The following is a 72,089-nucleotide window of genomic DNA, read 5'->3' as shown; positions in this document are numbered from 1 at the left end:
TGAGTTGATTCAATCTTCCAAGAAAACTTAGTTATCAGTCATCTTCCTTGGTAGATAATGAAACTCTTCCACCCTTCTCCACCTGTTACCTCTAGCTACCCCAAGATAGGTTTCTTCACCTTACTAAGTATTCAATTATTTATCCAAATCTTAGTGATTTGGCTTCGTTGTGCAAAATGCTTTAGGGTTCTAATACCATTTGGCCTTCCTCGTTGAGAACTAGAAACCCAATCTGAACTGGGCATTGGTATAACTTTTTAAATAAGACACATAAAAGATGTCATGTATCATAAGTTATGATACTTATGAAACTCCAAATCTACTCAATTCTACATTTTTTATCCAAATATGAAACTTATTTTAAGGAGGCCATCTAACTTATGAAACTCTTCACTTACAATAAATAAAATACTTTATATATTTATTCAAGTCACGTAGATTCCTATTTGACCTCCTGAAACATTTTATCTTCCACATATCTGATAGTATCGAATTAACGAAACTGGCCTTCAGAGATGACATGACAATATCTTGTAAAACAAAAGAACAGTACAACATATATACAATGCCTCTCCACATACGAAATTTTAAACTAACATGCTACTTAAATTGAACTTGGACCATAATGCAAACTACAATGAGAAATATCTACCTTCTTATATGGAAAATTACTAATATGCTGAAGTGTGGTGTTATGTTTTCTATGTTTCCAGAAGACCAATATGTGTTCGTTGTTGTATTTTATAATCTAGATAAGCCATACAAAAACATGTTGAAGGCCAACTATTTTGTCCCAATTCTTTTCTGGAATCATTTTAGTCAGTTCCAAGGATTAGAAACAGACAGAAACAAAATGATACTCTAGGGATTTTACTTTTACACATGCAACCCTAGTTTGCTTCAAGAGGTGTTCATGCCTCATTTGGAGATGATGAAGTTGAAGTTTAACTAAAGGTTTTTCTAGGAGGTAATCCCTCACGAGAGAGAGATTCTGAAGAAAAATGGTTAAATGATCTTACCCAGGAAAGACATGCTTTTATTACTATCATCCAAATCATAGAGAGAAATTGTAGAATTAGGCAAATCTACACAAGTTTCATAAGTTTCATATATTTGGATACAATAAGTTTCAATAACTTAGACCACTCCTTGGTTGTTCTTTACTCCTACCTCCTACTTCTTCCCCTCTGCCCTTGTAGAAGACATCAGGTCCTCAAAATAAAAACTTATTTCATAATGTTGCACTCGGAAAAAAGGATAGTGGATCATAGTATTGATTACTAGCTTAGTGAAGGTGTTGAAGTGGCCAACCTTCTATTTAATAGAAACATGCTTGGATTTAACAAGAAGAGAATAGACTCAATTCTACATTTTGCATCCAAATATGAAACTTATTGTAAGGAGGCCATCTAAATTTATTGTGAGGATGAAACTATTCACTTAAAATAAATAAAATACTCTATGTATTTATTTAAGTCATGTAGATGCAAGTTTTACCTCCTGAAACATTTTATCCTCCACATATCTGATAGAATAGAAATAGTGAAACTGGCCTTCAGAGATTACATGACAATATATTGTAAAACAAAAGAATAGTACAACATATATACAATGCCTCTCCACATATGAAGTTTCAAATTAACATGCTACTTAAATTGAACATGGACCATAATGCAAACTACGATGAGAAATATCTACCTTCATATTTGGCAAATTACTAATTTGCTGAAGTGTTGTGTTGTGTTTTCTCTATTTCTAGAAGATCAATATGCATTCGTTGTTGTATTTTAGAATCTAGATAAGCCATACAGAAACATGTTGAAGGCCAGTTATTTGGTCCCAATTATTTTCTGGAATCATTTTAGTCAGTGCCAAGGATTAGAAACAGGCAGAAACAAAATGATACTCTGGGGCTTTTACTTTCACTCATGCAACTCCAATTTGCTTCAAGAGTTGTTCATGCCTCATTTGGAGATGATGAAATTGAAGTTTAACTAAAGGTTTTTCTAGGAGGTAAGCCCTCGTGAGAGAGAGATTCTAAAGAAAAATGGTTAAATGATCTTACCCAGCAAAGACATGCTTTTATTACTATCATCCAAATCATAGCGAGAAATTGTAGAATTAGGCAAATCTACACAAGTTTCATAAGTTTCATATATTTGGATACAATAAGTTTCAATAAGTTAGACCTCTCCTTGGTTGTTCTTTACTCCTACCTCCTACTTCTTCCCCTCTTCCCTTGTAGAAGACATCAGGTCTTGAAAATACAAACTTATTTTATAATGTTGCACTGGGAAAAAAGGAACATTAGATCATAGTATTGATTACCAGCTCAGTGAAGGTGTTGAAGTGGCCAACCTTCTATTTAATAGAAACATGCTTGGATGTAATAAGAAGAGAATGGACTCAATTCTACATTTTGTATCCAAATATGAAACTAATTCTAAGGAGGCCATCTAACTTATGAAACTCTTCACTTACAATAAATAAAATACTTTATATATTTATTCAAGTCATGTAGACGCATGTTTGACCTCCTAAAACGTTTTATCCTCCACATATCTTATAGTATAGAATTAGTGAAACTGGCCTTCAGAGATGACATGACAATATATTGTAAAACAAAAAAACAGTACAACAGATCTACGTTGCCTCTCCACATAAGAAATTTCAAACTAACATGCTACTTAAATTGAACTTGGACCATAATGCAAACTGCAATGAAAAATATCTACCTTCATATTTGGCAAATTACTAATCTCGGGAAGTGTGGTGTTATGTGTTCTATGTTTCTAGAAGATTAATATGCGTTCATTATTGTATTTTAGAATCTAGATAAGACATACAGAAACATGTTGAAGGCCATTTATTTGGTCCCAATTCTTTTCTGGAATCGTTTTAGTTAGTGCCAAGGATTAGAAACAGATAGAAACAAAATGATACTCTAGGGCTTTTACTTTTACTCATGCAACTGTAGTTTGATTCAAGAGTTGGTCATCCCTCATTTGGAGATGCTGAAATTGAAGTTTAACTGAAGGTTTTTCTAGGAGGTAAGCCCCCACGAGAGAGAGATTCTGAAGCAAAGACATGATTTTATTACTATCATCCAAATCATAGAGAGAAATTGCAGAATTAGGAAAATCTATGAAAGTTTCATAAAATTGCAGAATTAGGAAAATCTATGAAAGTTTCATAAGTTTCATAAGTTTTATATATTTGGATACAATAAGTTTCAATACTTTAGGCCTCTCGTTGGTTGTTATTTACTTCTACTTCCTAATTCTTCCCCTCTACCCCTGTATAAGACATCAGGTCTTGACAATACAAACTTATTTTATAATATTGCACTGGGAAAAAAAGACATCAGATCATAGTACTGATTACCAGCTCAGTGAAGGTGTTGAAGTGGCTAGCCTTGTATTTAATAGAAACATGCTTGGATTTAATAAGAGGAGAATAGTTTCCAATGAAGGATCATGCTTTCCAATTACTATCAACTGTTAATGGAAATTTGGATTGTAAATGTCTTTTAGTGTTCTTTCCTAACAAAATTCTAGATATAAAATTCCTTTCTTAATTTGAGCAAATGTTTAACTTTATTTTGTGCAGGAATGAATGCTGACAAAAATAAATCAACTCTGCAGCAAGGGGAGGGAGAATATCCTTCAAATGTAATTTCTGGTAGATGTTTAGGAACTTCTGCTAGTGAAACAGGGAAATCAATTTCTGTGGAAAGTGGAAGTGGTGTATCAAGAGGTAGTGATGCAGCAATTGCAACACCTTCCAGAAACAATCATATGGAAAGGGTACACAATTTAGATATTCATCAGTAGGACTTAGATTCTTCAGAGACTATAGGGTGAGTCTCATGCATTATTCTATGTTGTTGGTTTCTTGGGGTTGTGTATTTGTCATGTTTGAGATAGAGCATTATTGATCGGTTGTACCTTTGCACTTGAACAACACAAAGAAGAGAAAAAGAGTTCCTAGAGTCAATGGTGGGGAGAAGGGTGGGAGGGGACTCCGATAGTTCAACATGAAAGGTGTATCATCACAATTCACCTATTCTCTTTCTTTTTCTGACTAAAATTTTCTTTTGGTACATGTTGATGGATGGACATCTTTATGTTGTTGGAGGTAATGGAATTGATATAAATCGATAGTAGATTCATATGTGTTTGTTCTCATAATGGCAGTCATGGGGCATAGAGGGAGGTCAAATGAAAGCCAGGTGTGGACCTCTCCAGCCATGGAGAGAATGTGGGTAGCTAATATGTGTGGAGTTTTGTTTAATCCCTGTGGTTGACTAGCTCAAAAACAATCTTATACCACTGAGAGATAATGTTTATGTTTGTTATACATGGTTTCCTTAGGGCATTCTTGTAATTATATTCATATTTAACATTGGCCTCGGGGGTTTGTTTCATGTACTGTTGATTGTTTAATTGTGTCCATTCAATCAGAAGGTTGAGAGCAAGTGTCGGACCATGTATAATGAGGTAACAACATGACCATAGAGACTGCTTATTATTTAGCAATTGTTCCTTGTTTGTTTGTTATGTATGACTCCCATTTTTTTCTCATCATCTTATCTTAATTAAATATTGAAATTCTTATATGTAGCATTTTTGGGCAAGCACTGTAGGAGGCATCTCTTAAAATTTTTATCATTGCGTATAAAATGCTGAACTGCAGTAATGATTGACACATAGTACAATTAATGGGAATTATTACATCCCTAGATCTCTGAAATTGATCAACATGATTGAATCACTGGCAATATAGCTCAGTAAGTAAAATGAATACTGGTTCAAGTGAAAGTTCTGGAAATGATATGCTGAGAATGAACCCTAGGCACATGCTCCAGTAGGTAGTAGGAATGGATTCAATGAACCAGTGGCATGCGAAAAGTGTTAAACATGACTCATCTCTGAGAGGAATAGTGAACATGGATTCTCAAGGGAAAAAAGGCTCTTGAACAAGAAAAATTTGCACAATCAAAGGTGGTTAGAACATGCTCACAAAACAATACTATGAATCCGGGAGAGGTATTAAATTTATTCACTCTATTTGGAATTGAATGAAATATTTAATCTATGAAAATTGTGCGTCGTTGTAAGAAGTTCAATTTGTCAGTAATGTGTGTCCTTTTATCTCAATTGAAAATACTTCATGCTTAGATTGTTGATATCATATGCTTGATTTGTTTGTAGTCCTTTTGTAGTAAGAAATTATTTCTTTCGAAGGATGTTCTGAATTCAAATTTACAAATGAATTTAGGAGAAAAAATGGGAGGAGGAGATCCTAAAGGCTTTTCTATAGGTTATGCTTATGCAAACTCATATGTATTTGATAGTGCCACAAACATGTCTTGTTAAAACAAACCAACATCTTTATCAAGGTAAGGTTTTGGTTCATGTTTTTTTTATTAAGTAATTTATCTATTTGTTGTTCCACCAACTTTTACTAAATTTTTATATTATAATATACTGAGATGTTCAATTTCTTCTTATAAATTGTTTCTGTCGAGCCAAAACATTCTTGACCTTCTAAGCAAGTCAGATAATAAAAAAGCAAGTGACGCATTAAAGCGCACTATATTAGGAACTTCAATGTAGTTAGGTATATTTTTCCCACAGCATGCAACAAGCTACCCCTAGTCTTATCTCACCATACCCTTTCTAGGAAAGATTCTATTAGCCTTCAACTGGTGGATCAACTTTCATGGCACACTAGTAAGCAAGTAAGTTTTCCCTAAAGCTGTGGATCCATAAGGAAATCCTTCATCAATTAATCAATGCAGCTAGCTATAGTTTGCCCACAACATGCAACAAACTACCCCTAGTCTTATCTCACCATACCGCTGCTAGGAGATTCTATTGGCCTTCAACCAATGGCTCAAATTTCATGGCACACTAGTAAGAAAGCAAGTTTTCCCTAAAGTTGTGGATCCATAAGGCAATCCTTCATTAATTAATAAATTTTAGATAATTATTTTTTAACAATTTATTCAACAAATTAGAAAACCATGTTTCTCCACACATTATTTTAATAATATTACAAGAACAAAGTGAAAGTGAGAGATTCCATTGCTCAAAAAGAGTGTTGAGGTTTGATATAAATCATTGATCATTTTACAAACCAAGGATGTAGTACTATTTTTGCAGGACGAGATATCAATTATATTTCATCTGATAAAGAAACAATAAGTGACTTACAAACCACAAATAAATAAGTGCTTCCTACAATTTATGGAAATTGTTAGCAAAACATAAATGGGAATTGCAGTATTCTTGGTTTTCTATCATTCAATGCATCATCCTTTTGCAGAACAAAGGGTTGGCCTTCAATATGTTTAGAAAAACAACTCCTGATCACCCAGTGTTGGACCATGAATATTTGGTGCAATCTACTCAAGACACAGTGAAGAATAGATAAGAAAGCCTGCTTGAGTGAGGTCATGCTCCCCACCGGCTACAGAGGCTCAAGTTCCCCATGCATGTGAATCAACAATGACTAAATACAATTGCAACCCATAACACCATTGTTGGGCTATTGACACCCACAACCCGCAAAACAAATTCCTAATAATCCATATTTATGAGACATGCATAACAACTAGCATTGTGTCGGGCAACTCCAATACCAACATCATTGGCATAGCTAGATACCAACATCATTGGTAGGGATGGAGAGAGGAAATTTTATAACCCTTGAAGCAATTGAAAAATATTACAAAATATATATGTTTAACTATAGGCAAAGAAACAACTGTGTCATTCCAGAATCAAGATCCAAACATTAATTTGAGTCACAATGAGCAGATAATACAGCATTAAGGTTTTCACATGGGTAGATTTCCTAGGAATCCTAATGAACATAATAAACTCAGATAAGTTCATGTAATTTTAGATACCGCAAAAATGATTTGACCAAAATAACCTTGTTGTGAAAAGAAACCAACATACTACTTCAAAATAAGCTTAAGTTTGTTATTAAGCACAAATAACAACTTACAAATTCCTTTGGGAAATCTATTGGAGAGTGTTTGTTCCTCCCAACCAACAAGTTGGCACCACCAACTCCTCTCGAACATAGACTTCTTCCTTCTCGGAATAACACCTTCTGTATTCCCTTAGTAATATTTTATAACTTTTTACTAGTAGATTTAGCTGCTTTTAGGGTCTGCTCCCTTTTACCAGGATTTTTCTTTTAACTAGCATGGGTGATGCTAGGGCATTATTAGAAATTAGATTTGTATCTAATTTCTAATTAGACTTTTATTAAATTAGAAATGATATTTTTATCAAATTATAGATTAGATTTTTATCTAATTTCTAATTGGTAAAATCTATTGCTTTTCTTTTAACTAGAATGGGTGATGTCAGGACATCATTTTTCTCTAATTTCTAATTAGATTGTTATCAAATTAGAAATTAGATTTTTATCTATTTTTTAATTGGTAAAATTTTGCTGCTGTTTGTATTATGTAATTATCTAAAAATATGCTGATGTTTACATTTTGTAATTATGTAAAAAGGGAAATGTTTTTTTCTAGAAAAAAACATGAAGTGGAAAAAACAATGGCATGAAGTATTTTATTATTCTTTTTCAGTGAAAAATGGCATGAAGTCTTTTATAATTGTTTTTTAGTGAGGTCCTTTACAAAAAACAACAAATTTTTACCAGTTAGAAATTTGACAAAAATAAAATTTCTAATTGGTAAAAATATGCTATTGTTTGTATTATGTAAATATCTAAAAATATTTTGTTGTTTATATTTTGTAATTAAATAAAGAACATTTAGAAATTTGGTAAATCTAATTTCTAATTGGTAAAAATATCTTGTTGTTTGTATTATGTAATTATGTAAGAATCTGATGTTGTTTATATTTTTTAATTATGTAAAAAGGGTAATGTTTTTTTAGGAAAAAACATGAAGGGGAGAAAACAATGGCATGAGGTATTTTATAAACATGATAGCATAAGAGCTAAACCATTCTATCACCTAGGACTAGAGAATCTGATTCCAAGAATGAAAGAAATTGTCAAAACAAAAAAATACTATTTAGCTTCAATGGTTAGAGTGTTTTTATTACTCACTTGGATTTTTAATTAAGTTGTCTACAAATTTCACCCTAAAGAGCCATTTTGAGATTATTCACCTACAACCTTTTGTTTTTTCCAGGAGAACATCCTTTCCTATCGATCTCTTCTACTTTGGAGATATGGCAAGTGGAGAAGGAGGTGCAAGTGGATTCGAAAAGGTAATCTTACTTTGTTTTTATAGAATAATTACATAATATAATATGTTTTACTTTTTGTTTTAGGTTTGAAATTAGAATTAGAATTTTATAATTATACTTTGTGGTAAATCATTGAAACTTGGACGGGGAAAGAATCTGATAACATAGTCCTTGCTTGAAGATGTTTTTGGGACAAAAAAACTTAAAAAACTTCATGCTCTAGATGCTGAATCCCTAATCCATTTTCTTAAGACAAAATCACCTGAAGATAATCAACTAGATCCAGGCAATCAGCGAGCTTTACGAGAATCGATAAATTCCCCATCCTCTCTTGGATCAAGAAAATATCGAAAAAAGATTCATTAACATCAAACACCAATAATGAAGAACATTGTGTTGAGACATCTTGTGTGATGGCAGCTCTCGGGACCACAAATTCTTGTTCATCGTCAACTTATGCATCATTTATTGCTAGTTTAGGTACCAAGATATTGTATGACCCTATTTCAGGGGAGATAAGAAGAAAAGATGTAGGAAAACAATTCTCAAATAGGCTAAAGGACTCATGCCTTCAATGATTTGGAGATCATCTTCATCTCACATTCTTCAAGATTCCACTTCACCTAACAAATATGGTGGTATAGGACATAGAGAATGAATTTGGTACTGATTGGTCAGTTAAGAAGATAAAACTATAAATATCTTTCAATTGTAAGAGGTTTTGTTGCAACCAAACAAGAAAAATTAAAAAAATGCCTCAATATCAAAGAATGAAAATAAGACCATTTGATATACCTTTTAAAGTATGGAAAGAACTTGTAAAATCACATGAGAAGTTAGATGCACAAAGAAAGGCCAGTGATGAGAGCATTCAGATATTGAATTTTTCATTAAACGCTATTTAGAATGTATTAATACTTATAAGTATCTTAGATGTGTATTTGTGTGAAAATAAATTGAATTGGCTTATGTTTAAGGAAAAGGCATCCAAGGCGAGGTTAGCAAAGACAAAAGTCATCGTAGTGGTCAGAAAGGTTTAAAATCACTAATAACAACCTTTGTAAGTATATTAACATGTGATATTTTTTTAATAAAATTTGTACTAGAAGAAAGTCATAGTTATCTAATTTCTCCCTATTTATTGGTTGACAGGAATTAAAATATGGAAGACCTCCGAATCATTTGGAAAAAGAGGTGTTGTATTAAAAGAGATGGGTTGAATTTGTTGTTTGGATGGACTCTATGGTATGTAATCTTAGTTGGATTTCCAATATACTTTTGAACTGTATTTTCATTTTATTTTTTAGTACTATTAGATATTATATCTTACGTCATTTTATGGTTAGAATTGTATAAAAAAAACATGCATTGTGTTATGGAATTAATACTAACATGTAATATTGATTGTTTTTTCCAGAGTGCTATAGGTAATGATTGCCAAGACGATGATCATGATGATGATCCAGACTATGCTCAACATATATCAGGAGATGATGATGATGAGGATGATGGTGGTGAAGGAGGAGATGATGATGATGGCTGTGGTGTTGGTGATGATGATGTGGATGAGACTAATGAGGATGGTCAAGATGATAATGAGGATGATATTGGTGGTGGTAGCTAGGCATGCACATGCATTGTTTTTTATGAAGAATTATTGTGTAGAATGATATTATTATTTTTAGATGGATGTTGTGAATTTACCCTATATCAATGAAACATTTTGATTTGGTAATCATACGATGAGTTTGATTTGATTAAATATGATGATGACATTATCATTATTATGTTTTTATTTGATTTATATATTGGAAAGTATCATCATTATTTTGATAGAGAATTATAATGTATGATGATATTACCATCTTTGGACGTATGTTGTTAATTTATCGTAGAATAATGATATTCATGAAATATTTTGATCTATTAATCATATTTGAATTTTAGTTGTTTTGATTAAAAATAGTACTGATCTTATTAGTATTATGTTGCTATTTTATATATATGTGTTGAAAATTGTCAATGAATCATTGTATATGATGACATTGTTATTTTTTTGGATGGATGTTGTCAATTTCCCTTAAATTTATTTACAAACAATTTTGAATTGTAATATATTCTTTAATGATATTTAGAAACTATGATATAATTCACTATGCAATTGAAATTAGTAAAATGAATCTATAAAGGGGGTCATATATGTAAAGAAAAATATACATTACATAAGAAGTTAAATGCAGGTGTAACCATGGACGCAAAATTGAAAGTAAAATTGGATGTTAAACTAGGAATTAATACAAAATGCAAACAATGATGTACAAAGTGTTTTAAACTAGAAGTGAAAAATTGGGCAATAGTTGACACAAAGAAGGGAACAAAGCATGGCATACAAAATGATATCAAATTGGGCAAAAACAAGGACACATAAATGGACACCAAGCTAGATGCAAAAAAATAAAGAAAACTAGATGTAAAATAAGATGCAAAGTTGAGTGCTAAAAAGAAGAAAAAAATGTTACAAATTAAGATGCCAAAGGATGATGCAAATAATGGTGTAAATTTAGGATGCAAACTTGGGTGCTAAAAAGGAAAAAAAAAAGATGTAAGAAAAGACATAAAACAAAATGCAAAATGGGGCTAAAAAAAGGTGAAACCAAGGATGCCATATTCGATGTAAAAAATGATGCATAATTAGTTGAAAATTTAGGCTCAAACTTAGATACAAAATTATATGCAAATGTGGACACAAAATGAGGTAGAAAAAGATGCAAATTTGGATGGTGAAAACGATGTAAAACTAGACACGAAAAAAATGCAAAATTGGATGAAAAAGTGGGTGTAAATAATGGTACAACATTGGACACATAAGTAGACAAAAAAAATGGTGCAAAAATGGGCATACAAATAGCTCAAAATTGGATGAAAAAAGTGATGCAAAACTTGGTGCAAAAAAATGCAAAAGTGGACATAAAAAATGGCTCTAAATTGAATGTACCATTAGACACAAAATAAGATGCAAAGGTGGACACAACACATGACTCAACATAAGATGAAAATTTGGATGCTCAAAATGACGTAACGTTGGATGCAAGAAATGGTGTTAAAAACGATGCAATATTAGATGCAACAAACAACACAAAATATGGTGCAAATGGGATGGGAAAAATGGAGGCGAATCAAACATAAAAGTGGACGTAAAAAATGGTCCAAAAAATGATGCAAAAATTGGTGCTAAATCAAATTCAAAACATGGTGCAAAAATAGGTACAAAATTAGAAGCAAAAACTAGTGTAAGGCTAGATGCAAAACCTGGCATAAGACTGGATGCAAAAAATGACACAAAATGGATGTAGAAAAAGATGTTAAATTGGATGCAAAATACAGTGTAAACTTGATGAAAATGATGGCGAAAAAATGGAATCAAAGAATGACACAAAATATGAAGCAGAAGATGATGAAAAATAGATGCAAAAAATGACACAAAATTGGAAGCAAAACATGTCATAAAATAAGACGAAATCTTGGTTCAAAATTTGACGCAAGAAATGATGCATAGTTTGATGTAGAAAATGATGCAAAATCTAGCGTGAAAAACGATGCAAAATTAGATGCAAAAAAAGGACTCTTTAAAAATTGTACAATAGAGAAAGATTTAGCACCAGGTTGCTCATCACAATTATAAGGAAAATGCACTAAAATCTAGCACTAAATCTGGTGCAAATCGTTGGTTTTGTTGTAGTGTCACTAAGCATGTGAACCTCGTTGTTCAAAGATGAAGCAGACCACTCTCATATGTTGAAAAGCAAGAGCTAAGTCATATCTTTAAGATAATGGAAACTGGGCTATCGTATCGGATGGGACTCCAACACCAAATGGTGTGAGGTCTAGTTGGGACTTCATATCGGGGAGATCCCTTGAATGTTGGCGGGTCCAGCACCGTCAACACAAATATATATAATTTCATTTTCATTATCATCCAATGGAGGTTTATGCTTAAGGATCAGAACAAGAAAAGAGAAAGTTCAAAATTTCTCAAGAATGATGATTGTTGTCAACAATCATTTGCTAAGCTGAGTAGGGGCCTTCGAGGTGCTTTCAACATGCGTTTTGTTAGCACAGATGACCTCAATGCAGTGAAAACTATGAAGGAAATATAATTTTGTGTGTATTTTGTTATATTATATTTCTTCATCAGATGTTTTAGAATGAAAAATATGTGTTTACAAGCTAGGTAAGGTTATAAAATAATTTAATTGTTATTTCAAGGGAATAAATATGATATACAATTTTTAAGAGATTTATGTCATTGAATCTTGTTGGCCGATGAAATATGTGTTTAGAATCATGTGCCATAAATGAATTGTAAACATTAAGTGAAAAAAAATAACCATTAAAATGAAAACAACCATGAGATGTTTCCAGTACAATATGCATTGGGGTTCCACCTGTAATTCTCCTTCTTACTCCACCTGCAATACAAACCAATCAATAACATTATCAACATAATTTACATATCTTTTAAGAAATGAAACATTAAAGACCTTGTGGAATTTCAGTGTCAGAGGTAGTGCAAGTCTGTAGGCCATTGATCCAATCCTCTCAAGGATCTCAAAAGGACCGCAATACTGTGGTGCCAACTTGGGACATCATCCAATCCTCAAGGAGCTCTTCTTGGGATTAATGTGCAAATAAACATGCTCCCAAACCTGAAACTCCTTACATGCCCTGCACTGGTCTGCATACATTTTTTGGCTACTTTTACTGCTTTTAGATTCTTCTTTATAACTTGAATTTACTGTTCCATGTCTACGAACATGTACGGTCAAATAAGTACACTGTTCACTTGATCACTCCAGCTGATGGGAGTGTTACAATTCCACCCATACAGTGCCTCAAACAGATTCATCCTCAGTGGCTCCTCATAACCGTTGTTGTATACAAACTCAACCAATGGAAGGTACTCCTCCCATCTCCTCTACTGATGCATGACATACATCCTCAACATATCCTCCAATATCTTGTTGAACATCTCTGTCTGTCCATCAATCTACGGATGATAAGATGTGTTGAAGGCCAACTTTACCCCAATCTTGTAAACAACTCCTTCCAAAACATGGAAGTGAACTTGGCATCCCAGTTTGACACAATCTTCTTCGGAACACCATGCAATCTCATGATCTCTCTGATGAAGACCTGTGCCACCTCACTAGCTGAATAAGTAGTCTTCCCTGGAATGAAGTGAGCTACCTTTCTCAATCTATGTACCAAAACCATGATAGTATCACGCTGCCTCGATGTCCTTAGAAGACATGTATTGAAATCCATGGAAATGACCTCCCATTTACACTTTGGAATCCGAATAGTATGAATAAACCCACTTTGATTCTTACACTCTTGTTTGACCTACTGACAATCCAATCATCTCACCACGAACTCTACCACTTCCTTCTTTCGATTTGGCTAGTAATGAAACTTCTTTACTACTGTCAACATCTTCTGATATCCTAGGTGACCTGAATATGGTTTTACATGAAACACCCTCAAGATACGATTCTTGAGTTCACTTTCATCTCACACATAGATTTTGTCCCTAAATCTCACCAAGCTATCTGTTGTAAGATGATAATCCACATCCTTATCACCATTACCCTGTTGTAACATGTTCATAAGCCCGCTTTACATTTCATCCTATTGTCTTGCATATAAGATATGATCGTGTAAATCTGTCCCATATGTGCTCACTACTGCAACATGGTTCAACTACACTTTCCTACTGAGACCATACGCAACCACGTTCTCCATTCCCTTGATGTACCTAATCTCAAAATCAAACTCACTAAGGGTAGCCAACCATCTAGCTTGCTTGGAATTCAGATTCAACTGCTCAAACAGATATTTCAACCCACTGTGATCACTCATCAACACAAACCTCCTGCTGAGAAGATAATGTCTCCACATATTGAAGGCATGAATAATAAATACCAACTCAAGATCATGAGTCACGTAGTTATGCTCGTGCTCATTCATTTTCGTGGACTCAAGTATATCAGTTGTCCCTCCTGCATAAAGACTCCACCAAGCCCTCTCTTGCAAGCATTTGTACATACTAAAAATATTTGTCCATATCTGCAATCTTTAACACTGGATAGTTATTCAATGACTGCTTCAACTACTCAAAACTGGTTGCACACTCCTCTATCCATTCAAACTTCTTACCTTTCCATTGTAATGATGTAATAGGATATGCAATGTGTTATAAGTTCTTGATGAACCTCATGTAGTAATCTACTAAGCCCATGAATGATCTGAATTCCTCTACATTTCTAAGAGCTTCCCACTCCATGATAGCCTTTATCTTCTCTAGATCTACTGCTGTGCCATTCTTGGAAAAAACAAGTCCCAAGAAGTGTACTTCTTTCTGAAAGAAACTACACTTTCTAAGCTTAGCATACAATTGACACTCTCTCAATAATCTCAATATTGTTGCTAAATGCTCGGCATGCTCTTCCTCATTCCTAGAATATATCAAGATTTCATCAATGAATACAATAATAAACTTGTACAGATAAGGGCACAACACATTATTCATCAAACACATAAAAGTAGCTGGAGCATTATTAAAACCAAATGGAACTACAACAAACTCATAATACCCATACCTTGTCTTGAAGGAAGTCTTGTAGATGTCCTCTTCTTTTATCATACCCGATGATATCTTGATCGCAAATCAATCTCTGAGAAGATTGTTGCTCCCCTCAATTGATCAAACAATTCGCCAATCATTGACAATGGATACATGTTCTTGATCGTCACCTTGTTCAACTTCCTATAATCAACGCACAATCTATGAGAACCATCCTTCTTCTTCACGAACAATACTAATGCACCCAAAGGAAATACACTTGATGAAATTTATCCCTTATCAAGCACCTCTTTCAACTGCAACTTCAACTCTACTAACTCTAGAGTGCTCATCCTATAAGGTGCCTTTAATGCTGGTGCTGCCCTGGTACAAACTCAATAGAAAAGTCTACTTCTCTATGTGAAGGAAACTCTGGAATCTCTGTTGGAAACACATCTTGAAATTGTTGTAATAGAGGGTACCTCTTAAATATTTTTGCATCCTCAACATCATTACACTTGTCACTAGAAATATGAACTACAAATATCACACACCATTTTTTGTAGTTGTGCTTAGCCTGCATAGCTATGACCATCCTCACTGATGTAGGCTTCTTCTTCCCCTGCAAGATTCTCTTCTCTCCATTATCATGCAGGCACTCAATAGCCTTATCATAACAACCTACATTGGTCCTGTGAAGATACAACCAATCCATACCCAAAAGCATATTATACGATCCCATTGGCAGTACATTAAAATGTGTTGTTGTAGGCATACCATTCAACTCAAATACACAATCTCTTACCCAGTGATGAACTATATTCTTCGTACTTGTAGCCAACTGCACCAACCAAGACTCTGCATGCACTTTTTTTCTCAAGCCAGACTTATCCACCACGTCAGGATTAACATAACTATAATTAGATGTAGGAACAATCAAAATAGAAATAAATTGATCACAAATATTACTGTCCATCACAATGATAGATTCTTGGAGATCCATCTGCCTGTTGTCCACAACCGCATAAATCTGAGGAATATTATGACCAACATCCCCAACTATCTGGACCTCCTAAGCATTATAGATCTGAGGCCTACCTCCCTAGTATAATGGACAATCCTTCTTATGGTGATCTTTGCCACGTATCCAACACTACAACGGTGCTCTACTGTCACTGCTATTTTGCTACTCTCTAAGATGGGACACATGTCCTTTCTCAACTGCATTAAGCTTCGTGTAAGGAGCAACCTTGTCTTTCTCACCTCCATCTTAAGCTCTTCCCCGATTCAGTGGCCATTTTTCTTTTAATTTCTCATTTCCCTTCAAGTCACGTTTATGCTCATCTTTTCTCTTTAACTTCTCATAACAATGCTTCAATTTACGAGTGCATTCCTCTTATGATATAGGCTCATCAAACTCAATCCGATCTCTATATGTTGTTGGAAATCAATTAAGGAATCCCTGGATCTTAGCCTTCTCCTCCTTGAGATATGGCACATACCTCAACAACTCAAAGAATCTACTAGTGTACTCATCATCTGTCATAGAACCCATTTGTAACTCATAAAAATCCTTAGATATACCATCATAGTACCTCTCCGATAAGTACTTATTCTTGAAAAACCTCTCAAACTCATCCTAAATCAAGTCTTCTTCCCGAATACCTTTGACATTCATCACATCCTCGCACTAGATATTCTCCTTCCCTTTAAGAGAGAAAGTGGTTATATTAGCTTTCATGTTCTTTGAGTAGCTATGTAATATGAAGAACTTATTTATTTCAAGAAATCGTGCCCTGCATCTTCTACCTTCTTCATCTCTCCATCAAATTTAGGAGGCTTAACCTTCTTCAACTCCTCAGGAAAACAGTTTCTCCTCCTATAAGGATGATGAGGGTGATGACTGTAATGATGTCTCCTGGATGAGGAACTGGAATGATGCCCATACATATGAGTCCTCCTGTGAGGTGTATCTAGTGATATTCCACCTCTAACTGTGTATCCTTTATCCAACTTGTATCCAATCTAAGAGCTGTTACCATAGGATCCATTCATTTCTCTTCCTTCTCTTGTCTGATCCCCAATTGTCCCTCTCTTTCTAACTATGATAGCCTCTTAATGATTGCTGCATTAACCTCTACCGGCTTCTCCTTAGCCATTGCAAGTCTTTCCTCAGCCTCAACCAACCTATCATTGTCTACTTTGCAACTTCTGATCTCTTCCCTAAAGCTCCTCAATTTATCTGTTATACCAGGAGAATAATCTTCTCCTTACTACCCAACTAATTTATAGGGGGAGTCATGAGAACTGTAGTCTACCATTTTGCTTGCCATCTTGAATTCTCTTCTTCTTACAAGAATACCATGATAGATAAACCAAATAAATACCAAAATCAATTCCATAGATTAGGGATGTTCAAGGGAGGATTATTTCATCTGCAAGATCAATCCACATTCACATGTACACGTATAACCATAAACATATCCATGTAATAAAATAACATCACAACAACATTATACATGATCATACCAACTGTATACCCTAATCCCATGCATGACAACATTAGAATTACCCAAAGAAAGTGAAACCACACTATCATACCACCATGTGGTATCATATATGACCCAAAGAGATCAAAACTTGGCTCTGATACCACCATGTAATGTCGCATACTCTCACATATACCCACTTTCACGGGCTTACCTGAGGTAAACATGAGATGAGGGATTACGATAATATGACTCAACCTCCTAGATGACCCTAAGGAAATGGAGTTGAAACAAAAGGAACTTATTAACTTCCCTTAGGTGCGACAGGACCTCTAGGAGTAACCCAAGCCCTCGAGATGTCCAACCCCTAAGATAACTCAACTTTTCTGTGAGCTAGAGCCCCAGTCTCTCCCTTGCCAAGTCCTCGATGCGACTATGGGTTCCCAGTTCCTCCCATAGGTCTACATCAGTGTGGCTACCTTCCATGGTTAGGGCTGAGCCTCTCCCTAGAAATCCATGAAACATTTAGATCTCATAAAAGACATGAAGACAATTCTTATAAACCAAAATTGGAACCAGGACTTGACCTAACCATCCCCAACTGGGATTGACATTCTGTCAAACGTGTGGTAGATATGCTACCTACGGTCATGAATGCAAGTAGAAACACAATAAACTGAAAACTTGTTTGAGGTTTAAAAAGAAGGGTCTCTAACTTCTCACATTAGCTGTCATAACACCAATTAGGTCTTGCATTCATTATTTATTCAGATACAAGTAAAAACATGAATAGAGCCATGACTCAAGTTTGTCATAAAACCATTCTTATAACCAACATACAACCAGATAAATAACCATAAGATAACAACCATTACAGCCACATAATAACTAATAAATTTCCTTACCAAAAGCAGGAGAAACTTAACTTTTATTAAACATACGAAATTACCAACTAGGTTTGGGATTTCGATGTTCCACCTGACCATAGATTGATTGAACTAGATATTTCTTTCAGCGAATCACCCCCACACCATATTCCAAGTATGACTATGGGATCTCATGGGATAAACCAATCCAAAAACAACTAAGGGATTCCAAAAGTTGAACCACCTCCACCCTATCCATACCGTGATCACACCTAAATAGTGTCGAGATCACAAAACCAAACTGAGCTTAGATGATTGAAAATTTATTCACCATCATTGAGGAATTCTCTTCTCTCCACCCTCAGGATTTATCATATATCCCGCCATTACTGGTCAAAGGATTCCTAGGCCCTTGGGAATTTTCCTGAGACCACCTCACCTTGGATTCTAAAATCATCTGACAATCCAAACCACAAACTGAGAACAATCCCATCACACCATGGCTATCCAGAAATGACAAGGTTAGGCTAAAATCCACTCTAGAAACCCGGCAAAATCCATGTCAATGACAACAAAAGAACCATATACCAACATGCACATACCATTCATGTCAAAACTAGCTAAGAAATCACACATGCAATTTGTTACTCGCAAGTACTCCCGCTGAAGTTGCTTGATCCTTGCCTTCCTTTGCTTTCATTGTCCTTATTTTCTTTTCCTTTCCTTTCCTTTCCTTCTCATCTTGGTGCTTACTCCTCTTTAGACAAATATAACACTAACTGAAAAAAAATATGACAAAAAGATGACCAAAAGGCTACCAACCGATGCTCTGAGGTCTTCTTGTTGATGAGGCCTCTAATTTCTTTCATTTTCACTTATTTTCCATGATTTTCCTCCTCACATGAAACTTGTGACCTTTCACCTTCTTTTTCTCCTAATTTCTGTTATTTTCATAAATAATGTGCCAAAAATACCCTTTTTCCATTCCAAAGCTTTAGCCATTTCCTTTGCTAATTTCCCTTAGCCATAAAACACAACAAGTGATGCCCAAAATGATATTTTTCCTGGCATTCAAGTTGGAATAAGTGTCCCTTGCCCGTGGTCTTATTTTGCCTTTATTAACTTTTATTATATGAACTTTTAACCTGGGGTTATTACAAGCAGCTGTTCTCTACTACAATTATTTCATATTTATTTATTTTATTACATTTATGTGACTTAGGGTACATATATGTATATGATATGTCATGCGTAACATGTGTTAGATGCAAAATTATTACACATGGTGATTATAGATGGAAACAAGAAATCTGGTTTTAAACAACATTCAGAACGTCACTGATAAAGAAAGCAATTTTAAGTACAAAGGACAAACGGCTAGCAATTTTCTCTCACAAGACTTTAATGTCAATTAGAATAATGTGTTACTATTATCTCGAAAGTTGGCGTTACATGACATCACATCTTGTGCTTTCAATTGGGAATAAATGACATCTCTAAATATCGTATGAAAAGCATGAAATGTTAAACACAAAGTAACCAAAGCTAGTAATGATTAGAGATGTTGTTCAAGCTCAATTTAAAATACAGAATGTATTTTGCATGAAATCATTAATCCGAAAGATAGTGAACACTTGAACGATCATGATTTTTTGCTCATCATAGAGTGAGAGAGTTTCTTTGGCTAATATCCTGACACATATTTCCACTGTGTTTATTTTTCATTATTTTGAATTTTAATCACTTTTCCATATAAAACTTTTATAGATGTAGTTGTGCAGCAGAACAATTGCATAGAGCTAATTAATTTATCAAAGGTTGTGCTCTCATAATAAAAACTTTTTGCACACTAGAAGCTATTTTCACAAGCATTTGTTAATAACTGCATAGAAGTGAAATTGCATAGAGATGTGAATATCCACGGAACGAGACACAAAATATCCCTAGATTAATCATTATCTAGATAAATTGTTATCTAAATTTTTAATCGTCCCAATGCCTTGCATGCAATATTGACTTTGTAGAATAGCCTAGATTAGATAAAAACCTAGGAAACAACCAAGGTCACAGTAAGCAATGTAACAGAAACCATATTTGAACAAGAAAGAATTACCATAATTGATATGGTAATGACAATTGAATTGAAAGAAAGCAGTTGATATTATACTTGAATCACACATTGACAACAAAAAATAGCATGTTGATGACCATTTCAACTAATTGGGTATCAAGATGATATGATCGAAAAAACATTATGCTAGTAGGAATTAGTATCAATTTTAGAGGTGGCATGGTATGCCATCGTTTTCAAATTGAAATGAAAAATATTTCACGCATGTTCGACAAAAAATTGTATTGATCTATATCTAGAAGTACAAATGATGAAGACAATGTAATGATCATCCATTAGAAAGAGAAACCGTTGCAATGAGTTATAAAACACCAACCAGTTGAGCGAACCCAATAAAAGAACCGATAAAGGAAATTTCATTCTATGGCAATTAATCATAATAGAATAGTTTGCAATTGCGCCAAGAAAAGTAATGCAACAATTGCACTAGGAATAGATAAAGCCACACTGATAATATAGAGAAAAGTTAGAGGATAGCAACAACGGAGAGCATACAATGAAGAAGAGCCTTTATTTCTTACGAGTCTAGTATGATCCAATCACACCAGATGACCTGAAAGAGAAAATGTTCCTTTCACTTAGAGGAAGGCCCTATTCGATTATAATGTTCTATGCCAAGAATATGGGAAAGTGCATTAGAAATCTTGTTAGATGATAAAATGAACACCGTGGTCAATTTGTTGTCAATGGTGATACCATATGCCCATATTCTCAACACATAACATTATAATAAAAAAAATGAACAATTTGATCAATGATCCATTGTGTTGATTCAGTGAATGTAAGTTTTATGAAATTGAAACCTTATTAGTGATTAATAGTTTCTAGTAAAATTGTTGATGTAAATTAATGTTTTTTATTTAAAAGGAAATAGTGATGTCGTAGCACAACAATCACACAAGGAATAGATAAAACCATGTTATTAATATAAAGATAAAAGTTAAAGGAATGGCAACAACGAGGAAGAGCCTATATTGTTTACCAGTCTAGTATGATCCAATAGCACCAGGTGACCCAAAAGAGAAAGGGGTCCTTTCGCTTAGAGGAAGGGTTTGTTAGATTATAATGTTTTCTACCACACATACTCCTTCCTCTGCACATCTTTCATTATGCAAAGATTCACAACTATATGCAACTGCTTTACAAAAAAGCTAAATTTGTATAAATGAAGTTTGAAATTAATTTCATCACTGCGAAATAAAGTTACCTACAAACATGTCAATTCCCATATCATTGAGCAGAGCAAAAACACTTTGCGAGAGCACTCAAAAAATCACAACTCTATGCAATTTCTCTCCCACACAACTAAATCTCTGAAAGTTTCAATTCCAAACAAGTTTAAATTAATTTTGTCGCTACACAATATAGTTCCCTCTGCACCTTCATTCTCCCACACATTGTCTTTCCTCTACACAGTAAAAATTCCACAGAAGGAAACACAATAATTTTAATTGCATATTTGTACAACTCCCCTACCCCTCCCCGACCAATTCTTCCCCCGCTCCCAATTATGTAAAAGGCATGCAACCACGTCAATTCTATCATCATTGTGCAAAGTGTCAGGGTCAGAGCATTAATCAACGCAATGACCACATAATAATTAGAGATTTGTTTAGCTCCCCCTTGGTTTATGTAAAGGGTCTGCAACGATGTCAATTTTCACATCATTTGGCAGAACAATAATACAACAATAATACAACAGTGTCATTGTCATAGCACTAACCAATTGAGTGACCACTCACAAAACTAATTTTTTTTTAATGAATTGTTAGGCACTCACAAATACCGAAAATAGAAAGCCTTCTACCAAGAAAATTATGTCTCATCAAAACTCCTTTACTTAATTGAAAATTAAAAATAAAATTTGTTAAAAATTAGAAAATTATTTTTTAGTTTATAAAAAAATAAAAATATTAAACATTTAAATAATTTAAAGTGAACACAGTTTAACAGCGGAACCAATGCTATAGTCTGTCGCAAAGTAAGGAATAAGGCAGAGAATAATAAATAACGGGCTAAACTTGAAAGCAGAAACAAGAACCGGCAAAACTTGAAAGCAGAAGCCTGTCATGGGCGGTCCAGAGTACGATGAAAATATTTTAAAATGGATTTTCTCAAGTGTTTTTAAATTTTTTGGTAGTTTCTAGTTGGAAGTTCTAAGAGTATAATTACTTTATATTTTAATAGTTGGAATTTCTACGAGTATAATTACTTTATATTTTTAATAGTTGGAATTTCTAAGAGTATAACTACTTTATATTTTTAATAGGTTTTGCAGACGTGTAAATTTATCAAAACCTTGAAGTGGTGGGTTTTATGCCGTGGCCACTTGACAATATGAAGAAAAATATTTTGAAAGAATTTTATATTGTTTAAAAAAACCGGTATATGCTATAATTTACAAGTCAAATTTGACGAGTATGGTTGTTTATATTTTGATAAGATTTGCATATATTTAAATTATTTTAAAATTTTAAAATTTCAGATTTAAATTAAAAAAATTCATGAAATAAAAAAAAATATATATATATATTTTAACATTCATGAAGCGAAAGATAACCTATAAAGTTATAAATTTCATGTGATACGTTCCATATATCTCTAGTAAACGCACCAACTCATATTGATTTATAGGTTTGTAATAAAAAGAAGACCAGTAACCCTGATTGAAATCATATTAGGAAGATTCTTTTTCTTTTCGGCTTCCATGGATTCGGAAAATAAATTGCCCATGGCAAAATTTTGAATAAATCATAGCGTTTTCAGTTGGAACCATGTAGAATATCGAGATTCCATGGTAAGTCTCTCTGTGATTAATTGAAAAGGTTCATTTGGGGTTTGTGAGGAGAGCCCACTCATATTGGAGAGACTCCATATTGTTCCAAATATTTTTGAAATAGACAATACCAGAGAAGTGCCGAATTATTCAGAATATATTTGAATACACATCATCAAACAATAGCACCATTGTACTACAACACTGTTCTCACCTTTTCTCCTTCCACGATTTCTGTTCAGTAAACTGGGCAATCCATTCCTGCGAGGGGCGACCCTCTGCCATACACAGTGGCAGGGATTGCTTTTATATCGATTTTCTTGCCGCTGTCTCTTTTAACTCCTTCTACACCAACATCGATTCCTGGCTTGGACGCCCGTCGTTGTTGTCTGCAGCGCAGTCTATAGCGTAGCAAGGCACTCACGCTCAACGCACACAGGACGAAACACAGCAACGTCCCGAGGATAATGGCTAAACTCCAGTCGAAACATGGATCGTTAACCACTGTCGATCTCGCTGAAACATGCGTCGACGGGCTGATGGGAGTGGAAGACTCCAATATCTTCCGATATTTGAGAAACCTCCTGTCTTGAATAGACGATGCCATGCCAGAAATGCTCTGCATTTTACGGGAAAAGGGCTTCAAGGGTTGCAATGGCAACTAGCTTGGACGCTGATTGCAAGATTTAGTACAAGACAGAAAAATGTTGCAGAAGGAGGATTCCGAGGATGCAACGGAAGTGAGATGACGGTTTTTTTTTCAATCGAAGAAATTATTTAAGGAGCAGCTCTCAGGTGTATATAGTTTTATTTGGGATGGGACAATAAAAAGTTGTAAAAACTAAAATTTTTCATTTAACAATTTAAAACATAAAACATAATCTGCCCAAACAAAAATGAAAACCGAAACCTCCCATTTAACAATTACCAAACTTCCCAGCCTAACAATTTAAAACACAATAACCCAAACAAAAAAAAAACAAAAATGAAAATTTTAAAAACTAAATCTTCCCACTTAACAATTTAAACCACAATCACCCAAACAAAACCGACCGTTATTCCTTAAAGAAAAAAAAAAAGGAACAGAATGATGAGGTATGCGCAAGGCCAAAGGCTCTGCGACCCCGCGCACCGTAAACGCACGAGCAGATCGAGGAGCAGATTCTGTGGAAATATGGAAGGGCTTCGAATAAATATCTACCTAGTTGGATCGATTAAGAACTGGACCAGGGCATAAGTCGCTGGTAAGCTGGAGAATTCGAAGACTCGGACAGAGTTAGACGTACTGGCTGTTATAACTCTGATTCTTCTGACCTATTTCATGCTGTTACTCTCTCAACGTGTTCGATTAATTTTGTCTGCTGTTCACTTTTTGGATATTCTTTCGTTTATACCGTGGCATCTATGAAAATGGGTACAACCGGCCTTGGTTGTCGCTGCAATCTGATCTTAAAATAGAAGAAACACAGAATCAGACATCCACTTTGCCAAAACCGTACTGGTCACGACTCTCAACCATTTGAGCTCCTAAAGCAACGAAGTAACGTCGACCTCAATGTACTGTCGAACTATTTGATAGTCTTATTATAGATCTCCAAAATATCACTGACATCTGGATGACAACTTCAGGATTATGCTCTCTGCAAGTGTCTATCTGTGTCACAACTTTACGCATAGCAGGGTGTTGTTGTTTCTGCTGTCCATATGGACGACGGATTTTGTAGGGCCTCGATCACCGCCAAGTGCCCGCTCCATATGCTATCGGTGTGAACAAAAGATGTTGCAGGGGCGGGCCAGTTAGAAATAATGGAGAAATGGTTATGTGGTTGTAACGTACCTTCTTAGTTTAGGAGTTGTTTCTAGAATTTAGGAGGTTGTTTTCAGCTGCCTATTTTCCAGTCACTTATTTAATATGTAATATTCATTCATGTAATTGAGAGTGAACGAGAGAGAGAGTCTCCTCCTTGTTTGAGTGCAGTGTCCAGGTGATGTACACACCTGTGAGTTGCAACTCCTTCTGATAATTCAAAGTTTGATTATTTTTATCTTGGTATCAGAGCTTAGGGTAGAGGTAGCCTTAAATTTTTATTTTTATTTTGATGTATCATTAGTTGCACATCTATAGTAGTAGGAGTGCATGTAAAGGTATCTGTGTGATCAGGTGGAACTGCAGTAACACCTGGAGCGAAAAGGCATCAGATGACTGATCATCTCTGAGCCGAAGGAAGGGTTGGAGCGAATTTTTTTTTTTTTGGGAAGGTGCAGCAATTAGCGCGAGTTTTTAAAGAACAGTCGCACCCATTAGCGCGGGTTTGAGGCTGATAAGCGCGCCAGAGAAATCAACGACCAAATTGGCGCGGATCCGTGGCTGTTAAGCGCGCCAATTTTCGTGCACATCATAAATTTTTATTTTCCGCAATTAGCGCGGATTCAGCGTTGATCAGAGCGCCAGCCCTTTCTCTCTAAAAATCTGCAATTTTTGTTGCAGATCGGAGTTGCCCGGTGGAGGCATGTGAAGGTTTCTGCTCGGTGGCAGCAGATTTGATTTGCCCGATGGTGGCGAATTGAGGATCCTTGATCAGCTCGGAGGTAGCAGATCGGATCTGCCCGGTGGTGGCGAATTGAGGTTCCGTGATCCGCTCGGTGGTAGCAGATCGGACCTGCCTGATGGTGGTGAATCAGAGCTCTGTGATCTGTTCGGTGGAAGCAGATCGATTTTTTGCCCGATGGTGGCGCAGTGCAGCTCCTCGGTCTGTCTGGTAGAAGCAGATCGTTTTTCCCGGTGGTGGAGTGTTGGAGCTTGTTTGTTGATCTGTTCGGTGGTAGCAGATCGGTTTTGCCCAGTGGTGGCATAGTGAAGTCCCTGATCTGCTTGGTGGCAGCAGATCAACTTGCCCAGTGGTGGCACAGTGAAGTTCCTGATCTGTTCATTGGTAGCAGATCGGACTTGCCCGGTGGTGGCCGATTAGAGTGTTCAGTTGCGCGAAAATGAACAACAGTTTGGAATCATACCTCCACGAGTCTGGCAAGCTCGATGGAACGAACTTTTCCAACTGGAAGTTCAAAATGCAAACCTTGCTGGAGAGTGCGAACACATGGTTGATCGTCTTGGAAAATGAATAGAGATCCGGAAATACAACCCAAGAACAGGACTGGGATAAGAGAGAAACAAAGGCGAAAGTCATACTGAAGATGTCTATCAAAGACAACATTATCCCCCATATCCGAGATTGCAAGTCGGCCGCGGATATTTGGAGCACAATCAAGGGTCTGTACGAGAGGGAAGCAGCCCCAGCACCAACACCAGTACCAGCAACCGCAGCAGCAGCAACAGAAAGGAGCCAATTACTTTCAAAGGAGGCCATCTAGAGGTATGAATGATAACTGTGCTAAGAGATGTTTTTACTGTGGAAAGCCTGGTCACCAGACTAAAGAGTGTTATAAGAGGCAAGCAGATGAAAGAAGTAAATAGAAGAAACATCAGGGTTGTTTTGCTGAAGAAGAGGAGGACCACAGCCATGATCTTCAGCTATTCACAGTCGACTGTGCACTTTCAGCATCAAAAGGAGATGAGGACAATACATGGTATGTCGATTCTGGCGCATCCTCGCATATGACCGATAAGAGAGAATGTTTTGAGTCTCTTGAAGAATCTGCATGTGGATCAAAAATTTATTTAGGTGATGACAGTGGGTATGAGATCAAAGGTTGTGGGGATATTCTTGTGAAGCTTCCTTGTGGTGACATCAAGCATCTCAAAAATGTTTTATATGTTCCAGGAATTAAAAAGAATTTGATCTTTGTTTCTATGATAACAGACCAGGACATGCAGGTGCAATTCTTCAAGAATGGATGTGTCATTCAGGATAGCCAATTGGAGACAGTTGTAACAGGAGTACGCGTGGGGAATTTGTACAGACTGGATGCAAGAAGCATGCCACGACAAGTGATGGTTGCAGCAACATCAACAGTTGAAAATCTCTGGCATTAGAGATTTGGACTTCTCAATCTACAAGATCTCATCTTACTTAAAAAGAAAGGTATGGTCGATGGACTTCCTGCTTTACATAATATCAAACTGGAATGTGATGGATGTGCACTAGGGAAGATGCATAGAGATGAATTCCCTTTGCATGTTAACAGAAAAGAAAGAGACATCCTAGAACTAGTGCATACAGATATTTGTGGACCTATGCAGACTAGGTCTTTAGGAGGTGCATACTACTTTCTATTGTTTACAGATGATTGCACTAGGTTCTCTTGGGTGTATTTTTTAAGCAAAAAGAGTCAAGATTTCCGATACTTTAAAGAATTCAAATCTATGATAGAGAACCAAACAGGAAAGAAGATAAAGATTCTCCGCTCGGACCAAGGGGGAGAATACAGGTTAGGTGAGTTCATGAACTTCTGCAAGCAGCATGGGATTATACAGCAATTCACAGTGCCACACACTCCACAGCAGAATGGAGTAGCAGAATGCAAGAACAGGACCCTTGTGGAGTGCGCGAGAAGTATGCTTCAAGGTAAGGGTATTTCTAATGGTCTTTGGGCAGAAGCCATTAATACTGTTGTTTATTTAAAGAATAGGAGTCCCACCAAATGTCTAGGCTTCAAAACCCCCTTTGAAGCATTGTTTGGACTCAAACCAGCAGTCGGTCATTTAAGAATATTTGGATCTAAAGCTTTTGCTCATATACCGAAAGCAGATAGGAAAAAGCTAGACACCAAAGCCTTGAAATGTATATTTGTAGGATATGGCAAGAGTATAAGGCATACAAGTTAGATAATCTTGTGACTCATAAAGTGTTTGCAAGTAGAGATGTCATTTTTCATGAACAGACAGAAGATGGAAAGGAAGACTCTAACAATGACAGCTACATTCCATTGCTGATAGAACTGAACAGTGAAGAAGAAGAAGAGCAGGAGCAGGAGCAGAAATAGGAAGAAGTAGTAGCAGATAGTGTAATAAGTGATGATGCAGGCCTGAACAGTGCTAAAACAGATAGAGTTGAGGTAAGTCCTTTACCTAGAAGATCTGGTAGGAAGACTAGACTACCTGCAAGATTGAAAGACTATGCTTTAATGTCCAAAATTTTAAATATTGTAGAACCCTCAAACTATGAAGAAGCAAGTAAATCAGATGAATGGAGGGCTGCAATGCATGAAGAAATGGAATCAATATATAGAAACCATACTTGGGACTTAGTTGAGTTGCCAGAAGGAAAAACCCCTATAGGTTGTAAGTGGTTGTATAAACCTAAGATAAATGCAGATGGGAGTGTAGAAAAATTCAAAGCTAGACTGGTAGCAAAGGGTTATTCACAGCAAGAAGGAATTGATTTTGATGACACCTTTGCCCCTGTAGCTAAACTTAATACAATTAGAATGCTAATCTGTTTAGCAACAAAACATAAATGGAAGCTACACCAGTTAGATGTTAAATCTACATTTCTGAATGGAGAATTAAAAGAAGAAATATATTTAGTACAGCTTCCTAGTTTTGTGAAAAAGGGGAAGGAGCATTTAGTGTGTAAACTTCATAAGGCACTTTATGGTTTGAAACAAGCACCCAGGTCATGGTATGACAAAATTGATTCATTTTTTATACAGCATAGCTTTCATAGGAGCCTCAACGATCCAAACCTGTATACCAAGATAAATAAACAGAGGAAAATCATTTTGATTTCTTTGTATGTTGATGACATGATAATAACAGGAAATGCAAATAATTTGATCAAAGAGATCAAGTAGCAAATGTCACAGGTATTTGAAATGAACGACCTTGGTGATCTTCATTATTGCCTAGGACTGGAAGTGTGGAAAGATTCTGGTCAAACTTTTCTAACTCAAGGAAAGTATGCCAGAACCCTGTTGGAAAGATTTAGAATGGAACAGTGCAAAACAACAGCAACACCATTGCAGCAGAATCTCAAGTTAAGCAGTGACGATGGCACAAAACAGGTGGATGGCACTTTGTATAGACAACTAGTGGGAAGTCTGATATATCTTACGACAACTAGGCCTAATCTAGCATACTCTGTTAGTGTGCTGAGTCAGTTTATGTCCAGACCACTTGACAGTCACTGGAATGCAGCAAAATGTGTGTTAAGGTACCTTAGTGGTGCTTGTAATTATGGTATTTTATACACTGACATTTCTGATGTTACTTTAGCAGGTTATTCAAATTCTGATTGGGCAGGCAACCTGGATGATCGTAGATCCATCACAGGTTATGAATTTAGTATTGGATCCAGGGTTATTTCATGGAGTAGCAAAAAGCAAAGCACTGTAGCATTATCATCATGTGAAGCAGAGTACGAGGCGTTGTGTGCAGCTACATGTGAAGCCATCTGGTTGAGGAGATTGCTCAGTGATGCAGGCGAAGCACAAAAAGAAGCAACCAGCATCAAAAGTGACAACCAAAGCACAATAAAGCTCGCATACAATCCAGTTTTCCATAAGAATACTAAACACATAGATACTTAGTTTCACTTTGTATGAGAAAAGATACAGTCTAAGGAAATTTGTGTGGATTATTGTAATACTCGTGATAATTTAGCTGATATTTTTACTAAGCCTCTAGGGCGAGTAAAGTTTGACTTATTTAGAGGGATATTAGGTGTGCAAAATAACCCTTTCTCCATTAAGGGGGGGGAGTTAGAAATAATGGAGAAATGGTTATGTGGTTGTAACGTACCTTCTTAGTTTAGGAGTTGTTCCTAGAATTTAGGAGGTTGTTTTCAGCTACCTATTTTCCAGTCATGTATTTAATATGTAATATTCATTCATGTAATTGAGAGTGAACGAGAGAGAGAGAGTCTCTACCTTGTTTGAGTGCAGTCTCCAGGTGATGTACACACCTGTGAGCTGCAACTCCTTCTGATAATTCAAAGTTTGAATATTTTTATCTGGGCCTCCATTATTGTCAATTTACCCTCATTGTTGTATCTCTTGCTATTTTACGTAAAGAAGTTGATTTGAGAGGTACATATATTTTAAGTGCAAATTTAAAAAGAGTTGATTTTAAAGGTAAATATGTTATAAGTAGAAATTAAGTTAGAGAATGAAATTCTTGATTTATGGGAGGAAGGAAAGACAGGCGTTTTATTTGTAATAAGTTTGGCCATTATGCAAGGGAGTGTCCAAATAGAAGACATATATCATAAGATGATGATCATAATCATTCTAGGGGAAACTTCAACAACAATGATCAAAGGAATGACAAGTACAATGGCAAAGGAAAAATGAATGCAGGACATCAAGAAAATGGTCGGCCCTCCAAGAAAACAATGAACTCTAGGTATGAAGAATCAAATGTTGTTTATGATAAGCAAAATGAGTATTATCTTATATCGACCCTCTCCACCACTTATGCTCCGAACACTTCGGGAAATTGGCTTATCGATAGTGGTGCTTCAAGGCTCTTCACAGTATACAACGAAGCTCTCTCTAATATAGAAGGAAACAAACTTGGAGATTATTCTTGGAGACGATACCCTTCAATTGAGTTAGGGTAACTTGATTCATTTACAAGAAGTTCTATATGTACCTAATCTCAAGAACCTGGTGTCCAATTCTGCAATGGAAGACAAAGGTTACAAAGTCGCATTCATTGATGGAAAGGTACGTGTTTGGAAAATGAATTTTAAAGATGTTTTTACTCTTGGGTTCAAGGTTGGCACTTTGTATCAAGTTGTAGGAAGTCCATTAGGGACCATGTCTTGTAACAGATCTCTACAACCTGAACTATGGCACCAGTTGTTTGCCCATCTTCATTACAACGCCCTACTCGATATGAGACAGATGGTGATAGGGATGCCCGAGTTCAAAGAAGAGCATGAAGGTATATGTCTTGGATTTATCGAGGGAAAACTTACAAGTAATAGCAAGACGAAAGATGTGGAACAACCCAATGGGTTTAAGGTTCATGACCGGGAACCTCATGTATACATATTAAAGAAATCTCTCTATGAGTTGAAGCAAGCACCCAAAGCTTGGTTTAAGAGGATTGACAACTATTTGATGAAGCTGAGATTCACTAGGAGTGAAGCCAATCCAAAAATTTACTTTAAGGTTGATGATGATAATCCTTTCATACTAGTACTTTATGTTTCTTTTTAATTATGAAAGAGATGTTATTTTGAGGGTAGCAACTTTAGTCATTATTACCCATTATTAATTTAGTATTGATGAATGCAACTTATAATGTTTAACTTTGAAAAATAATATTTGTTTTATAATATTATTATAAAACCATTTTTCAAATATTTCATAATTTAAACGTCTTATTGTAACCTCTTGGCAACATAATGGCATGCAGCCTCTGGACAACATAATGTCATGCAGATCACTACTTTTACATTTTTAAGTCATAATTTATGCATATGGCTGAAATATTCATGCACAATTTTTAGATATTTGTGTAGTGATTTTTTATTCTTAAGCTTCATAGCAAAACCATCTAAAAACAAAATCCTGAAAAATAGTTTATACTCACCTAAATATTATATTTACTGTTGTAAATGAGTAGACTTAGTAGTTGTGATTACCCACCAAAAGTTATACAAATAGTTAATTTATCCACTTCACATTTGAAGTTTTTAGTTCCAAATTTACTTATTAACCATTACCAATCTAACATTAACCAATATAAATTATAACTTTTAATGCTATTTTTCTTAAAACATAATTTCTAATTTTAAATTAGAAAACTAAATACTGATTTCAATAAAATCATTATTATTTTTATAATTATTAAAAATATTTATTTAAAATAATAATAATCATTCTTTTCTATCTTTCAAAATAAACTTCTTAAAAATAAAATAAAATAAAAGATAACTTTTATTTTACCAATATCTATTTCTACCTTTATTCTATGGCAGGAAATAGTAAACATAAGCGCCCAATCATTTGACTAGCTGTCTTTAATCAATTATCCATCATGTTACTTGAGCTACTGTCAAAATATATATGTGGTGATTCGCATAAGTGGTGGATGGACCAGTTGCCCTTTTTAAATGCAAGGTGCAGCGAGTAGAATCATCCAACAGGGCCACATAAGTAATAACCTGCTTCTTTCCTCGTTACTATTGGGCATCTGAGGTAGTCACTCGAGGTGCTATTTTTAACCATCACATCCATTGAACCACTGTGCAATTATGTATTGATTTGATTGCCATTCAGTGGTGGATAAACCAGTCGGCAGCCGAAAGATTTTCAAATATATATATAGTAAACGCAGTGCATGAGTGATGTGTAAAAGCTGGTTTTCTACTGTGCAATTATGTATTGATTTGATTGCCATTCAGTGGTGGATAAACCAGTCGGCAGCCGAAAGATTTTCAAATATATATATAGTAAACGCAGTGCATGAGTGATGTGTAAAAGCTGGTTTTCTATTATTAATAAAAATTAGTAAAGGGCTTGTAAAGGGCTTGTTCTATCAGTAGTTTAACCATTATTTTTTTTCCTAAAGGTTATGGAAATTTTGGTTATATTTTGAAAAAAATAGTATAGATTTTTATAAATATAAATAAAAATTGTTAAAATTCATAATTTTAAGTGTCTTAAAAATGTTTGATGGTGTTAAATCCATTTCCACTATCAAAAAAAATATGATTCAAATACTGTCTCTACAAAACATTTTGAATTTTTTTTATCTGTCATCAAAACAATTCCTTTACCTCAATAAACTACTCCATTGTATAATAACTTTATCCATTATTAACCACTTGAGGAGTATTCTACTAAAAAATACCATTGATTTTTTGTGTGTATCTTCCACGAATGCCTTATGTTAAACTACAAAAAGCATGTTCGCAAATGATATGACACGCATTCAACTTTAACCTCGAATCTGATGAATATGTGTGCTGCTGCAAATGCGTTCCACTATGGTTTTTATTGATGAGACTTTGCAGGTTGCCCACATATAATGTTGGGAAAGGATTATTTCTAAGAAATGATAAATATGTTTTTGTTTGAATGTGGAAAATATTAAAGTAATAAATTGAGAACGATTTATAATAATAATTCTTTTCAATTAAAATGCATTATATTTATTGTCGAAATATTTTATGCTAAATTTAATTTTTAATTTTGATATTTTGTAAGAGTTTTATTAATTTCACGCGGCTACTCTTTCATGAATTATTAAAAGTATTTTTTCATTTGAAGGTAAGATAATGGGGGTAGTAGATGATTCCAAAGTTTTTATTAAAAGTATTTTTTTATTTGAAAGTAAGATAATGGGGGTGGTATATGAGTCCAAAGTTTTTAGAGGTTTCATTTTCTTTTCATGAATTATTAAAAAAAATAAAAATTATTTGAAGGTAAGATAATGGGTGGTATATGAGTCTAAAGTTTTTATTAAAATTATTTTTTCCCATAATTATTAAAAGTATTTTTTTATTTAAAGGTAATATAATGGGGTGGTATATGAGTCCAATTTTTTTATTAAAAATGTTTTTTTTTAGGTTTAAAGTAAGATAATGGGGTGGTATATGAGTCAGGTTTCATTTGTTTTCCATACATGTGGAGGAGGATATAAGTGTGAGAGTAAGATGAGCTTTTGAGTCATCGTGACTTATCTATATATTCAAATCTTGATAGTCACTATTCCATGAAATGATGGGCTTTAACTTAGAGCATAATGGTAGGGAGGGGATTTGTTATAAAGACATTAATGATGAGTTTTATCAAAGAATAGGAATTTAACACTAGAGAAGAGTTTTGTCAATTTAGCAAATATACAAGTAATTGATATCAAGGTTTCCTATCTATGTGCTAGTTATTCTTTAATGATTCATGGCTAATGTTGGTTTACTTATTTGGAATCTTATGTTGGGATTTGGTATATGAATACTGGAGAGAAGTGAGCTAGGATGATGAGCAACAAAGAGTATGGATATAGTGAAACTAAGTTGGGGCTTTATAGTGGGAGGCCAAAGAAATGAAGCACATCTTTGACCTTCGAATGAGATGATTAAAGAATAGATCTAAGATGTTCTCTATAATGGTACTTGTAAAAGCTTATAACCATAGGTTTTTTATAAAAGTGGAGCAAGAAGTTTAAGAAAATGAAAATAGGGTTAGGAGAGAAGAGGCATGACATCTAGTGGAAAAGTAGATGGGGAGGCAATTGCATGCATTTCTATTACATGATTTCCAAGCAGAAAGGACACTAAATATCTAGAGATAATGGATTTGTATTGACACATGAAGAATTTCATTGCTATGACTGTGGATGTAAAATACACTCAGTACATTGAAATCCTTAGCAAACTAGATCATCTTGTCAAGAGACATATAAAATTAATAAATGTTATATGGGGACATGAGGTAGGAAGTGAGGAACCAACACAGTAGGGAAGAACCACATGGAAAGAGAAGATGATTAGGGAAAGACAACAAAAGATGTAGACTAAATAGTGTTAAGTCCTATATAAGCCTTATGTTAGCCCAAAGCCCTCTTATTGATCCCTAAATATTGAGTGATTACATTTCTATTCTTATATTCTTATGTAGGCTAGGACCCCTCATGGTCCCACTTTATTATAATTATACCCTTTGTCTCTTAGATATATATATATATATATATATGTGTGTGTGTGTGTGTGTGTGTGTGTGTGTGTATGTATATATACATATACACTAAGGAAACCTAGTATTAGGATCATCAAATATCCTCTTTTTCATTGTATTTATTGTGAAAGTAGGTTTTCCTTTAAAAGAGGATTGTAATTATTGATTTCTTATCATTTTGCAAGCATAAGGATCATAAAATTTGGTATTAGAGCTCTTGCTTCAAATAGCTTAATGTGGCATTTTCATTATAAATTTTCTTTTGGGAGGTTTCAAATGGTGAAACCTAGAGAATATTGAGAAGACATCTCAGGAAATATCTGTTTTAAGTTTCAGTTCTTCGTTTGCTAAATTTTTGGAGATATGGTCTAAGGAAGCTAGGGTTTCTGAATGCTCCTAAATTTTGTCTCAAATAAGTTAGCCTGGAATTTTAGTTATAAATTTTTCTTGTGAGGCTTCAAACTGTGAAACTTGGACCATATTGAGAAGAAATCATGGTAAGCATCTAGTCCACGTCACAAATCCTGTTTCACTTTATTTTTGGATATATTCTTCAAGAACTTTAGGGTTTTTGTGTACTCTAGAACTAGTCTCAAATAGGTCAACTTGGAATTTATGCTATAACTTTTTTTCTATAAGGATTCATAAAGTTAAACTTAGAGCATATTGAGGAGAAATATTAGGCAATAGTTACTTCCATTTTTAGAATTTGGTTCATTATACTTTTTGAGTTATACCCTATGGAATTTAGAGTTTGTGAAAAATCATGAAATAAATTTTAAAAGAGTTAACTTGGTGTTTTTGCAATATCTTCTTGTTTGGAAATGTCCAAACTATGAAATCTTCAGGAATTTCGGGTGACATACAAAAGTACCTCAGGTACAAGTTCAGGGATTTTATTTCAAGAATTGGACATGCAACATGTTATATAAATTCGTTTTTGGGAAGAGGCCAAAAAACCAATAAGTTTTGGAAAATTTACTATAACTTTCAGTTGGCACATCATATTTATTTCACACTTGTGGAATTGCAGAAAATACATATCATAGTATTATAGAACAAATTTTTAGATCCAAAAGGCCTCAAATCTCAAAGTTATATAAATAAAGCTTCAACCATTCTGTTAAACACATACATGGTAGCAACAGAAGATGAATGATAAACATGAGAGTGTATCTATTATTAACAAATGATATACATTTATAGTACATTCATATGACCTTTGGTTTCGTATTGCAAGGTCTCTTGGACTTCCTTAGACTATTCATCTTCCACACAAACCCTTAGAGGATTAGTTGTCCAAAATGCCCTCCCTTAATCAGAAGGGTTATGTATGACTCCAAGAAGAGAGATGTAATACAAAACATGCAAAAATGGATGGCAGCACTAGGATGAATGTGCTCTCTGAAATGTCGGTACAAGGGAGGTGGTTTAAGGATGACCACCAACACTGGAATGCTTAGTGCAGTTCCCAAAACTCTTCCAAGTCTGGCATGAAGCTCAGGTCTTTTGCTAGAGGAAGTTCTCCTGATGTTTTGAAGAGGGAAACCTTCAACTAATAAAGGGAGCTCTCACCCCACATAAAAGGGAGAACGTGAACCTAAAAAGGGAGGTCTCAACCTGTGATGGTTTAAGGATGACCAACAACTATGGAATGCTTAATGCAATTCCTAGAACTCTTCCAAAACTGCCAAGAAGCTGAAGTCTTCTGCTAGAGGAAGTTTCCCCAATTATTTAAAGAGGTATCACCAACTAAAGGCATGCTCAGGGGAATATTTATCTTTAGCTACAACTCTGAATCTAGAATAGTAGGTTGTGTCTCAAGCTTGCTTGATGTGGCTTTGAAGCTTGTAGATGACCATCACTTCCCCCCTGTCAAATGCAAGGTGAGAAGATAAAGAGATCTCAACTTCAAGACTTTTCAATATTCGAGAAAAAATCCTGTTGTATGAGCTAAATATCTTCTTGGTTGTTGAAGCCCATTACCATGAAGCAATCCATCCATGATGAATCTTTGTTCTTGCAGGAGGTTTATTTCTGAAGCATCTGTTTGAAGAATGACTAGTTTTATGACAGTGCTTACATGGATGAAGATCAAAACAGTGATCCTTCAGATGGCCAACTCAGTCACAATATTGGCATTTCACAACATGTTGTTGTTGCTATGGAAGAGGGGAAAAATCTGGAACTGTTGAAGGTGAACTGTCATGAAGGAATCCAACACTTTGAAACTGGATGGGCTTTGAGTAATCTAGAATATGAAAGGACACATCCTTGTCATATCCAAGACCAGTTATGTGCTTGTTGTGGACAAGCTCTTCTAAAGGTCTCATGATGGGCTTGGGAGTGCAAACCAAACTTCTACATCTGCATGTGACTTTGTTGCTTCATTGGGCACTAGATTTAATCAAATTGCTGCTTATGGGACATTGTTTCAATGTTCTGAACAGAAACAAGTTTAGAATGATGACTATACTTTTGTAACTCCTCTTGCTATAGCTATGATTCAAGCTGCCAAAATTCAATGGTTTCTTGTGCATGTTGTAAAAATGTTTGAATATCTCTTAGAGTGTCTTTGCTGACTTTAACTATGCTTCCACCATTAGATAAGATTAGAGTGCTTAATAACTCTAATAATCCATGAATTTTCTCCATTATGCAAACAATTGAAAAAACAAATGACCAAAAAATGCACTTGTAGAAACAATAATGGTTTTGGAAAATTAATTTGCCAATTTCTCAATAGAAATCAAGGCAATTTTTTTTTTTTTTCAACGAGTATTTGATTTCTTACAAGGAGATTTTGACAGCAACTAAGATCTTATGCTAGAGAAAAGTCACCTTATTTCTTCCCTTAAGGACAAAAACCCTATTTTAGTATGAGTTCTGAAGTGACAAATATGACCACTTTCAAATATCAATGAAACTTGGCTCTATTTGATATCCAGTCATTTCCAAGAGTCTTCAACGAACTCAACACACTTCAAAAGAAGCATACCAAAATGATCAATGCATACGCAACATCATATCACATTGCACGCTGGTCGCATTATTCAAACCATCTTCACAACCAATGTATGAAGCATAGGTATTGCATGCAACATTCAACATTGTATTTAGGAATACAATGTATTGCAAATTCTTTCTCCACATAGTTCTTTTGGATAACACATATTCAAAGATGCAACCATGCCCAACTGCTTACTTTATTTAATTAATTGCCAAATAAAGAATTGTTCCCAAAAACATTTCACCTTCTTCAAATAGAAGTTTTGTAACTCTCTTCATATAAGGTGGGGGAATTTACTTACCGAGGAGCGCCTTGTAATTAGTTGTTTCAATCATAATTGGATGAAGTGTTTTCCCCATTGCACAAACCATCAATAATTTCACGTGCTCAACCTCTAGCATAACCATCCATCTGAAGATGAGAAGATTCCTTTGAACGCAACTGCGACTGCCAAATAGTTGAGAGTGTTCCTAAGGGTCTCCTTCTCTTCAACTAGTTTGTGGTGTATTCCAGCTACAAACCTTGCACGTTTTAATAGGGAAAAGGTTTTGGAAAATCAAATAAGGAGGTGACATATCCAACAAGCACCCTTTGTAGAGATTCATGTCCCTCTAGAGTATCCAACAAGGGATAAGAAGGGAAAGTGTGTGGAAAATCATGATTGATCTGCTGCGTTGCAGCAGTGACATTTTGCAAAGGCTTCCTCTAAATTTTTTTGTCATTAACACTCACATCTGCTCATTATTCTTGCAACTGTTATATCTCCTCAAAATTTAGTTATGAGATTCTTGTAAAGTTAACCCCACAATTGATAGAAATGTGCAGGTAGCCCACGACTACTCCAACCTTCAAGAACACACAAGAAATGTCAAAGACAAGCAATATAATCTCACATTACAAAGTTGAAAAGTTTCTATTTCAGCATGACCACTTATCTTATTTTACCTGTGCAATTCTTAGAATACTCAGAGCTTGAGTTCTATTCACAAATTTCATGCTTTTCTTCCTCTTACAAGACTTATTCTCCTTGCTTGAATCTCGTAGCTAGAGAGGAATGAACAACACAGTTAGTTCTCCATGCCTGGATCCTAGTAGCCACACCAGCATACACACAAGTGCACCAAAAGGAATCAAAACACAAATATTTCATGGCATTCAATTACTACAGAGAAGGCTTAAACACAATTTATTCAACGCTCCATTCCAACACACATAACTGGTCTTGAATTCTTTCAAGGAAATTAAGTCAGAATGAGCTCATTTAGGAGAGCGATGAACGATTTCGAGCATAGACTACTAATGCCACGATTTCAAATATCGCATCCCTCAGATCTGAGTAGAATATAATGCCAATAGTTGTTTTCTCCAAGTATGGTGATGGTGGTATGTAGTGGGAGGAGGTGAATGGGATGAAACGTAAGGCCAAGGAGAAGTTGATTAGAAGGCGGAGGTAGAGTGGCTTGAAGCGGGATGCTCAGCCATAAGTAGGGACTCTTTGGTATTCCTTTGTCGATTCGGCTACTGATCACAAACAACTGCTGCAACTATATCTTAGGGATCTAGAACTAGAGTAATATTCTCAGCTAACACATATGTTAAATGACCAGCTAGAGCTTGAATAATTTTAGTGTTCTTTGCACCAGCTAAAGCTACCTCACATGAAGAAAGAAAGGCAGTCAAACAACAATAACAATCAATGGAATTTAATGCAACAACAACCAAGTCACAGAGAAAGAGCAACAAAGGTTTCAACTTTGTCCTTGTTGACGAAGGAAAACGAGTCACCGACCTCCATTTCCAAAGAACTAACACCGACGTTAATTCTTCCATCCCTGGTTTTCCCATGGAAATCTTCGTAGCCACTATGTTCCATAATCAAACTTATGGTGAAGGGAAACATTGAGGCGTTATTGAAGGGAACGCAGTCCTTCAACTCCACAAAACATAGAAAAAGGAGTGATACCTTGAGAAGGTGTAACTTCTTAGGATTGTACACTCACAGCCTATTCCAAATGAACAGTCCAGCTACAAACTAACATGTGCGTAGTGAAACGAATACTGGATTTTTGGAATCTATCATAGAAATGATAAGGACGCTCCATTATTCATCAAGGAGAGAGCAAGAAATATTCCTCTCTACAGTCATAAGAATAGGTCTACAGAGTACACAACAATGGAAGAACTGAAGGACATTACCTTTGTCAGAACCCACAAGGAGGAGAGTAGTTAATGGGATTTCATGACTCACAAGGGTTTGTTTCTTATGGTTTACTATGATTTCGTTGAGAGATAGGAGTGTTCGTTGGTTTAATGGGTGACATGATGGTACCACACTAGCATTAATAATTCTTCTAATTCATGGGTAAAGCCAAGTGGGAAGGTCTGTTGGATGGCAACTGATAGGCAGAGAAAGGCCTCAAATATGAGCAGGGCAGGAGATCACCCACTCTACAATGGAAGAACTGAAGGACATTACCTTTGTCAGAACCCACAAGGAGGAGAGTAGTTAATGGGATTTCATGACTCACAAGGGTCTGTTTCCTATGGTTTACTATGATTTTGTTGAGAGATAGGAGTGTTCGTTGGTTTAATGGGTGACATGATGGTACCACACTAGCATTAATAATTCTTCTAATTCATGGGTAAAGCCAAGTGGGAAGGTCTGTTGGATGGCAACTGATAGGCAGAGAAAGGCCTCAAATATGAGCAGGGCAGGAGATCACCCACTCTAATACCATGTTAAACACATACATGAAAGAAACAGAAGATGAATGATAAACATGAGAGTGTATCTATTATTAACAAATTATATACATTTATAGTACATTCATATGACCTTTGGTTTCGTATTCCAAGGTCTCTTGGACTTCCTTAGACTATTCAACTTCCACACAAACCCTTAGAGGATTAGGTGTCCAACACATTCTTATATTTTGCAAATTAAGGTATGTAACTTATGAGTGACCTAATGGTTGACTAGAAGATCTCCTTTTTTTGTTTAATAAAGAGGAGGACTATTATTATTATTATTATTTTCCAATATGCCTCCAAAGAAATTTACTACACCAATTTAATCTACTGTAGGCCCATCCTTGACTCATGAAAAAAGTGAAGACTTATAATCTAGGTCATCTCAATTAGATAAGAAAGTTAATGAAATGGATGGTTAGTATCTTGAAAAAATTGGATTTCTGGGGTTCTCAATATATTGTTAAAAGAGAAAAGGAAAATAATATGAATGAAAATAAGGAAGGAATAGAAAGTAATTTGAATGAAAGAAGGAATAAATAAAAAAATCCATGATTTCCATGGAAAATACTCTCTTTGAGAGACTTCCTATTGGGTGATTTAATTGTGAGTTAAATCCCTATCATTAATTGTCAACCTGGGGTTTGTAGATCTAATGAGGTATACATGTACTATATGTAATAGGTATTTATTTATTAGAATATATTAATATAATTCAATTGAAACTAACTACAAGGTTAATCAAGTCAATCCAATCCAATCCAAACCAAACCAAACATAAAGAAATTGAAATCACACTTTCATAAAGGAAATCACACTTGCTTGAAAATCAAGATTAGAGTTGTATAAATGAAATCACACCACACTTACATAAATGAAATCACACTTGCATAATTGAAATCACACCATACTTGCATAATTAAAATCACACCACACTTGCATAATTGAAATCACACCACACTTGCATAACTGAAATCACACTTGCTGAAAGGAAAAGTACACTTGCATAAAATGAAAACACACTTGCTGAAAATAAATGAAATAACATAACCATACTATGTTAACAATATGTAAAAAGGTGTGCAAACTATCATTGATGGGGGCCCTCCATTCCTCAGCAAGCACACTGAACAACTATCACATCTTGGAGATCGAAATGACAGTATGTGTTTCATAAAATGAAGTTAGAAGATATTACAATAATTCTCTCTCCTCATTTTACAAATCACATCTTCGATGGAACTTGGAACCTTCAATTAGCAACTAACAACTAGCTACCTCTAACCACTAACCACTAGCTACCCTTTGTATGAAGGGTGCACTCTTATTTATACAAAAATTAAGGATAAATATACAATAAATAAAGATCCTTAGATCTCTCCTAAATCCACATTTATATATTATGGTTACAACCAATCTTGTAAGAATCTAAAATACAAATCCTTTCTAAATTGTCTCATTCATGATTCTTCTCCTTTGAATGTGCATAGTTAACTATCCACATCTTCTACAATTATTCCACAAATCTTCATGCGTTTGAATTTGAAATTCGAATTTGTGGTTGGGTGGCCAAGTAGGACCCTTCTAGAATCTCCAGGTAGGCTTACAATATCACAAAACTCATAACACTTTTAGATATATATGAAAACATGTGAATTTCCTAATATTTAATCACAAATTCTCTTAAAATACTTAAAATCAATGACTTGGAAAATAATAATCATAAACCATGTGAGTATGAAAATGGTTACTTAATGTAAGGTTATGGGGCTATAGAGTTATGGAATGAGGGTAAATTGATGGAAATGAAGGTGAACATAGATGACATTTTGGAGGTGAAACACTTCCTAAAAGGGATGTGGAGATCTAAGGAAATTGTGAACATAAGGAGAATCATGTTTTCAAGAATCAATATCATATGGGAAGAATGCTTTCATAATTGGAGAGAACATTTTGAATCACAAAACCTTAATCATGAATTTTCAATTTAAGACCCACATCATGAGGGCTTCAAGTAAACATCAAGAAACCACTACATTTTGAATATTGATATGAGGAAATTTGATTGTAATGATCATGTAACATCGATATTTCAAATGGAACAATACTTTTATCTACACCAAGCAACATCCTTACAAGAGGTAAATATTGCATACATGTTTTTACAACAAGACCAACATGTATGATATCAATGGCTTTGTGAAATAAAAAAGGATTTTATTATATTTTCATTCATTTTTATAGATAAATTGATAATACATTATGGGGATGTTAAGAGAAAGATATTCTTTAGTCAATTGGTAAATATTTGACAAACATGTCCAATTATAGAGCACATTCAACAATTCCAAAAGTTAAGCCTCAAAATAAAGATTATTTCATAGGATAAATTGGTAAACCTTTTTATGGGCGTTGAGAAATATAGGGCACAGAGATTTGGGCGATTTCTCTTATCTTGATAACTACTTGTGATATCATTTTAATTTTATTTGTTATTAAATTATTCTTCTTTGTTATTATGTTGTGTTTATCATCAAACAACCACCAGACTATGAATATCAATAATACACAAGGAGATAAGATGTAGGCTACTAGCTAGGGCCAAAACCTCTTCTACTAAGGAAATCCCACAAGAATTATTCTCTTCTTATAGAATATAAAAATGACAAATTCCAATACCTTTAGACCCAAAACAAAGACCCCTCAAGACCAAGTCAACCTTCCCTCTTGATGAGCTTTCCTTGCATGGATTCTAGTCACAAAATCTAACCTTCCAAAAACTTTGACCCCCAACAATAATTTCGACATTCACTATAGTCTACAATTTTTTCCCCCTCTTGTGGTAGTTGCAACTTCGCAATGTGGGATGGAGAGACTCTTTTAGGCCTCCTTTCTTATTTTATTGAATTGATTTATCCTTCCTTTACAAATAGATGAAGTGCTTCCATTTTGACCTTCCAAAATTTTGTCCTTTATGCTACAGAAACCATAGCTTCCCTTTTGCATGTGTAAGAGAGATTAACCCAAAATATTCTATTTTGTTGTCTTATAGTCTTTGAATTTTTATTTTCCTATTTTTCTTGCTCTTCTCCTTATGATCAAACTTTCTTGGATGAATTATGCAAATGAGGTAAAGTTCCTTCTTATATATAGGCTCCTTGTGAGGCGCGAATAACCCTAATGAGGCTGACTTCATGTCTGTATGCCAACTTGTCTTCTTCCAGGGTGATTTGGTCTTTGAGGGATATATTTGACACTATTGACTTAAAATAAATTCTTTAACTTGATACAAAATGCCCAAATAGGGTCTAATACATATGACAATGACTTCTTTGACTTTGTGACAAATCCTAGAAGCACACAACGAGTGCTAGAACTAAAACAAATTAACCTTGAGAATGAAACCCATTCTATAAAAATAATAAAAATATTTTTTTTTCTCTTTAGATGAAATATATAAAATCAATAGTACATAGAATATTATGAAGGCTGAATCTAGTTACAAATTTCAACATTCCCTCTTAACTACAGAGGTATTCATAATACATACATGGTACAGGACATTATCATACTGAAGAATTATCATAAGGAGACTTGGATTGGTAATCCATCTCATAAGATATATTTTAATCTGATATTTGTGCATCCCATCATATCAACCAACATTGTCATATAGCAAGGTCTTGACTAACAACTCTATCTCTCCACGAGATTAGAGCATAGTGCTAGGGAGACAATGGTTTATAGACACCATCATTGTTGTCACTCAAGGAGCATACCCCATCTGGATGTTCACAAGGTATGTCCTTTTAGGGACATTCCTTTCTTGGATGTACACATCCTCAAGGAATTTCCTCTTTGAATACTCTTGCCTATTGGATTCCCTACCTCATCCTCAAATATTATTGGTATTGGTCTCAAATGCTTACCCAATCCTTCCTTCTTTCTTCGTAATGTGAAGACAAGAATGATGTGTCTATCTCTCCCTCTCAACTAGGGACGATCTACTCATTCATATAAAAGTAATATACCCAAGCTCCCTCTTAACTAGGGACTTGTTTCCAATGGAAACTATTTTCTCTTTGGTGGAAATCATGGTACTATCAGTTGCTTATAGGGCTCCTTCTTTCTACATCATCACGGTATGGATGAACTTCAACTTCTTCATCATGGAGCCAACTTCTTTGTAGGGCTTCATCCATATTCTACATCACTTTCCTTTTCCTCTATTCAATGAAATATTGTGTTGAGCCAACTAATTCTAGGTATGTTATCCTTATTTTCATCGGAAAGTGACCTTATTCATTATCATTTGGATATCCTTCATATTGTTACCTATTTCCAAGTCATTTTCTTTCCAGATTTTTCCATCCAGGTCTATGTGTACTAGCTGTAGGTGAAGTTCTACAACTTTCATCTGGTAGCCCTGCTTCAACCCCACTAGATGCTTGCTTTCAAAATTAAAAAAGTGAACTTCAAAAATAGAATCACATATTCATGATGGTATTTTGTTATAATATTAGCTTCTGCAACATCAACATCTTGCATATTATTCGAACCCATCTCCAAGATATTTTACTATGAAGGTTCTCTTTCTTCATCATACTTATCAAGGTCTTCATAAATTCTTTATATAGATGTCATACCTAATCCTTATTGTTTTCAGATGTGATTATTCATATTATCTCAAGTGACTATAGGTACATATTTACAAACTCTTCTTCTAGCTTCATCATATACTGCTTCCTTGGGATGTCAATACATAACTCCTCTTGTATCGGAATAATTATTTTCCACCACATAATATTCTTTATGAGGTCATATGTTATGTTGATCTCATTATGCCTTTATGCAGAATTCCAAACTTATACCTTCATGTATTCTTTATATGAAAGATTGATTTCTTCTTCAATCATGCTCATGAGATAGAACATACTAACCATTCTATCTGTGATTAAGTGATGACATGACTTTATCTACCTATCAAAGTTAAAAAATATATGCATACCTCTTCCTTCATGTGATCATCTAGGATTCCTTCATAAACATCCCTTTCCTTGCTTGAAGATAGAGAAATTCTTAAACTAACTTGTCATACTGCACTTCTCTTGTACCATACCTTCATCCTTCTCAACTATGGATCCCACACTAGGTGGAATGTAGACTATTTATGTGACACTTGATTCTTCTAAGTTGAGGTGAAAATTTTAACAAAGATTTCAAAGGAGGATGTTGATGATCCTTATTCTACAAAAAACACTTCTTTCTAATGATGATGAGGTGTGACAAACACTTATCTTCCTATCTTGCTAGATGATTTTTTTCAACCATATAAATTGCTACTTCGAATATTCTTTCATGATCCTCGAATGATTTTATCTCAATGATTCCTACCATGAATTGCTAACTTCTATAAATTGAAAATAAAATAAATGTATGAGAGATATTTTAATAGTAGATTTCCTTTATTTCTTCCTTTTTTGAGTTCTTCTCTTCTGATTCTTCAACTTCTTCGGTCACATGGGCTTCACTTCTTTCCTTTATTTTCTTGTTTCCCTTATTGAGTTCAGGAATATTAATTTTGAAGTTCCCATATTCATTACATTCATAGCATTTAATCTTAGACATGTCAATTTCTTTTGAAATCTCTTTTGAGGCTCAAACTTTCCAAACTTCCCTTTCTTCCTTGTCATAGTTGCATATGCTTGTATTTGTTCATTTGATCCAACACCATTCTTTTCCTATAATATGGTTTGTTTAATATTGCATAGTGACCATGAACCATTGAATGGAGTGGCTTCCTTCTTTGCATATATGCTTGATGCAAAGTTTCCCCATTCAACTAGTAATGCATTGAGTACAAGAGTGGTCATCTCTGGTTCTGACATTGTTTCTCCTAGCTCTTATAGTTGATCTCTTATCTGAGATACCTTCATGAGATATGAGGTTGCCCCTTCTTCCCTTGATGGTTTCATCTTGTATAATTCAGTTCTTAACGATATTATTTCTCCTATTGTATTTACAAAGAAAAAATACACCAACTTTACTACATAGATTTCTTTTGATGTCTTCAACTTTACTACATAGGGGATGAGAGAATCTTTGATCAATTCAATGAGGATTATTTGAGCCCTTATTTCTCCTTTCATATAGTTTGATAGTGTTTGATATTAATATTGAGGCCTTCACATATTCAATAACTTCATTCCCTATGAGGATCAAATCTATTCTCTTATTCCACACAAGATAATTTGAAGTCCCAACAAGTTTATTATTCTCCTTGCAGAAAGTAGTCATTTGGTTTGTAATTTGAGACATGAAATATAAATGACTTATTTTTCAATTGAATATGCTTCCCTAATTATGATGTCTTCCTCTGGATACTTCCTTGATGGTCTTATTTCTTTGAAAAGACATTACTTCTTCTTCAATATAAGGAGAGATGCTCTTCTTCCTTCAAAGATGTTTGAGATATGTTTTTTCCTTAAATGTGAGTGGGATCACTTTGATTTATTTGATGATGATGAAGTTCTCTTATTACTTCATTTGGTTGATAATGAAGATGTTTACAAGAATACTTCAACTATGTAGAGTCTTTCTTTATTTGAGTGGAGGTAGGGTCCTTGAGGTCATCTTCTTCTTTCAAGATTTCTATCTTCAAGATGATAGAGTCTATATGATATATTGAATAATCCTCCTTGATGCTCTTATTATAGTATTGGGCCTTTATGTATCCTTCTTCAATTTAGTGATCTTCAAATTTCATCTTCTTGTCACCTTAGCTTTGATACCATGTTGAGGAATCTAGGGAAAATAGACTAGGGTGATTTCACTTATCTTTGATAACTACTTGTGATATTATTTTACTTTTCTTTTTTGTTAAATTCTACATATTTTTTACTATGTTTTCTTTTATCATCACATAACTACCAAAATATGAATATCAGTGATACACAAGGACACAAGATGTAAGCTGCTAATCAGGGCCAAAACCTTGCGTAGAGAAAAAAACCCACAAGAATTCTTCCCTTCTTATAGAATCTTCAAATGATGAATTCCAAGACCTTTAGACCCAAAAAAAATACCCCTCCAAGTCCAGGTGAACCTTAATTCTTTCTGAGATTTCCTTTGAAAACTTCCAACAACAAAATTTGACCTTCCAGCAACTTCAATCGCTAGTAATAATTTCGGCCTTCACTGCAGGTCTACAATTTTTGGCCCCTCTTGCAGCTGGTGCAACTTCACACATGTGGGATGGAGAAGATACTTTAGGCATCCTTTATCCTTTTCTTGGATTGATTCTTCTTTCCTTAACAAATAGATGAAGTTTCTTGCCTTTTGATCATATATTTTGGCCTTTTAAAATTTTATCCTTGATGCTGCAAAAACCATATCTTCCCTTTCGCACGTGTGAGAGGGATTGACCCAAAAATTTTGATTTTGTTGTCTTCTAGTATTTTACTTGCTCTTCAACTCTTTTTCTTGTTCTCATCCTTATGATTAAAATTGCTTAGATGGATTCCTAAAACGAGGTGGAGTTCCTTCTTATATATAGGCTTGTTGTGAGGCTCGAATAGCCCTAATGAGGCCGATTTCATCTATGTAGACCGATTTGTCTTCTTGCAGGATGACTTGGACTTGGAGGGAGATCTTGACACTTTTGAATTAAAATAAATGCTTTAACTTGACAAAGAATGTCGAAATAGGGTAAAATGCATATGACAATGACTTCTTTGACTTGATGACAAATTCTAGAAGCATACAATGGGTGATAAACCTAAAACAAATTGACCTTGAGAATGAAACCCGTGTTATAAAAATAACAATAATAATTTTCCTTTTCTCTTTACATAAAATACATATAATAAATAGTACATAGAATATTATGATGATCGAACCTAGTTACAAATTTAAAAAATGGGAACTTCAAAGGAAAGCATCAAAGATGAGGTGTGTCTCCAAGAATCTGAATCTTTAGAGCATGCTTTTAGTCTGGTAAGGAAAGTTGAAAGTAAAAATATGGCCATTAGAAAATTTCCCACTAGTGACTATAGAGAAAACCATGCCCCTTTCCTAAACGACAAGGTTATCTGCTCAACAAATGGATGAATTAAGAGAGAAGGGATTATTTTTCAATCGTGACAATGAGTATAGTAAAGGGAATAAATGTAGTGAGAATAAATTATTCTACATAGAATGTGAGGATGAAGAATATCAAGAAGCAAAAATTTTGCAAGATATAGAGCCAAAAGGGACTACTATAACAATCTCTTGTCTTGCATTAGCCAACATCAATACTCTAAAAACTTGAAAGATAGAAGGATATATAAAAAGGGAAAGGGTAATAATATTTATTGATTCATGTAGTGCCCATAACTTCATCAATTACAAATTGGAAAAACGTCTTAATTTCTTTATATATCTCGCACCAAAATTTCAAGTGATGATTGCAAATGGAGGCATCATAAATTATTCAAGGAAGTACAATAATATTAATCTAAATATGGGGGAGTATTTATTTTTGAGTGCCATGATTGCAATCAATTACCAACCCCATAAGAAATATTTCATCAATTTTAACTTGTTTGTTTCTTCTCTACCAACCTGATATTGAGTTGTAAATTGATGGAAATTAACCCTTTTGATGATCTTCCTCATATTTCTATCAGATTACCCAGCCCCCATGTCTCGGGCACCTAGGACACTTGATAAAAATCCATTTCAATTCATCCCATCATTTCAAAAACCAACATCCAAATAGTTGATATCTTGGATTCCCAGTATCCCAATTCTTGATTTGTAGATGGGTCGATAGTTGAGTCACTAGGAGATCAAACCACTTGGATAAACCAAATATATTTGTTGATACATGATCAACTAATATCCTAGAATCTGATAGTCTGACATCTGATAGCTTGACATCCATGTCACCTCTGTTTTGAATTCCACCTAGTCACCACCTTAGTGTCATGCCAACGCTCCAAATAAATGTCATTATGCCACATCAACATGCCACAACATTGAAGATCCACCTTGGTTCCACATCATCATGACACATAACTTCACCATGTTAGCTGCCACATGGATGACATGTGAGAGTTATGGTCTTCATCAATGTTAAAAATAGCAACAAGAAATCCTAATTTAATTTGTCCTTGAATTAAATCATGAATTAAATCGAAATTCTATTCTCATAGAAACTTGTAATAGTTAACTAAGTTAATTTGACTTAGTTTGCTCAGTAAATTTGAGTTGGAAGTCTGTCTAGAGTTGGGTTCAACCAGTTGGAGGAACTAGTGGGAGGTCTAGTAGTGGGGAGCAACTTTAGTGTAACTTCACTGCTCCACCAGTTAACTGAATATTCACTCATAAATAACTCATGCATGTCATTTCAGAGGAAGACCCAGTTGATATTAGAGTTCATGGATAGTGTACTCTCAGTTGTATAATTTTCCGAGTTGTACAAATGGTGCATGAAATCAGTGGAAGGCCTATGATGGATTGCACAGTTATGAGTGGGGAATTTCCCAGTTACATATGGGCTAATTATATTAGGTATTGCACAAGGAAGTAGGGGCGTGGAAGGCAAAAAATTTGGTTAAGTGCTGGCTTGAGCTAGTTTGTGAAGTAGAGAGATATATTGTACTTTTGCAGAGATTGTTTTGGCTGAACAAGCATTTTATTTCTTTCTCATATCTTTGTGTTAATCCAATATATATAGTCAAGGTTTTGATAGTTGCTTTCCCCAGAAAAATATTGTGTTATGTGTGATTGAAGTTCTTCCTTTTCTACTTAGTGTTTTCATCGATCAATTTTTGTTTCAATTGATGAGTAGAGTAGATTCAAGTATTTTGTTTTAGTCTATTACATAAGAAATTTGAATCCACAAGTAAAAACCTACATGGTATCAGAGCTAAAGACATTATAGAAGAGGATAATACGAGTTTGTTGTGCAGGTGAAATTGAATTTTTAGTTTCATACTTCAGAATCAGTAGGATATCATTCTATAGTTTCAAACTTGAGTATGCCCTAGAGGGAAGCTCAAATTACATAGCTTGGAAGGACAGGATGGAGATAGTGTTTGAAGACAACAGGCTAAAGGAAATAATAGATCATGATATTCTGAAGGCTCAAACATCTAATGCTAAAGATCTGGTTGAATGGAGAAAGTGTGTGGAAAAGACGAGAAGGATTATCCTATAAGGAGTTCGAGGTCATATTGTCTTGAATCTCCATAGTAAGGAAAATTAATTTGCAATGTGGAAGGCATTGAAAAACTTGTTTCAAAATAGAAATGACCACAAGAAGCTGGGACGGAAGGAAAAGTTGAAAAAGATCAAGATGGATAAGGGTGACTCAATTTCAAAGTACTTAACCAAATTCAGCCAATGTCAAGATGAGCTGGGAAGTGTGAGGATTAATGTTGTAGAAGGCAATCTGGTAAGCCTAGCACTTCTAGGACTTCCCAAGATTTGGCACTTTTTCCAGGACTCAGTTAATGGGAGGGAGAAGCTAACCAAGTGGGAGCGATTGTTGTCTGAATTGGTACATAAAGAGATTCAGTGGAACACTTGAGATGGATCCTCATAAAAGCATTATAATGAGGAGAATTGCAGCTTAACTGGTAAGGCAAATAAAGGGAAGGGGGAGTCATCCCATTCCAAATCAGATTCTTTTTAGGGAGGCAAGAAGAAGGACATGTCAAAAATCAAGTGTTTTCACTCTCACATGCTGGGACACTTTTCCACAAAGTGTCCACATGAGAAGGCTAGTAAGAAGACCTCAAGAGGAGCGGTAGGTGAAGTTCTTGCTTAATTTACCCTCATCGCTTATATGGTGTCATTGATGATGGGCAGGGTGTGGTACCTATATAGTGGAGCTTCATTCCATATGAATGGTAACAAAGAGCTCTTCAGTAACTTGGAGGAGAAGGATCTCTAGATGCATATCGAGATGGGTGATGATGGGAGGTATAGTGCAACTGGAATCGGTACAATTCCCTTTCATAGGGAGTCTGGTTCCCCCCTCACTTTACGAGATTTTATACATGTTCCAAGCTTGAAGAAGAACTTGGTTTATACTTCCATGTTGGAGGATAGAGGTTATGATGTGATATTGGGTAAGGGAAAGGTGTTCCTTCATCACATAGCCATAAGACAGGTGAAGCAGATAGGGGTTCGAGTGAAGAACCTCTAAGAATTGGAGGTAGAAGGTTGCGCTGCTTTAAGTGCTAAATAAGAGAATATGCAGAGCCAAGACATCGAACAGTTATGGAACATGAGATTGGATCACTCGCATCATGGCGCTTTGAAAATATTGCAACAAATTTCTATAGTACTTCCCAAGGGTACACTAGAGCAGAGAGACACATGCAAAGGGTGTACATTAGGGAACTACACCAAAGCTTCTTTCATGAAAAAGACAATAGAGCACAAGCGATCCTTGATTGAGTTCACTCAGGTGTGTGTGGACTGTTCTCGACAACATCCATGACAAAGCACAAGTATTATCTAATATTTGTTGATGATTTTTCTAAGTGTTAGATTTTCTTCATGCAGAAGAAATATCAGATGTTTGCTAATTTTTTTGAATTTAAATCACTTCTCAAGAAAGATATTGGCAGGAAAGTGAAATCTCTCAGAAGCGATAACAGTGGAGAGTATGTGTCAAATGAGTTCAAAAAACTTTGTGCATTAGAAGGCATTCGACAGGAACTGATAACACCTCATAACCCACAATAGAATGGAGGGGTTGAAAGGAATAACATAAGTATTTTGGGAGTGACATAGGCGATGTTGCATGATCAGAGCCTACCATTACACTTGTGGGCTGAAGCATGAAACACAACTATTTATTGCAGAACATAATCCCTCATCGAATTCTTGGGATGAGTACACCGGAAGAGGCTTTCTCACGGAAGAAACTAGATGTGGCACACTTCAAGATATTTGGTTCATTAGTCTACTACCATGTTACCAAAGATGCATGGAAAAATCTAGAGCCAATAGTTGAGTTGTGCAAATTTGTGGGGTACATTGACACACCTCACAACCATCAGGCATACCTGTCAACCAACATGATGACAATGGTTTTCAGAGAAGTGAATTTCAATGAAGAGAATGCCATGAGATGTTCCCTTGAGAGGGACCTTTAGCTACATGCAGTTGAGGAGCTTTTAGCTCCAAAGGAGGAACTTCAAGTTTATGTGGAGCAACCACATGTATAGGAGAAGGGAGTGGAAACACCCACTCATGCAGAGTCTTCCAGGTATGGGAGCTAGTGCACCAGAGAGGTGGAAAGGTTATTCTATGATGCTAGAGAGAATGCGGGAGCACCCACATCATAGTGTAGGTAGAGGAGGTCACCAAAGAGGTACATTAGCTACATGGATCTGATGAGCAGGAGTGTAGAGATTGATCCATCCTCTTTTGAGGAAGAAGTGCAACAACTAGTTTTAGTCGATGCCATGGTTGCGGAGTATGACTCCATTATCATGAACAGTGTTTGGGAAGTGGTCCCAATACCGACAGATAAGTCAGTGGTGAGTTCTAGGTGGCTTTACAAGGTAAATCAAGTAGTTGATGGTAGTGTGGAGAAAAACAAGGCCAGATTTGTGGCCAGAGGGTTTTCTCAAGTGAAGGGGATTGATTACAATGAGGCTTTTTCTCCTATAGCAAGGTACTCATCAATCAGATCCATTCTAGCACTGTCAGTGTAGATGGGACAGAAGATACATCAAATGGATGTAAAGACAACATCCCTTAATGGCATGATTGAGGAAGAGGTGTATATTGAGCAACCTGAAGGATTTGAAACCTTCAACAAAGATTCGTATGTGTGTAGAATCAAGCAAGTGTTGTCTGGACTGAAACAAGCACCATGTGCTTGGTACACCATGATTGATAGCTATTTCATCAGGTTGGGCTTCACAAAAAGTGAAGCAGATGCGAAACTTTACCATATTGTGGTTGAAGTTAAATTGTTAATTATTGTTTTATATGTTGACGATTTGATTCTGACAGGTGATGATAATATTATCAAGTCTTGCAAAGAGGATCTTGCAAGAGAGTTCGAAATGAAGGACTTGGGGTTTATGCACTACTTTTTGGGGATGGAATTATGTGAAGGAGATGAGGAAATGTTTGTCTCTCAGGGAAAGTATGACAACGAGATACTAAAGAAGTTCCACATGGAGAGCAGTAAACCCATGGAGACTCCTATAGCTGGTAGTTGGAGGAAGGAGGATGCTACTTCTGGTGAAGTAGTGGAGGCTACTATTTATAGACAAATTCTTTGTTCACTCATGAATTTGGTGAAAAAATGACTGGAAATGTGTGATGCAATTAACAATTTAGTCAAGCTATGGTTAAGCTAACCAAACTATATTGGAAGGCAACAAAACATGTGTTGAGATACTTCAGAGGCACCACTGAGTTTGGCCTTTGGTAAAGATAGACAAAGGGAGTAAAGCTTTATCGATGCCGATTCAATAGGGATTCCATCTGATAGGAAGAGCACATCAGGTGGGATATTCAGTATTGAGTGAACAACTATTTCTTGGTACAACATGAAACATAGATAAATTGCACTCAGTTCAGTAGAAGTAGAGTACATGGCTACTAGTCAAGAAACTTGTGAGGCTATCTAGATGAGGAAGATTCTTGTTGGTTTGTTTAGTCATCAGATGGATCCAACAGTGATTCACTATGACAATTAGAGTTGTATCAAACTTTCTGAGAATCAAGATTTTCATGATCAGTTCAAGTATATTGATATCGAGTATCATCATCTTCGAGATTGTGTGCAAAGGAGAATCATGTTACTGGAGTACATTCCTACCAAGGAGCAGGATGGAGATATTTTGACAAAGGCCTTGTTAAGATGCAAATTCGAGTTTCACGGAGGCAGGATCAGGGTAGAAGATAATCCCTTTCTTGTTGAGGGGAGTGTTAAAAATAGAAACAAGAAATCCTAATTTAATTTGTCTTTGAATTAAATTAGGAATTAAATCGAAATTCTATTCTCATAGCAACTTGTAATAGTTAACTAGGTTAATTTGACTTAGTTGGCTAAATAAATTTGAGTTGCAAGTCTATCTAGAGTTATGTAGAGTGATTCCTAAATTTTAGGGGTCGAGGATGAGTTCTTTTGAGTTGTAATTAATTAACTCAGTCTAACTGAGTTATAGTAAGTTAAAATAGTTCAATCAGTTGAAGGAACTAGTAGGAGGTGAGGTAGTGGGAAGCAACTTCACTGCTCCACTAGTTAACTGAAGATTCACTCATAAATAAGTCATGCATCCCAGTTCAGAGGAAGAACTAGTTGAGACTAGAGTTCAACGAAAATGTACTATCAGTTGTATAATTTTCCGAGTTTTACATATGGTGCATGCAATCAATAAAAGGCCTATGATGGATTGTGCAGTTATGAGTGGGGAATTTCCCTATTAAATATGGGCTAATTCTCTCAAGAAGTAGGGGCTTAGCAGCCATATTTGGATAAGTGTTGGCTTGAGCTCGTTTTTGAAGTAGAGAGATAGATTGTACTTGTGTAGATATTGTTCAAGTTGAACAAGCATCATATTTTCTTCTTAGATCTTTTAGGTAATGTAATATATATAGTCGAGGTTTTGAACAGTTGTTTTCCCTAGAAAATATTGTGTTATATGTGATTGAAATTCTTCCTTTTCTTCTTAGTGTTTTCATCGATCAATTTTTGTTTCCGCTGATAATTAGAGTAGATTCAAGTCTTTTGTTTTAACATGTTACATAAGTAGTTTGAATCTACAAGTAAAAATATATAATCAACTTACCACATCATCTCCCTATCAACATGTAACATCACCTTATTATTCCATGATGAAATAATATTGTGCTTACTCAATATTGGGAGGAAATATTGATCTCTGGTTCATTCCCTCACAATACTTGACTTTTAAAAACCTAACACTCAATAGCTAATTCCCATCACTTGCAAAATCCCCCCGTCTCCACCGCCCCATCCAGCCATCCATCTTTTTTAACCAAAACATGTGTTGGATATGCTAGTATTAGGACCTAACATGTGCTACCATTGATCAATGTTCCTGATAGTTGAAACCCAAAAAACACTAAAGGCCAATAGCCCAAAATTTAATAAAATATCCCTAGATGGACCAAGATTGATACATTCCCACTCAATAATGTACCTTCCTTGACAAAATTATAGCCTATGACCTAATATGTGATGCCATACAATGATGAGAGTAATTCCCCTTTCAACCAATAACCATCATCATGATTCATCAATGTCAATGTTTCATGGTTCAATGTTAATCTTTCATAGTTTACTGTCAATGTCAATTTTTTGGGACATATGACCAAGGGTTGAGGCTAGGGAACCCAAAACCTTAAATTTTTTAATATCTTGAAACTAAAGTGGAACCAGTGCTTGAATTTCTCCAAGGAAATGTATGCTTACAAACGAGATTTCTCGATATGTCCCTAAGGGTTAGAAGAGGTTTTAACTAGACAAAGGAATTCCCCAAATACTTATAAAACTATAAGAGTCCCCACTAACCTTGAATATATCCAAAATCCTTCATCTCAATGCATTATTCTAGGCCTTTCTTCAAGCTCTTTAATAGACATTCATCACCTCGAGAGTTCTTGAGTGAAATTTATAATACTTTCCAGCATATGTTCTAAGAAAACCATTTCCCCTTGAATCTCCCATTTATAGTCAAGGCTCTTCCTCTTGCCTCTAACTCAACATCATACATAATTCTCTCTTATCACTTTAACATACCTTGAACTTCTCCAATCAGACTAATAATAGACCATGGGTATTATCCATAACTAGGGATTAAATTATATCCATCCTATGCTTAAGTATACCATTTAATTCCTATCCATAATCATTAAAAGCACATCATAAAAGAACATTAAATTTTGAAAAACATTTCTATGAATACTATATTATTCATTACAATCATATATAGTAATTCACATAAAAACTAGGCATCACATACCTAAGAAAATACAGTCAATAGAGAAGCACATAAACATACACATTTCATCACTCACCCTTTCTTTCTCATTAACATGATTTTCATTAGAGATAAAGTTGACAAGGGTAATTATCTTATCCAGTTCATTAGTTTTCTAAAACTAATGAAGGACGAGTTATGTTCCACCCCACCAAAGGCTCCTACACTATAATATTTCCTGTATCTAGCCACTTCCAAGCTAGACCATGAAGCCATGAGGGAATTTCTCACTCAAAGCAAAGGTTGGATTCATGGAGGTCATTTTCCTTCATTCACAACTTCTCTTAAGATCATACTAAGCCTAGAGTTTTCCCAGCTATTGTGGGTGGTTTCTTATTTTCTTTACACAAGAAGTACCCAAAGGAAAAATATCTCCCAAGCTATTAGTTGTAAGGATGAAGGCCACTCTCCTCCATCCACACATAAGTCAGTATGGTGTCTTTCAACCTATGGAGCCAGGGTTTTTTCTCATTCAGAGTGTGGATACAATGGGCCTATGCAACTTGAAGAGGGCCATTCTTTAAATTAATATCCCTTTGGTGCTTCAATTTTGTTCTTTGGTGTAGGGTTTTCAATAATCCATCTCAGTAATTAGCCACATCAGGCTTGAACAAAATAGAGAAATCCCTTCACTAAATTAATATTCCCTCGATGTCTCCCTTCCATGCTTTTGTAAATTCCTCAATAGTACCCATTAGCCATATAGCTGAGGCTAAAGACCCTAACACCAACCCCACTTGCAACACCAAGTAGACTAAAATCATGCACATGAATTTTCTTCACACAAGAACCTCCTCTCATCTCTTTGTCTATCTTTACTCCTCTTTTTTCTCTACTCTTATTTGCTCTTCTATCATCCCCTATGGGTACTTCCCCTTCCTTCCCTTTTCTTCCTAAACTTTCCTTCCTTGATGGGTTAACAAGAATTTAAAAATCTCATGAAAGGAGGGTACAAATCCCATACCATTGAGCAATTTTATACTAATACCCCACTCTTCTCATAAACATGGGGGTTATTACTACCCTTTCCCATTAGATATTTTCTTGGGGAAGTTTAACAATCTTGGGATATTAGTTCAACTAAATAATTTATTGGTAATAAATAATTCCATAAATCTCGTTTTGTTGGTTTTCCTTCTCGCACGGATTCTCACAGTATGTATCAAGGCTCCACCTCTTCATCAATTGTTAGTACCATATAATTATGTTTTTTTTGGGTTTTTTAACACATTTACATATAATTTCAATATATGCATCATTAACATAATTAATTACAATTACAATATTAGTTGGTAACTGAAAATTAAGATGTTATAGTTTTAGCTATGAATTTTTTATATACATATAGGGAAAGATCTCCTAAATGAACTATGTTGGACACTATTATTAACATGCCTCAATAAATATCATATTTTTCCAGCATTGGATGCATATTTTACAATCTATTTCAACATTGTGCACAATGAAACCATTGGTTGACAATGAACATTATCAGAAAAAAATTATAAGAAAAGATGTATTATGAATGTTTAGGCTATCATCATTACATGCAAAGTTAAATTTATTCTCTCCATATTTATTTATAAAGAGATTTGATTCATCACTAAGATCCTACGAACATTTGTAAAGACACATGAAATAAAATCCATTTCTATAAACTTGAGTTGGTATTGCATCGTGCACATTATTAAATACAATTAACCTTAAATAATGTAGTTGTAAATGATAAAATATGAGAATATATTTGATCCTTATAAATTCATTTAGTGTTTGCATCATCTTCATTCATATCATCCATGCTAGAGTTATATAAAGTAGTGTATCTAGAATATGTATGATTTTTTAGGAAGAACTATGATTATTCCCATACCTCTTTAAACATGATTATAATATTTATCTACAATTGTTTTATGATGTAATATCTTTATTGAAAAATAATTCTAAAAATAATAGATATGCATACATAAATAAATACATAGATAAAATGAATGATAATCAAACAATACAATTCTCTTCTTTAATGGACTGAGCATTGGCTCCTAGAATAGGTCGTTGAATTGAAACTACAACATTATAAATCAATCTAGGTCACACACCACCAAGAAGAAATGGAAGCTATAATTCATATGAGAACAAAAATATCATGAAGTATGTATATCAAGTCATCATAACTTGGATTGTGTGCTCTAAGAGTCATCCCTTTGGAATGTAGATGGCATTCTCAATCATACATGAGCTTGTGTTAAACAAAGATAAAAATATTTAAATGCAATTCCACTTGAGGATATGATATTCTATAGTAGTTACAACAAATCTTTAAATATAGATCTACTTGAGAATATTTTAAAGTAGTTACAACAAATATCTATATAAGGATAAAATGTTCTCAAGTGGTTATAACAAATATATAAATATAGATCCACTTGAGGATAAAATAATATTAAATAATTTCAACTTACAAATAATTTTAAGATTCATGCTTAACTCCTAAAATATTTTGAAATGCCACTAATTTTCAAATTCAGAATAAACCATTTGAATTATATTAATTTGTTCAAAATATGTTAAAATATAGTTGTTAATGGTGCTACACTGACATAAATACCCCTTCGAATAGCCTTATATTAATATTTAGTGTTCCTGGTCATAATAACCAAGATATATGACTCATATTGAAAGCTTCTTCGCACGACAAATAAAAACTATGGGGTTCAAATCAATTTTAGAAAGGCAGATTTGGGCTAGTTTAACTTTGTAAAATCAAAAAAGAAAAGGTGCGGAGCAACAAGTACTTGCCAATGGAATATGCATGCAAATTACGAGAGTGTTGTCCTTCCCAGTGACATTATATTTTGAACTAAATGATCTCAATAGTTCCAAACCTTCAGTCTGCTTGCTTGTAGTTGTGTTGGAAACGAACTCAATAGTTCCAAACTTTCATCTGAGTCATTTGCTACATCTCTTCTGAAAAATGATTATGAATTTGTGTTAATCATCGCCACCAAAAGCATCATTAATGACCATGCCATAACCCAAACTACGCCATATATGAATGTTGCTTATCTAGAAAGCTTCAAGGTGCCCCATAGGCCATTTTACATGTGACAAATGAGAAAGCACTAATATGAGCCAACCATAGTGAGCTATAAGAAGAAGTTTCTCTAGCACTTCCAGTAGCCAAGGTAAGAGAACCACCAACACCTAAGTAAGGTGCACCTACAACAACATATTTGACAATTATAGATCTACCACGAACATTAGTAGAAAGGTAAGAAGCACTAGCACCATCACTAGTATCAGTAGTTTAAGTAACAATAGATTAGGTTAGTTCAAATTAAGCGGTTTTTTTTCCCTCTAAATAGTTAAGCAACCATTTTAGTAGTTGTTTACATTAACTCTTAATATAATTGGATTTTTATATGATTATTAAATATTAAGTGATATGAGAAAACTTTCACATCATATTTGTTCGATGAAAAATAAAGGTGAACATGAAAATGCCCACTATATTCCATTTAATATAAATATACAATTTGAGATGGTTTTCTAAAATTGTTTTACATTTAATATAAATATAAAATTTGGGATAGTTTTATACAATTATTTTATAGGTTGGGATGTTCATATACAATGTTTAATAACATTAAATTTATTATAAAGCTAATTTTTAAATATTTGTTTATCTATTAGTGTGAAATTGCTAAGTATCAAATAAGGAAATAAATAATTTTTCCAATTGATTATTCATATCCATGCTATATAAACCAGAGCGAGTGCATAAATACAAACAAATTGGTTTATATCTTCCGTTGAATTCTTATGTCATCAGGTGGTGGTATTGCATGTCCTAGCTGCTGGAAGCAGGCCAACTATATGACCTGGGTGGCTCATATAGGCCATGTATGCACTCTTAGATTTGGATTTACAAGTTGTAAGTAATATATGAGTAATATAGAAAAGACTTCCTGAAGTCGTTTCAATATGCTATCGAACAATGCTTGTGACAAACGAGAATTATTGGTAGAAAGGCGCTCTTCTTTCACCCATGAGACCAATATGAGTGAAACAATTGATTCTCTGAATATAATGTGTAATGCAATAACCCATCCCATAAAGAATATGCTCTTTGGATAGCGCTTTTGTGTTTTTCAGGAAAGAAGAGCATAAATTCGAACTTGTCGTTCACTTATATGGCCACACATTATCAGTATAGGAAATATTAGTGTAATGTTCCTTCTAGTCAATTTAAAGCTATACGAGGTGGACTATACGTTTGTGTTGTTGCAAAAGAAAGCTTTGATGAATGGGTAGTTATCAATTGTGTCGGTGTTTTTCATGTCAGGAAAAGGGTGATAATAATAATGGGTTATGACTTTTTAAACTTAATTGATTCAATTATGCTAGTGTAAATTTCAATGCAATGTCTGTCAACTAAATAAAGTAAAAACACGAGTGAATTTTACACGCGCCCCCTTTTAATAATGAATTATAAATACAGGGCATGATCATAACCATTTGGCCTGCTAACTTCATGCATGTAATGACAACCAGGACCATAACTGGTGATTTACCTCGGTCATGCAAAATCACTTATTACATATTTTTATTGGTAGCAACGTGGAAATGCCTCATGCACATAAATAATTCGCTGCATGCATGTAATGAAAACAAAGACAATGACCGATGAATTACCTGAGTCATGCGAAATCGTTTATTACATGTTTTTTACTGTTAGCAACGTGGAAACACCTTATGCACGTAAATAATTGGCTACATGCAAGGCTATGGTAACATGTCAAATGTGCTATCCAGCCTCTCACCTCTATCAGTGTGCATCTGTCCTGATTGAAAAAGACTGAAGGAAGCTAGAACAGTTCATACCTTCATTCCCCTCCATTGAGAGAGAGAAGAAAAACCAATTAGAAACTCTTAACTCGTTAAGATCTAAAATCTTGCTTGTAGTGGGTATCGAACTACTTTAGGAAAAGAACAACTGCTAAAACTAGATATACTAATTTGGTGGAGAAACTGAGTAGTAAACCTCCTCCGCTGCTCGTTCTGTAGAATCAACACTGAGCCCTTACTTTCCCTTCCCAATCAATCTAGCCTTTTCCCTTCTCAATTAATCTAGTTCAATTATATACGTCGCAACTATGTAAGTTGTACAATCAATCTAGCTCTTGTTCTCCCAACATGAATATATTAACATGGTTAACGGTTATGTGGTAGTTTACCCTGAAATTGGATGAAAACTTATATACTAAATAAATGAGGGGATTCACATTGACGTTACAAGTTTGAAATAGGGTAAAACCCTTTCCTCTAAAATATGAATGTTTATGGATATCTATTACAAGAGAGGAAGCGAAAATAATCTTAACTTGTATTTGGGCAACCATGATTTGCTTCTCTGTTTCTCTGTTGGAACAATTTGCTTATCTATGGGGACTTGGTAGCCATTCTTTGCTTATTTATTTCAAATATCATAGAGTTTAACACTTCTCTACTTGGTTTATGGATATAAGAAATTAAATTGCACTCATCTCATGCCATGTCTCACAATCGCAAACTAGGTTTCCATAAACTAGGTCTCATTAGAGTATCTAAAGTAATGACGACTCTTCACTTGCCCCTTCCACTAATTCCTCTTGAATTCCATTTCACCTTATCAAATATGCATTTGCAAACCTCTTCCTCCACAAATTCCATTCTATAAAATGACCTTGTGTTCTATCTCTCTATATTTTTTACTGAAATTGTGTCCGTGGATGAACTTGTAAATGGGGTAGGCTCCGAGAAGAAAACAATGGGGTGTGTATGGTGTCCATTTGTAAGGAAGCATATGGCATTTATTTTGTAGGATTTCCCATGATATTATCTCTTCTCATCAATTTCAGTACCAAAGTGGTACAAGGGAAAGAGATCCCTATTGAGCACTCAACATTTGAAGTCATCTCCAAAAATGAAGTGTGGGAAGAGAAGCATTAGGTTCTCATAATATGGTACGGTGTGGTCATAGTTGAATCTCCTAAGCTTGTCCATTCCCATGTCTCTCTTACTCTTCGTTGTCTCTACCTCTTCAGAAATTTTATGTGAGGTCGCTTGCTCTCTCAGAGGATTCAGAAGGGGAGCTGTGGGAGTTTCTTGTAGTTTGTATATTGTAGGAGAGTCATGGAAGCGATATGTCTAATATGTGGATTGCTATGGTAATCTTGTTCACTCCCACTATGCAATTTTTATTGTTGAATGTTGTGATTGGAACCATTTTTATTACTTCTGGAATGTGTTAGAGTAATAACACCAGCACCAACACCAACAACAAGGTCTTAAGAACAAAATCCATCTATGTTATCTGGACTAAGCAAATTTAGTTTATCCAGACGTAAGTTTGAGGAGGTAGTTAAATTGGAAAATAGGGCAGAAGAAGGAGGGAAAATCCCAGATTAATTTGTGTAAGAAGAAGAGAAAATGTCGGATAATGTTGTACCTGAGGAAGAGAAAATGGAAGATAATGTTAAGGTATAAGAAGAAAAAACAAAGGTGAAAGTGGTACAAAGAAATCCAAAGTGGATGCTAAGAGCGGTGGAACTTCTTAGAAAAAACAAATGAAATAATTAGCTAATGGGTTGGGAAGAAGCAAATCTCACACACCCCCTACTAGATATCTCCATGCTCTTTGCCGGCCATGAAAGCTCAAGAAATCCAAGACTTTTGATTCCCCTTTCAGTGATTTTGACAATGAGGCCCTTAAAATTTTGGAATCTACTCGTAAAGATGTGCACATAGTGGATTCAGATGATAATGGCCTTGAAGATACTGAAGAAGTTAATGCAAAGGACGATGAATTCATCAACAAGTTCAAGTAGCAGCTCAAGTTGTAACGCTTGCACATACTAAGGAGATGATCAATCGGGGAAAATTGTATGCCAAGATGCATTACATTGCACTACATTTGCACTTTCATTACATGTTTTATTTAATTCTCTTTTTAATGTTTTGGGTATCCTTATTTTCATGCAAAAACATAGAACTGGTATATTGTCTCTGAAATTGTAGATTTAGAGGTGGGTACTTAGACTTCAACTCCTTCTTTGACTCTGGCCACCTCTAAACCTCTAAAGCTAGATGGAATTTTTTTTGCACAAATCCTTATTTATCTTCTTGATTTGAATGGAATTGAAATACCACATATGTTGCAATTATTTTCTTCAAATTTCCTACACCTAACTTTGCAAAAATATGTAACAGGGGAAAGTCAACAGATGACACATCATTCCATTATGGATTTTACCTTACTACACTTTTAAAGACAAGTGTTGCAATTGATATTTCCATTTTTTTTATTTGTTATTAATGTTTTTTTTCTCTTTTGGAAGAAGCCTAAAATTTTTAGTACTTATTTGTTCACTTATCATGTCCCAACTTTTAAAGCGCTCAATGAACATCCATATATTTGAATTCACGATTATGCAATTTAATTTCAATATTTAATTTTGTGTATCTACCAACTAACAACTCATGATTTCTCATCTACAAATAGAGAACAATAGAACAACAAAAGAAGTATAACAACCTTAGCCTTATCCTTTTCGCCAGTCACATCAACATAGGGTGTTGTCCACTTCAAACAAATAATGTAAGAAGTAAAATAATTACCTCAACCATGGTAAGCCTTTTCCACTTCAGTCACTTGTCCAAACTAAAAACGATGTAGTAGAGCTTAATCCAAATGGTGGAGCAGAAGGGTTGAATGTTTCAATAGATTGAGGAAAATGTAAACGTTGAAAGAGAGGTAATAACACCCTAGTCTTCGCCAGAGACCCTATGTGCTTACCATGAAAATCCCAAATGTCACAACCCAAATGTCCCAATGCGAGATGTTGGAAATACAAATACTTGGATATCACAAAGATTGAAAGTTAATTAAACATAACATTTATTGTGGATAAAATAATGATAATCAATGGTAGCATTAATTTACATGAAAAAGGTTGATTTATAAAAGCCATTGTATATCCTTGTATATCGTAGCTTTAATCTAGGCACCTTAGGGAGAGGCCAAATATGATCTCAAACTTTTGATTCGTTAACAGAAAACATTTTCAATGTTTAATAGGTTGAGGAAAAAGTGAATAAAATCATGTACAAAACAACCTTGGGTAGTTTGGTTTTAAGCATCTATATTTTTTTTGGCTGGCTCATATTCCAGGAAGATCGATTACAATAGGCCCTGTTGCCTTATGGCAAGGAATAATAATATAATACCTTCCAAAAATAAATACTATATTGCTTGTATGTCTTATATTATTATGGAACACTTGTTGCCTTATGGCAAGGAATAATAATATAATACCTTCCAAAAATAAATACTATATTGCTTGTATGTCTTATATTATTATGAACACTTATTGTTGACCATCTACAATGAGAAAAACTAAAGAGCAGGCACCTGGCATGCCCGGTCGAGAGTATCATAAAAATGATTTAAAATGCATTATTTAAGAGTGTTTTTAAAATTTTTGGTAATTTCAAGGTAAAAGTGTGAAGAGTATAATTACTTCATATTTTACCGGTATTATGGATGTGTAAAAATTTCTGATCGAGGATCATTCACGGATAGAAATATTTCAATATCTAATCATATTAGGAAGAATCTTTTCATAGAGAATTTTTTTAAAGTTTCTGTGCTTTGTCGAATTACGAAAATAAATTTTCCATAATCATTATGAAAGCGTTTTCACTTGAAACCATGTAGAATATTGAGATTCCATGGAAGTTAGTCTATGCTTAATTAATTTAAATGTATATAGAAGTTATTCTGTGCTTAATTAATTGAAAAGAGTGTAGTCTAAAAATCCCACAAATTAACCTGAAAATAATGGAAATTCTAGCAAGATTATGACAAAATTTAGGATTTTTTTTTTTTAATTTTGGGTTACAACTATAAAACTTTAGGATTTTGGGTGCCCCAGGGATTCTTTAGGGTGCTGAATCCATTTCCACCATCAAAAAAATGACTCAAATGCCCTAAAATTCTGATTTTTGGAAAACAAATTATCATATTCTAGCAAGAAATCTGTCGTTCGAGTGAATCTGTGGCTTTGGTAGATAACACCATTGAAAAGTATCATTCGGTGTTGTGAGGAGTGCTTGATCCTATTGGAGAAGCCCCACATTGTTTTGAATAGCTTTGGAATACAAAAGATCATACCAATGAAGTATTGTTCTAAATATTTTGAATACACATTATCAGCCAATAGCACTAGTGTATTTACAACCCTGTTATGGACATGACTGTTGTAGGTGTTTGAGTAGATATTATTAGGAATGACCACTGAAATTAAAGACCAAATGAGTAACTCAAGCTCATATTTTGATTTTGTCATAAATTAGCAAGACAATTTAACTGAAACCATTTTAGGAACTACATAGGATACCGTTACTATCTTCCTAGAATTATTACCAAATCTAGTTACCTACTGTGATTTTATCTACAAAATTTTACCATTGATAATTCAATTATTCCAACAAACTATTTTTATCTGATATAAATATACAATCTAAATATGTAGATATCATGTGGTTACATTTACATATATTAATCTATTGATCCTTGTAGTGTGCCTTTCCACGCCTGTGTAACTTTTCCAATCATGAATTTGGTTAGTCTTGCCAAGATGCTCTAGTAATTGATTTAATTTGATTGTTATTGGTTTAGATTTGTTTTATTCAAAATCCAACATCAAACTTTAGAAATAAATAATATATTTTTTATTATAATTTATAAAATTAATTTGTAAACACTTGATTGCAAAAAAAAACTGATGTCTTATTTAACCTTAACACCATCTATATTAGTCTCACCGATAAACTCTGCTTACTTTGAGAAGTCAACACATGGAGAACTATCTCACTAATATTTTGCAATGATTTTTAAAAATAGATAAAATTAAAACATCTTTCACTAATTTTTGGAAATCATTACAATTAATACATGTCACACTACATTTTGCAAAGATTTTTGGAAATTGTTCCAATTAATACATACTATTATCTAATGTAAGTTTCGAAATTCAACCTTAGAAATATATTTTCACCATGGTTTTACAAAATATGGTAACTGTTACTAACATTGCTCGTTTCTCCACTCAATTTAGTCCCAATTTCTTAACTTTTAAGACATTTGAGTGCTTTGTTAAGTAATGTGTGAGTGAGTGACTTGGTGATGTAGGAGCATCCAGACACCTCAGTGGAAAAATTGGAAAATAAGACATGTGGACAACCACATGGACAACCAGGCCAACCTTGAACAAGATTCGGTTAATGAACTAATTTCAGTTAAAAGTTCAGTTAAAACTGAATGTATGTATAATAAGATATTAAGAATTCATTAGTGAATCAAGAAAGAGAGGAGAAAAACCTGTGCGTATGAGAGAGGGCAAAATGTAGTTGCTGGAGAAATCTTGATTAAGGCTGAGATGCCTTAAAATTGTAATCTGAGTTTGTACATAATAAAAAAGTGTTTTATGTGAACTTGTGTCTGTGTATGTTTTTGCCTGAATTGTTTGCCAATGTTTTTTTTTATTTGCTGGAATGTTCTTATCAAATGGCTAGAGAGAATCATCTCGTGCAGGTGACAGCAGCAACGGCGGTTCCAATCCAATGGAGCAGAGACTCTAGACCTGCATGTGTCTACGCTATTGAAGAGAATTTATCTGATGAGCAGAGAGTCTGGGTAACGCATACAGATCCATCTTTGAGGGCTGGCGAATTTAGCCAAAGCCGAATTCATCAGAATGCAATCTTCTACTTGCTATGCGTCTTCTCATGCCTTCATGAAATTATAGAGGAGGAATGGCTGATCGTGAGCAAGGGTCAATCCAAGAGGTTTTATATCTGCATTCCTTATGGCGGCAAGGTCCCCCCCTGAAAAGGACTCGGGCTATGGATGTTTCTCCTTCTGAGGAAGGAAACATTAGCAAGCGGGCGAAGATTGAACCTCCCAGCGAGAACAAGAAGAGAAGTGTTTATCTGGTGGGAACTGGCCCACGATCCAGAGTAGCTACTATTGTCAGACTCAAAGGCGGCGACCCATTGGTGTTTGGAAGGAGTGGGAGCAAGAATCCGTAGCAGAAGTGTGGTGGGCCCATAACCCACAGGCTTCAAGAGCAATTTTATTAGGGAAATGGGATTTTGGTTCACCCCGAAATCTCATGCTTAGCAAGTGGTATCAGAGCAGGAAAAGATTTCCTGCGGAGAGGAGTTTTTGCATGCGAAGAAAGAAGAGGTATAGTTGTTGAAGATTTGTAAGCTTGTAATTTTTTATTTTAATTTATTTTGTGAAGGTGAGAAGATTGTAGCAAACCTGTAGCAGGAGTGCTCAATTGGTTTGAGAGGAGATAACCACGGCGATGTCGAGAGGACAAAGCTTAGGAGAGAATCTTGGTAGGGCATCTAGTAGTAGGGAGGACTTGCTATGGCAGAGGTTTGGTTGTGGCTCACAAAAGACCATGAAGGCAATTCCACTGAAGAAGTGAAATAGTGGGTAGAATTGCTAATGACAAGGAAATGCATATGACCAGGAGGTCATAATTTTTGTACCTTAGGAGTCCAATGCAGAAGCATCCAGACACCTCAGTGGAAAAATTAGAGAGAGAAGACATGTGGACAACCACATGGACAACTAGGCCAACCTTGAACAAGATTCGGTTAATGAACTAATTTCAGTTAAAATTGAATGTATGTATAATAAGATATTGAGAATTCATTAGTGAATCAAGAAAGAGAGGAAAAAAACATGTGCATATGAGAGAGGGAAAAATGTAATTGCTGGAGAAATCTTGATTAAGGCTGAGATGCCTTAAAATTGTAATCTGAGTTTGTACATAATAAAAAAGTGTTTTATGTGAACTTGCGTCTATGTATGTTTTTGCCTGAATTGTTTGTCGGCGTTTTGTTTTATTTGCTGGAATGTTCTTATCAAATGGCTAGAGAGAATCATCTCATGCAAGTGACAACAGCAACAGCGGCTCCAATCTAGTGGAGCAGAGACTCTACACAAGAGTAAAGCATTTGGCAGACAAACTAGACCTGCCTGTGTCTGCGCTATTGAAGTGAATTTATCTGATGAGCAGAGAGTCTGGGTAATATATACAGATCCATCTCTGAGGGGTGTCGAATTTAGCTGAAGCTGAATTCATTAGAATGCAATCTTCTACTCGTTATGCATCTTATCATGCCTTCATGAAATTACAGAGGAGGAACGGTTGATCGTGAGCAAGGGTCAGTCCAAGAGGTTTTATATCTGCATTCCTTATGGCGGCAAGGTCCCCCCTGAAAAGGACTCAGGGTGTGGATGTTTCTCCTTTTGAGGAAGGAAACATTAGCAAGCAGGCAAAGATTAAACCTCCTAACGAGAACAAGAAGAGAAGTGTTTGACCTGGTGGGAACCAGCCTGCGATCCAGAGCAACTATTGTTGTTAGACTCAAAGGTGGTAACCCATTAGTGTTTGGAAGGAGTGGCAGCAAGAATCCACAGTAGAAGTGTGGTGGGCCCATAACCCACGGGCTCCAAGAGTGATTTTATTGGGGAAATGGGATTTTGGTTCACCCTGAAATCTCGTCCTCATCACTTGGGATTTTTTCTTTAAAATGGGTTAAATAAATACTATTAACTAGTTGGTTATAGGCCTTAAGCCTATATGTTATCTCCCATAACAAACAAGCTGACTATCCTTCATGCATGTGAATCGTACAATATCAAAAACCTCATTTGAAAGGTTGAGAGGGCATGTATTCTTTTCCTATTGATCAACTACAATTGTAGGTATTGTGTAATTCAAATCTGCTAGTTGCTCTACCTCTGTATTTCTATTTTTGCTTTGTTCTTTCTCCACTGTTTGTGTTTAATGTTGTACGTGTAAGCGAAATGTGGAAAAGAAAATTAAAGCTCTACCATCTTGCAAGAACTAAATACAATAGGCATTAAAATATTTAGTATCTATTTTAGTCACGAGGTACTCTAATCCATTAAATCCATTTTCCCCTTTTCTTTCTCTATTCAACAATGTCATATTTATTTATAGTGTCTTCAATTCCATACTTAAGTACCCAAGAATTCAATACTCTTCCATGTAGGTTTTATGTCGAGCATTGGAAGGAACATTAGAAAAAGCATATTACTTTATCTTTTTCTCAGGGTTCCTTGCAAATATCTTGGGATGAACATTGCAATCGACCTCAACCTTGGTGCCCAAACTAATTGAATTTTGTTCATTACTAAGCACCAAAATGGAGATGGTGATCTTAGATCGGTAGAAATAATGCATGTGAGGTGTTCTACAATATTATTTTCTATTTTCTTTTCTACTTGGTGTACAAAAAAAGCAAAATTTGACATCTACATGTTCATTTTGTAATTATACAGGAAAACTGTAATTCATGGCAACTAAGGAAAAGGAGTTGGGGTGTCAACTAGGCTTTAAAAAAACCTTTCATTGGTCCTCTCCATATTCATTTGAAGACTCTTTCCACCCACAAAGTTCTCAAAGAGAATAATGTGATTCCACAGAACTGGCAACCTAATGCTACATATGTTGAAAAATGGAGCAAGAAAGTCTCAATTTGACTTTTCCTTGGTCAAATTGAGAAAATTCAAATTTCCACATCAGCAAACAACTTGGATGTAGTTAAAGTGTGTGACATGGCTCTTTTCACTTAGTTATCTAAGTAAATTTGATTTAGAGGAATTAGAGTTTAGTGAAGAATGTGTGATTGCTAAATTTTAGTAATCCAGTTCAATTATCTAGTTGTTTTTAGTTAAACTAGTTCTAACTATTGATAGAACTAGTGGAAGGTTAGCTGTGTTTTTAGTTATCATCCAATTAATTGATAAATCACTCCAAAATAGTTGGTGCATGCAAATAATTCGAGTTCCCCAACTGTGGTGGAGATTCCAAGGTAATGTAACATCAGTTGTAGACTAGTTTTCACTGTACAGGTGTTGCATGCAGTCAGATGATCAACCTTGAGAATTGCGCAAATGATTGGAGGAAAATTCCTAAATAATAGGGGCCTAATTCCTCAACATAGTGGCTCAAATTGAGGGAGAAATTGACTAAGCCTGGGTCAGTGCTTCTCTTTGAGCAGAGAGATAGGTTATTCACTTGAAGGTTGAGCTGAGACTAAGCTAGAAATTTTAATACATCTATATTCATATGATTTAATACAATTAGGCTTAAGGGGTTTTTGGAAATTTATTTCCTCTAGAAAAATGTTGTGCATGTGTGTTATTTTCTATTGCATGTCTAAGATCATTGTTCTAAATTGTGAATTGAATTCCACAATAGAATAGAGTAGAAATGTGACTCTTTATTTAGGTTAAAATTTCTTGAGAAATTGCAATTCTACATCATATTTCTACACGGTATTAGAGGAGTGTTCACATTAGAACATGAATTCTAAAGTTGTTTCTCAGGAGGTTCGAATTTGCAGCTTCATTGTAGCAGGATCTCTTGAGAGTTGGTAGGTGGCCTACATCGGGCTGAGATTGGAGTATGCCTTGGAAGGAAACTCGAATTTCATCACATGGAAGGAATGCATGGAGGTAGTGCTGGATGAAAATGGATTCCTAGAATATGTCAAGACAGATATTGCAAAGCCATATGCGTCTCATGCACAAAACCTAGCATAATGGAAGAATGATGTAGCCAAGGTGAGGAGAATAATCTTGGAGGGAGTGTGAGAACACATTGGCTCAAAGATCAATGGGATAAAAACTCATTTCGCAATGTGGAAGACACTGAGAAAGATGTTTGAGAATAGCAGTGATGATATAAAATTGGTCATTAAAGAGAAACTTCAAGATGCACAAGAATGATACCATTCCATAGTATCTTATTAGATTTACACAAGTTCATGATGAGCTTGGAGGGGTTGGTCTGAATTTTGTAGAAGATGACTTGGAGAGCCTAGCTTTTCTAGGCCTTCCCAAATGTTCACATAGCTATTAGGACTCGGTGAACGGGAAGGAAAAATTATTGAATAGGGAACACTTATGGTTTGATTTGGTACAAGAAGAGATCAAGTAGAATACAAGAGGTGGAACTTCATCCAACGGTGAGGATAAAGAAAAATTTTCATTCGTTGAAAAGGGAAAGGAGGGCAAAGGAAGGAAATCTCAAACCAATAAGAATCTAGCCATGGGGGCAAGAAAAAAGAATTGTCCCAAATAAAATGCTTCAATTATCATGAATTCAAGCACTATGCCTCAAAGTGTCCACACAAAAAGTTTGGCAAGAAAAACTTGGCAGGAGGAGCAGGTAAGGCATTAGCTTCATAGTTTGAGCTAGACTTCACTCTTATTTCATGCATGGCCAACATTATAATGGCCACATGATAGGGTGTAGAGAGTTTTTGAGTGACCAAGAGGAGAAATATCACCATATGCATATTAAGGTTCGGCACGATGAAAGGTGCAATGCCACCAGGATTGGTACAACAACTTTTCAAAGGGAGTCGAGATCCCCTCTTCACCTCAAAGATGTCATGTTTGTTCAAGGCCTAAAGGAGAATCTCATCTATGTAGC

At 35.0% G+C, this 72,089-nt stretch overlaps 1 protein-coding gene and 1 pseudogene across 1 annotated transcript; one reads left to right on the top strand and one right to left on the bottom strand.

Annotated features, from left to right (window-relative positions):
- Positions 1 to 23,368: 23,368 nt before the first annotated feature.
- LOC149235101 (uncharacterized) lies at positions 23,369 to 23,755 on the bottom strand. Its single transcript, XM_089368458.1, has one exon. The coding sequence runs from the start codon at positions 23,753 to 23,755 to the stop codon at positions 23,369 to 23,371; it is 387 nt and encodes a 128-aa protein (XP_089224584.1).
- Positions 23,756 to 26,507: 2,752 nt separating this feature from the next.
- LOC149235100 (uncharacterized) lies at positions 26,508 to 67,432 on the top strand (annotated as a pseudogene).
- The last annotated feature ends 4,657 nt before the right edge of the window (positions 67,433 to 72,089 follow it).

This window comes from Pinus tabuliformis, chromosome 8 (genome assembly GCF_031772625.1).
Source record: "Pinus tabuliformis cultivar Carrire ecotype Pingquan chromosome 8, CPIR1, whole genome shotgun sequence".
NCBI classification, from domain to species: Eukaryota; Viridiplantae; Streptophyta; class Pinopsida; order Pinales; family Pinaceae; genus Pinus; species Pinus tabuliformis.
Note: the sequence above shows the minus strand (reverse complement) of the source record. Positions and strands in the feature narration are given on the sequence as shown.

Excerpts from the sequence above, each read along its gene's own strand:
- LOC149235101 (XM_089368458.1), bottom strand. The coding sequence starts at position 23,755 with ATGCAGAGCATTTCTGGCATGGCATCGTCTATTCAAGACAGGAGGTTT.